The sequence below is a fragment of the Bombina bombina genome, chromosome 3 (genome assembly GCF_027579735.1).
Source record: "Bombina bombina isolate aBomBom1 chromosome 3, aBomBom1.pri, whole genome shotgun sequence".
Lineage (NCBI taxonomy): Eukaryota > Metazoa > Chordata > Amphibia > Anura > Bombinatoridae > Bombina > Bombina bombina.
In genome coordinates, this window is record NC_069501.1 from 291,382,825 (window position 1) to 291,454,913 (window position 72,089).

Genomic DNA, 72,089 nt, shown 5'->3' on the forward strand with positions numbered 1-72,089 from the left:
ATTGTGTAAGGCGGATGCTGTTCAGGAGTCTTCTGACAATGTCCCAAAATTTATCGTCCATACAGCCAGTGCCCTGCACTTCCTCTCTTACTCCACCTGGAGTTACGTTGCAAGACATCACTTCCCTCATGTCCTCAGCGGTATCTGATGCGTTGCTGCAGGGAAAGCGCAAGAGGAAATGTAAACAACCAGTGAGTAAGGTTGCTGACACAGTCGTGGCTATTCCGAATGTCTCCTCCTAGAAATCTGAGGAGGAGGATACTTTGGTATCATCTGAGGGTGAAATCTCACTCAGACAGTGTAATTCCTTCTGCTGATACTGAAGTTGTATCTTTCAGGTTTAAGCTCGAACACCTCCGTTTGTTACTTAAGGAGGTTTTGGCTACCCTTGACGACTCCGACACTACTGTCGTAGTCAATTCTAAGAAGTCTAGTAAACTAAACAAGTACTTTGATGTACCTTCCATGGTGGAGGTTTTCCCTGTACCAGCTAGAGCTACAGAGATTATTACTAAGGAATGGGAGAGACCGGGTATCCCTTTTTCTCCATCCCCTATATTTAAAAAGATGTTTTCTATAGCAGACTCTATCAAGGAGTCTTGGCCGACGGTTCCTAAGGTGGAAGGGGCAATTTACACTTTAGCTAAGAGGACCACTATTCCCATAGAGGATAGTTGTTCCTTTAAAGATTTGATGGATAAGAAGTTGGAGAGGTTGCTCAATAAGATGTATGTACAGGGTTTACAATGGCAACCTGTGGTGTGTATTGCTACCGTCACTAGTGCGGCGGCATACTGGTTTGATGTGTTGTCTCGAGGAAATCCAGGATAGGATCAAGGCCCTTAAATTGGCCAATTCTTTTATTACAGATGCTTCCCTACAGGTTATTAAGCTGGGAGCAAAGATTTCCTGGTTTGCCGTACTTGCCCGCAGAGCCTTATGGTTAAAATCCTGGTCTGCGGATGTGTCTTCTAAGTCTAAGCTTTTGGCGATTCCTTACAATGGTAAGACCTTGTTTGGGCCGGGATTGGCGGAAATTATTTCTGACATTATGGGAGGAAAGGGTAATTTCCTCCCTTAGGATAAGAGGAATAAGCAGAAAGGACGGCAGAGTAATTTTCGTTCCTTTCGAAACTTCAAGGGTAAACCCTGCTCTCCCTCTACCAAGCAGGAACAGTCCAAGCCTTCCTGGAGGTCCAACCAGTCTCGGAACAAGGGAAAGCAATCTAATAAGCCCGCAATTGACTCAAAGTCAGCATGAAGGGACTGCCCCCAATCCGGGACCGGATCTTGTGGGGGGGCAGACTTTCTTTCTTCGCTCAGGTTTGGGTTCGGGATGTTCAGGATCCCTGGGCGGTGGACATCGTGTCCCAGGGATACAAACTAGAATTCAAGACCTTTCCTCCCAGGGGCAGGTTTCTGCTTTCAAGATTATCTGTAGACCAGGTAAAAAGAGAGGCATTCTTACACTGTGTTCGGGACCTTTCCGACCAGGGAGTGATAGTTCCTGTTCCAATGCAAGAACAGGGTATGGGGTTTTACTCCAATCTGTTAGTGGTTCCCAAGAAAGAGGGAACATTCAGACCAATTTTAGATCTCAAAAGTCTAAACAATTTCCTCAGAGTACCGTCCTTCAAGATGGAAACTATTCGTTTCATTCTTCCCTTTGTTCAAGATGGTCAATTTATGACAATGGTAGATTTTAAGGACGCGTACCTGCATGTTCCCATCCACAGGGATCATTACAAGTTTCTGAGGTTCGCATTTCTAGACAAACACTTCCGGTTTGTGGCTCTTCTTTTCGGCCTTGCCACAGCTCCCAGAATATTTTCAAAGGGATCCCTGTTGGCGGTGCTCCGGTTGCGGGGCATTGCAGTGGCGCCTTATCTGGATGACATTCTGTTTCAGACGCCATCCTTTCAACAAGCAAACTCCCACACAGAGATGTTGTTATCCTTCCTGCGATCTCACGAATGGAAGGTGAATTTGGAAAAGAGTTCCTTAGTTCCAACTACAAAGGTAGTGTTCTTAGGAACCATAATAGATTCTCTAGCAATGAAAATATTTCTGACAGGAGTCAGGAAATCGAAGATTTCTTGTCTGGCGCTTCAGTCCACTTCTCGGCCATCAGTGGCTCAATTTATGGAAGTGATCGGTCTGATGGTAGCTGCCATGGACATCATGCCGTTTGCCTATTTCCACCTCAGACCACTGCACATATGCATGCTTAGGCAGTGGGACGGAGATTATGTGGATCTGTCTCCACGATTAGATCTGGATCAGGAGACAAGGGATTCTCTTCTTTGGTGGTTGTCTCAGGATCATCTTTCCCAGGGAACCTGCTTCCGCAGACCCACCTTGGTGATTGTGACAACGGACACCAGTCTACTGGGATGGGGAACAGTCTGGGGCTCTCTAAAGGCTCCGGGGACATGGACTCGGAAGGAGTCTGTTCTACCCATAAACATTCTGGAGCTGAGAGCAATCTTCAATGCTCTTCTGGCCTGGCCTCAGTTAGCCCCGGCCCAGTTTATCAGGTTCCAGTCGGACAACATAACTTCGGTGGCTTACATCAACCATCAGGGGGGAACTCGGAGTTCCTTGGCCATGACAGAGGTAGCCAAAATAATTCAGTGGGCAGAGAACCACAACTTCTGTATGTCTGCGATCCACATTCCAGGAGTGGACAACTGGGAAGCGGATTTCCTGAGCAGACAGAATTTTCACCCGGGGGAGTGGGAACTCCATCCGGAAGTGTTTTCCAGCTTGATTCTCAAATGGCGACAGCCAGATCTGGATCTCATGGCATCTCGACAGAATGCCAAGCTCCCGAGGTACAGGTCAAGGGACTCCCAGGTGGTACTATAGATGCTCTGGTGGTCCCTTGGAATTTCAGTCTCGCATACCTATTTCCTCCTTTTGCTCTCCTTCCTCGGGTCGTTGCTCAAATCAAACAGGAGAGGGCGTAGGTGATCTCTCCCCCCTTGGAGACTTCCACTAAGGAAGGACCTTCTACTTCAAGGGCCCTTTCTTCACCCAAATCTAGTTTCTCTGAAGCTGACTGCTTGGAGATTGAACGCTTAATTTTAGCTAAGCGTGGTATTTCAGAGTCCGTCATTGAGACCATGATTCAGGCTCGTAAGCCTGTTACCAGGAAGATTTACTATAAGATATGGCGTAAATATCTGTATTGGTGTGAATCCAGAGACTACTCTTGGAGTTCGGATTCCTAGAATTTTGTCTTTTCTACAAGAGGGTTTGGAGAAAGGTTTATCTGCAAGTTCCTTAAAGGTTCAAATATCTGCCTTGTCTATTTTATTACACAAACATCTGGCGGATGTCATTCTGTCAGGCCTTGGTCAGGATCAGGCCTGTGTTTAAACCGGTAACTCCTCCCTGGAGTCTTAACCTTGTTCTTAAGGTTCTTCAACAGGCTCCGTTTGAGCCTAAGCATTCCTTAGATATTAAACTGTTACCTTGGAAGGTTTTGTTTCTTGTTGCTATTTCATCTGCTCGTAGAGTTTCAGAACTCTCGGCATTGCAGTATAAGTCTTCTTACCTTATTTTTCATTCGGATAAGGTAGTTTTGCATACTAAGTAAGGGTTTCTCCCTAAAGTGGTTTCAGATCGGAACATTAATCAAGAGATTGTTGTTCCTTCTTTGTGTCCTAATCCTCCTCCTCAGAAGGAACGTCTGCTGCACAATCTAGACGTGGTGCGTGCATTGAAATTCTATTTACAGGCGACTATAGATTTTCGTCAGTCTTCTGCTCTGTCTGTGGTTTTCTCTGGTAAATGTAAAGGACAGAAAGCTACGGCTTCTTCTCTTTCTTTGTGGCTGAAGAGTATCATTTGATTGGCCTATGAAACTGCTGGACAGCAGCCTCCTGAGAGTGTTACGGCTCATTCTACGAGGGCTGTTTCCTCTTCCTGGGCATTCAAAAATGAGGCTTCTGTGGAACAGATTTGTAAGGCTGCAACTTGGTCCTCTCTTCACACTTTTTCTAAATTCTATAAATTTGATACTTTTGCCTCGGCTGAGGCTTATTTTGGGAGAAGGGTTCTTCAAGCAGTGGTGCCTTCCGTTTAGGTTCCCTGTCTTGTCCCTCCCTTATCCTCTGTGTCCTCTAGCTTGGGTATTGATTCTCAATAGTAATTAGATGATCCGTGGACTCACTGTGTCATTAGAAAGAAAACAAAATTTATTCTTACCTGATAAATTTATTTGTTTCTTGACACGGTGAGTCCACGGCCCGCCCTGTTTTCTTAAAGACAGGTTTTTTGATATGTTATAAACTTCAGACACCTCTGCACCTTGTTGCTTCCTCTCTCTCCTTTTACTTTGGTCGAATGACTGGGGTTGGAGGGAAGGGAGGTGATATTTAACAGCTTTGCTGTGGTGCTCTTTGCCGCCTCCTGCTGGGCAGGAGTGATATTCCCAATAGTAATTAGATGATCCGTGGTCTCACCGTGTCAAGAAAGAAATAAATTTATCAGGTAAGCATAAATTTAGTGGTTTTTTTTTTCATGGTTCAAAAAGAGCATGCAATTTTAAACAACTTTCTAATTTACTTCTATAATCCGTTTTTATTCATTCTCTTGATATGTTCTGTTGAAAAGCAGGGATGTATGCTTAGGAGCCGGCACATTTCTGAACACTATATCGCAGCAGTTTTGCCAGAATGTTATCTATTAGCAAGAGCACTAGATGGCAGCACCATGTAGTACTCCAGATGCCTATTTAAGTATCTCTTAGATATCTCTTAGAATATCATGGGAACAAAGCAAATTTGATAATAGAAGTAAATTGGAAACTTTTTTTAAAATTGTATGCTCGATCTGAATCACAAAATACATTTTTTGGGTTTCATATCCCTTTAAGCACAGGTAGCGTTTTAAATGTATTTTTTCTTTGAAGACTTCTATTCCACATTTAGTGGTTATTAATGCACAGAACAGAAAAACCATTCTGATTTCTAAAAAGCTCTTTTTGTATTTACAGTGCAATCAACTTCTGTTACAGAAAAGAAAAAAATACCAGGTAAATATTTACTACCTAACAATTCATGTCTTGTTAGAGAACAATAACTAGCAATCCTAAGCAGGTTGGTCTGAAACAAAGCTTGACTATGTCTCCAACAAAATTTTAGGAATCGAAGGTTCATGAGGTTTACTCCCCAAATCATTGTTGCTTCCTAAATCTTGTGGTGAAAATATGCACTTTATCTTTCACAGGAAATCTGAAGAATGTTTTCAAATTATATAAGCCTTCTATCTTGACAGAGGAAACGGCACAGCCCTTACCCTTTTACTTAAAGGGACAATGCTTGGTAGTATGCTGAGGTTGTACAGCTCTGAATTTTTGTTTTTTTTATATGCCCACATCCACACTCTCCATGCAGTTTTCTGCCTTTACACAGGTGTTGACTGCACAGTGAACATGCCTACCAATCGGCACTAATTCCCTTTAAGGGCCAGATTACGAGTGGAACGCAAACGTTTGCACCCAAGCAATAAGAGGTATATCGAAAGGGTTTACGCTCACTGGGCTTACCGCTCGTATTAGTTGAAAGTAAACATGATCGTGAGAGCGCAATCCTTACCGCAACTTAAGAGCTCTTATTAAATGTTTTGCATAACATAAGTTGCACAAAACAAATCAAAAATACATTACAAAGTATAATTACACAGATAATAACACTATCTAATAAAAATGATAAAAAAATATATATATTGCACACAAAAGTTATAAAGGCTCAAAGATATGAGATCTCAGGTGTTAGGGGGGAAAAGGGCAGGCAACGGGCTTTAAGATTGAGATACATACATATACATGTCTAAAGATGTATATGTATGTATATACATGTCTATATATGTGTAAATATGTAATTATGTATTTATACGTGTATATATGTATTTTCAGACATGTATATGCATATAAATACATATATAGAAGTGCATTGGAGCCCTTTGCCATTAAGTAGATTAAAACATTTAAAAACATTTTTATGCAATAGGCATATTTAATAAAGTTTGTACCTATGTATTTACTGTAAATATTGCACATTCCAATGTTCTGCACATAGCAAGTATTTACAAATATATATTTCTATATATAGATTTTTACATTCTGTATATATCTATACACATATCTACAGTGTGTATGTATGAGTGTGTATATATATATATATACAGTATCTCACAAAAGTGAGTACACCCCTCACATTTTTGTAAATATTTTATTATATCTTTTCATGTGACAACACTGAAGAAATGACACTTTGCTACAATGTAAAGTAGTGAGTGTACAGCCTGTATAACACTGGAAATTTGCTGTCCCTTCAAAATAACTCAACACACAGCCATTAATGTCTAAACCGTTGGCAACAAAAGTGAGTACACCCCTAAGTGGAAATGTCCAAATTGGGCCCAATTAGCCATTTTCCCTCCTCAGTGTCGTGTGACTCGTTAGTGTTACAAGGTCTCAGGTGTGAATAGGGAGCAGGTGTGTTAAATTTGGTGTTATCGCTTTCACACTCTCTCATACTGGTCACTGGAAGTTCAGTATGGCACCTCATGACAAAGATTTCTCTGAAGATCTTTGTCATGGGCCATAAGAAGATTGCCAAGACCCTGAAACTGAGCTGCAGCACGGTGGGCAAGACCATACACCGGTTTCACAGGACAGGCCTCGCCATGGTCGACCAAAGAAGTTGAGTGCACGTGCTCAGCGTCATATCCAGAGGTTGTCTTTGGGAAATAGATGTATGAGTGCTGCCAGCATTGCTGCAGAGGTTGAAGAGGTGGGGGGGGTCAGTCTGTCAGTGCTCAGACCATACTCCGCACACATCAAATTGGTATGCATGGCTGTCATCCCAGAAGGAAGCCTCTTATAAAGATGATGCTCAAGAAAGCCTGCTAACAGTTTGCTGCAGACTAAGGACATGGATTACTGGAACCATGTCCTGTGATCCGATGAGACCAAGATGAACTTATTTAGCTCAGATGGTATCAAGCATGGGTGGTGGCAACCAGGTGAGGAGTACAAAGACAAGTGTGTCTTGCCTACAGTCAAACATGGTGGTAGGAGGGTCATGGTGTGGGCCTGCATGAGTGCTGCCGGCACTGGGGAGCTACAGTTCGTTGAGGGAGCCATGAATGCCAACATGTACTGTGACATACTGAAGCAGAGCAGGATCCCCTCCCTTTGGAGACTGGGCCGCAGGGCAGTATTCCAACATGATAATGACCCCAAACACACCTTCTTGGAGCTGAGAGTAAAGGTGATGGACTGGCCAAGCATGTCTCCAGACCTAAACCCTATTGAGCATCTGTGGGGCATCCTCAAACGGAAGGTGGGGGAGCGAAAGGTCTCTAACATCCACCAGCTCCGTGATGTCGTCATGGAGGAGTAGAAGAGGACTCCAGTGGCAACCTGTGAAGCTCTGGTGAACTCCATGCCCAAGAGGGTTATGGCAGTGCTAGAAAATAATGGTGGCCACACAAAATATTAACACTTTGGGCACAATTTGGACATTTCCACTTAGGGGTGTACTCACTTTTGTTGCCAACAATTTAGACATTAATGGCTGTATGTCGAGTTATTTTGAGGGGACAGCAAATTTACACTGTTATACAGGCTGTACATTCACTACGTTACATTTTAGCAAAGTGTCATTTCTTCAGTGTTGTCACATGAAAAGATATAATAAAATATTTACAAAAATTTGAGGGGTGTAGAAAATAATAATTTCCACGATGCATCGCGATGCAGCTTTGAACGATGCTGCATCGATAAATTGAAGATCAGAATCGATTCCATTGTCCATAGCGTTACCCTGTGTTACCCTACGTGACCCCGCGCTCCTGCTACCGCTGTACCAAGCCCTGCTCACAGTGAAGAGCAGGTAAGGATGTGCCTGTTTTACAAGCAATTAGCACGATGTACCGAAACAAAAGAGGACCAAAACGGACGAAAATTAGCAGCCCTCAAGGACCCACAAACTAGCTGTGGTACCACTAAAGTAATCACACACTTATAGGTTGTAATGTATACCCCTTGGTCCTAGAACTATTCTACTAGGCTTTCCTTTTTTTCACGACCATTGGCAAACTCTCTTGCTATTCCTAGTGGCTAAAAATATTTGGAACATATGGAACTATTGTGATCTTTTCAGATTGTCTCAGATTTGATACCCACAGCCACAAGCCCCCCCCCCCTTAAAAAAAAGGTTAATATGCTTTAAAGCAGTTGCAGTGCCCATGTCATATTATTGTAAGTGGTGGCAATCAAGAGATCAGTCCTAGATTTTTATTAATTTATTATGTTCTTTAAGATCCTTGAAGTTTAGTGTCTGTGAAAGGTTAAAGAACATAATAAATTTAAAAAATCTTGGACTGATTCAGTAGAGCCATGCAGGGTGTACTAGTGGGGAAATGGTCATATAGATTCCTATCCTTTGATTGCCACTACTTACTATAATGATGATGTGGGCACTGCATCTGCTTTAAAGCATTATAAAAAAAAAATTAGCGGGGGGCTTTGTGGCTGTTGGTTCTAACATCCATATTTTAAATGTGTATCATTTTAATAGCTAAGGATGTCATGGGTTAACATTTATATGTAACCTCTGTCAAATGTTTTGCTGGTTTCTGAGTAAATAGTTTGTTGGGTATTTTTAAGTCTGGTCTGTGAATCGTAGTCCTTCCATGCCATAAACTGTTGAGGTGCTCAAGTAGCATCACAGCATCACCAATACTCAAACCAAACATTGTTCAAACAAAATAGGCTGTTTCAGGAAAGGTTTTAACCAGTTTATGTCACAGTGCAAGTACACCAAATCATGAATAATCTGCTAGGTTCACAAGAACTTCATAGATTTTATAAGGCCTAAAATATACTGTCACTGATTTTAGAAAATGATAATATAACATATAGTGTCAGACATGTCAATACTAATTTTTTGCCCACCACAAAGAGGGTAGCCAACAATATATTCAGTGTGTAACTATGCGCTGCTGAGGCTGCTCACTCCCCACAGCCCCTATCCCACAAATTCACACACACACACACATTGCATCCACTACAATACTGTTGTTGTCTGCTGTGTTCAGACTTTGCTACATGCAGAAAGTGTCCTTTTTTTAAGAGCAGGGAGGTCTTGTGACTGCTTGAATTTGTTGATGAAAATCATGGGCAGCAATTGTAATGCATCGCGATATTGAATAGTTGACAGGATCATCGTAATCGAATCGTGAGACCAGTGAAGATGTGCACCCCTATTGGGTGTGTGTGTGTATACAGTATATATTTATATGTGTATATAGTGTACCAAAATACCATCAGATATATGTAGAAATATGTATTTATGAATAAATAGAACATATTCTGTTATGTGCAGAAAATTGGAATAGGAAATATTCCTATTTTCATGTTGATTTAGCGCAAATGAGAATATCTAATTGTGTTTACCTGAGAGTAAGATGGTTTTTTTCTTCATTGACTTCTAGGGGGAATACGTGAACGTGCATGTGATATTCTAATTTTTCCCTAGTCGGGTTACCGCTAGAGCTAAAACAGTTTACTTTCAACTTGTAATACGAGCGCAACCCAACAAATCTTAATTCTAGCACAATTAACGCTCAAGCAGGAGCAATAATTTGCACTCCACTCATAATATAGCCCTTAATAATTAAAAAGACTAAAGCAAAATATTTAACATACTTAATTTTTACTTAACATTGTTTAATAATGATTTCCTAGTCCCTTTACCCAAAATCAAATCTAGAGTAAGTCCTCATTAGATCTTTCTAACAGTAACTGGATTAAAACAGGTGTTCAGATATAAGTATTGTCCACTGAAACTATGCAGTTTCAATGGTTCTTTTATATTACACAGTCAACAGACACAAACTATTCAGGCACTACTCCCACCAAAAAATATGACTTTAAATTAAAAGCACAAATGGGCAAATACTGCAGTTAAAACATACATGAAAACAGTGGTGGCTCGTGGGTTATTCAAATGGGGGTTCACCAGTTATGTAAAATAGTGTGTGTATATATATATATATATATATATATATATATATGTGTATATATATATACATGTGTATATGTATATATATATGTGTATATATATACATGTGTATATGTATATATATATGTATATATATATATATATGTGTATATGTATATATATATATGTATATATATATATATATGTATATATATATATATATATATATATATATATATATGTATATATATAGTAAGGTGCCATGTCACCCCTCCAGCAACGAATGAGAGTGGCCCGATAAAAAATTACAATGTGCAACAGCAGGATATTGGACTATATACAAACAATCAAAAGCAAAAAATGGGATGTTTGAAAGATAAATACATAGGTAAATAGGTTAAGCACATAGGTAGAACAGGTCAGCACATAAAAGTATAGGTCAGATGAAATGAACAAGGGCACAATACATATCAAAGGCATCTCTAAGCATCAGTAACAATGTATGATTATTCACAATCACAAGCCATTAACAGAATACACTCAATAGGTCCGACCTCCAATCCCAAAAGTGACAAAATACTATAGCAGTACTCGGGTCCTAAAGAAATATAGCAGGCATACGAGACAGTATAAAATGCACATATATAGATACAAAGTACACATCGTAACCTACAAGCAGCCAAATAGTGGTTAAGTCAGGCGTTAATGAGAAAACAAAACGTTAGGAACACAGACCTGACATGGGGGCTGATCGGTACTTCAAAAGACCGGGAATGTGCAGATTCAAAACTTAGCATAGCGGACCTGTTGTCATAGAAACCCGGTATAAACAAAGCAGAGCGTAATGTGTATACTCAGGCAAATTACTTTGGTGCAGCTTCACCTGGCCCCTACCTCAACTGAGTGCTGCCTCTGCAAGTGCCAGGACGCCAATGCGACAGACTCAGTCACAATGTTTTCAGCCCTCATACCAGTCAGGAGGAGCTGCGCGCCAAAGAAGATAAAATTTGAATTTCCTGGTGGCTGAACTGCGCTGCGCCAATAGCCTCCGACCTCCCTCTTAGCTTGTCAGACAGACTCACTCAGTAAGTTCCGCCCCTGCTCCTCCCGAGTCCCACACACACAGGTCTTAGTGTGCGAGTGTCACGTGACAGCTGACTCTTGCACACTAAGAGCTGTGCAGTTAGGAGACCTATGGGCTGGCCTGTAGGTGGCGCTGCAGTCAATGCAGTTTTAAAGTGGAAAGGGCTTTTGCCTATACTTCTATCTATCGCACTGCACAGCATGTGCGATAGATAGAAGTATTAGGCAAAAGCCCATTCCACTTCAGCCTAAAACTGCAATTTTAATGTTTGTTTATAGACAAAACTGCATTGGAGCCTGGGGATTTTTAATTTAGTCCACAAATAATAAAAATGTAATTAGTTTATTTTATTTCTCACTCTTTTTACTCTTTTTATTTTATTTATTTTTTTGTTCATCAGGGGTCAGGTTCACATGGGGGTTCACGTGCTCAAGTGCTCCTATAGAGGAGCCTCCACTGCATGAAAATATAATACAGGTTTCTTTCCTAAGATATGGTGAGTCCACGACATCATCAATTACTGTTGGGAATATCACTCCTGGCCAGCAGGAGGAGGCAAAGAGCACCACAGCAAAGCGGTAAAGTATCACTTCCCTTCCGACAAACCACAGTCATTATCTTTGCCTCTGTCAATGAAGGAGGTGAAGTTTTGGTGTCTGAAGAAAATTGGATTTATTTTGCTACAAGCAAGATTTTGGGGCCTAGCTGTAGTCCACATTAATCTTTTCAGTAGAGTAGTGGTGGCTGTAAAGCAGTTAGGATTTTGTAAGGTGGGCCTGGCTGCGTTTTCCTAACATTTTGCTGCCCTAGCATAGAAAGCCAGAGTAGGTTTACTCTGTTCTTTGTCTTTCTACAGGTCTCAGTGAGGAGTATATTGTCAAGGTTTTACCCTGCTTTGTTTGCCATGTGCTGCTGGCAGTCATTTTACTCACCTCTCTTACTGAATCTGGTACAGAGTGTGTAACGCTGCTCTCTTACCTGCACGCCCTCTTATGGCCAGACTGGTGAATATCATCAGTGTGAGACAGGTTGCAGTCTCAGAATTGTGATGTCATCACTTAAAGGGCCTCTGTTCAGTATGCTTTTGCCCTTGCGTTGTCTCAGACCTGTTTGTGAGTTCCTGTGTATTACCTGGCTTGTCTGACTTCCCTTCTGGTTCCTGATCTCTGGCTTGTTCCTGACTCTGCTGTTTTCCTAGTCCCTTATCCCGACTCGTCTGACTACTTGCTTTGGCTCCTGACTCTGCTCGTCTGACTACCAGCTCTGGCTTTGACCCTGAATTTGTGGCCTCCTTTCAAAGGGTATTTGATGTTCCGGCTTACTCCTCCTCTGCTGCCAAACGACTCATGTCCATTCAGCAAGGTACGAGATCTGTTGCTCAGTATGCCATTGAGTTCCGTACGCTTGTCGCAGAGGTAGGTTGGAACAATGAACCAGAGAATCTCAAGGTTTTGGTGTCTTTTTTAATCCTAATTGACATCAGACTCAGAGAGAGGCCCTCTTTCAAGGAGCGTTTGCGGAAGCCTCCTGTTCCGTTGTCTCCTACGTTTTCATTCCCACCCATGCCTCCCTCTCCTCCCATGCCTCCTAGTCCCAAGTCACCAGGTACTGCTGAGCCGATGCAGTTGGGATTCACGCGTCTCTCCGTGGCGGAGAGGGCCTTCAGGAGGAGGAAGGGGCTCTGCCTCTATTTCGGGTTACAGGGCCACCTTTTAAAGTCTTGTCCTACACGGTCAGAAAACGCTCGCACCTAATGTCCTGTTGGGGGGCTTTCCTTCTGTGATTTATCCTCATCCACGGTACTGCTAAAGGAGAAACCTTTGTTCACAAAAGGTGTGGAACCCAGGCGCCAACTAACAGGCTAAGTGTATAAAAGGTTTAAAAGAGTAATTTATTATACAGCTTATCAAAAATAAAACCAATAAAACAATACACAAACAATGTCATGGATCCATGATCATCGATTACTAATCCAATGAAGGGTACAGATAAAAATATCAAATTACAATGGAATTACAATGGATTACAATAAATTAAAAATACATTAAAAACACATTAAATAGCTGACTTGAAATAATCTAGCACAATTGGTGAATCACAAATGTTAAAACAGGAAAACAGAAAAGATGGGTCCGCGGGGCAGTGTCCTAGTGTATTGTTGATGATAACACTCTAATAAATAGTGGTGAAATTGATCCGAAAAATATGTCCAAAAAATGAATAAATTCCAAGTGAATAAATGTGTTAATAAGTCAAACCATATGGTGAGAAAAATTTAAAAAATTCCTAAAAAATTCTGGAAAAAAAAAATTCTGAAAGAAATCCAAACTATTAAAATGTGTTCAAAAAATAAAAAGAAAAAGAATTAGAAAAAATGTGGATTGTCAATCACTGAGTGTCCAAGTAGATAGTTAATATGATGTGTAGAAAACAGCAAAAAAAACAGCAAAAAAACTAATAATTCCAATCAAACGTGTCAAAGTGTCAAAAGTGGTTGAGACAATGGTCTCCTTGATGCAAAAAGTGTCACTCACAAACCAGGAATAATCAAGATGGGGATATACCTGTGAAAGAAAAAATAGATCCAATGTGTAGCAGATTCACAAATCCTGGATACAAATGAAATAAGGCTTACCAGTGCAGGTCAGACCCAGGTTGTTCAACAAAACGGGCCGGCATCTAAACTTACGATCTTGCATTTCAAATAAAGATACCAAGAGAATGAAGAAAAATTGATAATAGGAGTAAATTAGAAAGTTGCTTAAAATTGCATGCTCTATCTGAATCACAAAAGAAGAAATTTGGGTTCAGTGTCCCTTTATGCAATTTTGTGCTGCTTGGTTAGCCAGAACTTTCTCAGGTTGAGATAGTTTATCGCTGCCGAACCCAATATCTCTCAGGATGATGCTGTTCAGGCAATCCCACAGCTTTCTCCTTATGTGTCCCAAGCCACAATTAGCGTCACATGCAGTGCCCTGCGGTTCCTCTCAATCTCCTGGAGGAGTGTAATTTCCCATATAATTTGCTGTACAGCTATTTTTGTGGTATCTGTGGCATTATCTGATTTTCCTATGTTATAGGGAAAATGCAAGAGGAAATTTAGAGATTCAGATAGTAAGGTTTCTGTTCCGCCTACTGCTACCCAGGTTGCTCCTTCTCATAAGTCTGATGAGGATATGTCGGTAGCCTATGAGGGTGACATCTCAGATTCGGACAGTATAATTCCTTCATCTGATGCTGAAGTAGTAACCTTCAAGTTTAAGCTTGTACACCTTGTGTATTGTTAAAGGAGGTTTATTTTTTGTTTTGTTTTTGTTTTGCACGACTCTGATACATATGCCTGTCATTGTCAAACCTAAGAGATCTAGTAATCTTAATAAATATTTAGAAGTTTCTTCCACTGTGGAAATGTTTTTCTGTTCCAGGCCGTGCAACAGGGTTTTAATTTCAGGAATGGGAGAAGCCAGGGATTCTTTTTTTCCCGTCTTCTGTCTTTAAAACAATTTTTCCTGTCGCTGACTCCATATAGAAGATAGCTACTCTTTTAAGCAAAGAAGCTGGAGATGGCATCTTGCAGTTTGTATTGTTCCTGTGTCAAGTGCAGGATCTTATGGTGCGTCGCCTTGTATGATTCTTTTTGGTAGAGACTCCTTTGGAGGAGATCCAAGACAGGATTCTCAAGCTAACCAATTCCTTTCTTTCTGTTGCTTAAATGTATTATTTTGATGTGCTAGCCGTAGGGCGTTGTGGCTAAAATCTTGGTCAGTGGATGTTTCCAAGCTTTTGGGTGCTCCCTACAAGGGTAAGACCTTGTTTGAACCTGGTCTGGCAGACATAATTTCTGATATCTCGAGTGGAAAAGGGTCTTTTCTATCACAAGACGAGAAAGACAGACCTATAGGACGTCAGAGTATTTTTTGTTCCCTTCATAGTTTCAAAGGAAAGTCTCCCTCTTCCAAGCAAGAACAGTCCAAGCAGTCTTGGAACAAGGGGAAGCAATCAAAGAAACCTGCAGCTGAGTCTAAATCAGCATGAAGGGTTTGACCCTGATCCGGGATCAGATCAGGTGGGGGGCAGACTTTATCTGTTTTATCAAACTTGAATATAAGATGTCCCAGATCTTTGGGTTGTGGACATAGTATCTCAGGGTTACAAATAGAATTCATAACCTTTTCTCCCAGAGGCAGGTTCCTCCTCTCAAGATTATCTGTAGACAAGATAAAGAGATACTTTCTTGTAATGTGTTCAAGATCTTTACCTCCCTAGGAGTGATAGTTCCAGTTCCTGTAGAAGAACAGGGCCTAAGATTCTATTCAAATTGTTTGTGGTTCCCAAAACGAGGGAACTTTTCGACCTCTCTAGACCTGAAGTGTCTCAACTTCATCCTTCTAAATAGAAACCATCCGTTCTATTCTTCCCTTGGTCCAAGAGGGTCAGTGCATGATGACCATAGACCTGAAGGAGTGCTTTAATTTCCCTATTCACAGGGATCATCGCAAGTTCCTGAGTTTCGCCTTTCTAGACAAACTCTTTAATTTTGTGGTTGTGGCGCCCTACTTGGATGACATATTGGTTCAGGCGCCAGCTTTTCAACAAGCAAACTCTCATTCAGAGATCTTGTTGTCCTTTTTACGTTTCCAGCATGGAATGTGAATATGGAAGAGAGTTCCCTTGTTCCAGCTACAAGGGTAGTCTTTTTAGGAGCCCATAATAGATTCCCTATCTATAAAAAAAATTCTGACAGAGGTCAGAAAATCCAAGATTCTTTCCTCTTGCCTCTCTCTGCAGTCTACTGTTCGGGCAGTGGCTCATTGTATGGAGGTAATTGGTCTAATGCTTCCCTTTGTACTCAGCCAATAGAACGGGTACCATACGGATCTGTCTCAGAGGATAGATCTAGATCAGACTATCTTCAGTGGTGTTTTCCTCAGGAGCATCTGTCGGGGCACATGCTTCTGGAGACCTTCCTGGGTGTCTGTGACCATGGACGCCAGCCTGCTGGGCTGGGCAGCAGTCTGGGACTCGTTAAAGGTGCAAGGACTAAGGATTTGGAAAGAGTCTGCTCTGCCCAAACAATTCTTGGAGTTGAGAGCTATTTACAATGCTCTGATGGCTTGGCCTCAGTTGTCCTTAGCCCGGTTTATCGGGTTCCAGTCGGACAACATCACCTCAGTGGCTTTCATCAACCACTAGGGAGGAACTCAGAGTTCCTTAGTCATGAAGGTGGTGGCTCGGATTGTTCAGTGGGCTCACATTTGCTGTCTATCTGCCATCCACATTCCAGGAGTGGGCAACTGGCAAGCAGATTTCCTGTATCAAACAGGAGAGAGTATTGGTGATTCTAATAGCTCCTGCGTGGCCTCGCAGGATCTGGTATGCAGACCTAGTTAAGATGTCATCTCTTCCACCTTGGAGGTTGCCTCTGAGGAAGGACCTTATAACTCAGGGTCCATTCCTTCTTCCAAATCTTGTAATCTTGTTTCGCTGAAGCTGTCTGCTTGGTGACTGAACACTTAGTTCTGTCTAGGCGTGGTTTTTCTGAGTCAGTCATTGAGACCATGATTCAGGTTTGCAAGCCTGTTACTAGAAAGATTTCCCATAAGGTATGGCGTAATTACCTTAATTGGTGTGAATCCAAGGGCTACTCTTGAAGTAAGGTCAGGATTCCTAGGATTTTGTCCTTTATCCAGGAATTTCTGGAAAAGGGATGGTCAGTCAGTACTCTGAAAGGTTAGATTTCTGCATTATCTATTTTGTTACTTAAGCGTCTGGCAGATGTGCCAGATGTTTAAACTTTTTGTCAGGCTCTGGTCAGAATCAGGCCTGTGTTTAAGTCCGTTGCTCCTCCTTAGAGCCTTAACCTTGTTCTTAAAGTTTTGCAGCAGGCTCCGTTTGAGCTATTGCATTCCATAGATATTAAGTTATTATCTTGGAAGGTTTTGTTTCTTTTTGCTATCTCTTCTGCTCCGAGAGTTTCGGTACTCTCGGCTTTGCAGTGTGATTCACCTTTTCTTATCGGTCAGGCTGATAAGGCGTTTCGTCGTACTAAGTTGAGTTTTCTTCTTAAAGTGATTTCTGATAGAAATATTAATCAGGAAATTGTTGTTCCTTCGTTATGTCCTAATCCTTCTCATAAGGAACGTTTGTTGCACAACCTGGTTGTTGTGCGTGCTCTAAAATTCTACCTTGAGGCCACTAAGAATTTGTGCCAGTCTCCTGCCCTGTTTGTTTGCTTCTCTAGAAAGCGTAAGGGTCAGAAAGTTACTGTTACTTCTCTTTCCCTCTGGTTGAGAAGTATAATTTGTTTTGCTTTTGAGACTGCTGGCCATCAACCTCTTGAGAGAATTACAGCTCATTCCACGAGGGATGTTTCCTCTTCTTGGGCTTTCAAAAATGAAGCTTCTGTGGAACAGAATTGAAAGGCTGCAACTTGGTCTCTTTGCATACTTTTTCCATATTTTTCTTTTGCCTCGGCTGAGGCTTCTTTTGGGACAAAGGTTCTTTAAGCGGTGGTGCCTTCTGTTTAGGTTTGCCTGTCTTGTTTTCCCTCCATAGTCATCTGTGTCCTCTAGCTTGGGTATTGGTTCCCAACAGTAAATGATGACGTTGTGGACTCACCATATCTTAGGAAAGAAAACAACATTTATGCTTACCTGATACATTTATTTACTTCCGGATATAGTGAATCCACAACCCCACCCTTTAATTTAAGACAGTTGTTTTTTTACTAAACCTCAGGCACCTCTACACCTTTGTATTATTCGTTTTTCCATTTCCCTTCAGTCGAATGACTGGAGTTTGTGGGAAGGGAAGTGATACTTAAAAGGACACTAAACACAATTTTTTTCTTTCATGATTCAGATAGAGCATGCAATTTTAAACATCTTTCTAATTTACTCCTATTATCAATTTTGCTTTGTTCACTTGCTATCTTTATTTGAAAAAGAAGGCATCTGATCTAATAATTTTTTGTTCAGACTCCAGACAGCACTTGTTTATTGGTGCTGTCCAATCAGCAAGGACAACCCAGGCTGTGAACTAAAAATGGTCCGGCCAGGAGGCAAAGAGCGCCACAGCAAAGCTGTTAAGTGTCACTCCCCTACCTATAATCCCCAGTCATTCTCTTTGCCTCTGTCAATGAGGAGGTGAAGTTTGGTGTCTGAAGAAATGAATTCCTTTTTTGGGTACTTTTCCCTGCAAGCAAGGATTTGGGTTTAGCCGAGTCCACGTCAATCTCTTCAGTAGAGTAGTGCTGGCTTTAAGCAGTTAGGAAGTTGTGAGGTGGTCCTTACTTTGTTTCCTAACATATTGCTGCCCTAGTTATAGAAAGCCAGAGTTGGTTATTCTTTTCTTTCTTTTTTCTACAGGTCTCTGTAAGGAGTATGTGTCCTTTCACACCTTGTGAGCTGTCTTCCTGCCGGACAGCTAGACTGCAGGTAAGTGCCTTTTGTCTTCTAGGTGTCAATGGAGACTTGCACTGAGAAGTTTTACTGCAGTATTTATTGAGACATATTAATCCTTTAGAAAGGATTTTATAATTGGCAGTGTGCAGGCACTTGGTATATGTGTGAGACTAAGGGGTTAATTTTCATACGTTTTGGGATATTTCCCCTGAGGCTGTCTATATAAGTTTTAATTAGTTTCAGGAATTAAAAATAAGACTTTTAAACTTATTGACCGTTATTTGGGCAAGATCGTTATATCTAGCTCTGTGCATTTTAAATTTTTTTGCCGGTCATGTGACCCTCCCCTTTTACCCGGCTTAGTTCTTGAACGGCACTATTTTAAGCTGTTTCTTGATGTTGGATCCTTTATCGATCATTTGTGCAGCTCTTTCTTGGTGGTGAAAGGTCTATGTTAAAGGGACACTGAACCTAAATTTTTTTCTTTCATGATTCAGATAGAGCATGCAATTTTAAGCAACTTTCTAATTTACTCTTATTATAATTCTTTTTTGTTCTCTTGCTATCTTTATTTGAAAAAGAAGGCATCTAAGTTTTTTTTTTTGGTTCAGACTCTGGACAGCACATTTTTATTGGTGTTTGAATTTATCCACCAATCAGCAAGGACAACCCTTTTATCAAAATGTTCTGTGATATTTTTCTGAAGACCGTGTCATTTTATTTTCTGTTCATTCCAATTAATTGGGCATTATTTTTATCATGGACATGGATCAGGGGTCTGCTCCTATGGATAAATGCTTATTGTGTCTTGAGGCCCAAATTGTTTTCCCTATGCAATTTTGTTCCTCATGTTTACAAAAGACTTTAAAATGTAAAGATAAACTTATTGAGCCTCATGTCTTCAGGCAATGCCACAGCTTTCTCCACAAACGTCCCAAGCCTCAATGGTTAAACATATAATGCCCTGCAATTCCTCTCAGCCTCCTGGAGGAGTTTTTGTGCCATCAGATTTTGCAGCACAGATATCTTCTGCGATATCTGCGGCATTATCTGCTTTTTCCATGTTGGGAAGCGCAAGAGGAAATCTAAAAAAATCAAAAATGTAAGGTGTCTTCCGTCTGCTGCTACGCAACTTGTCCTCCCTCATAAGTCTGATGAGGAGGATACCTCGGTAGCCTCTGAGGGTGAAATCTCAGATTCGGACAGCGTAATTCCTTCATCTGATACTGAAGACGTAAACTTCAGATTTAAGTTTGAACACCTTTGTGTATTGTTAAAGGAGGTATTGGCTACTTTGGATGACACCGATACTTCTGTTGTTGTCAACCCTAAGAAATCTAGTAAACTTAATAAATACTATGATGTTCCTTCCTCTGTAGAAGTATTTCCTGTTCCAGACAGTGTGATGGAGATTATTTCACAGGAATGGGAGAAACCAGGGATACCTTTCTCCCTGTCTCCCGTTTTAAAAAAGATGTTTCCTCTTACTGACTCCATTAAAGAATTATGGTGCACTGTGTCTAAAGAAGAAGGGGCTATTTATACTCTGGCTAAGAGACCTACGATCCCTATAAAGGATAGCTGCTCCTTTAAGGATCCCATGGAAAAGAAGCTAGAGGCTTATTTGAAAAAGATGTTTGTTCATAAGGGTCTTCAGTGGCAACCTGCAGTTTGTATTGCCACAGTAGCAAGTGCTGCATCTTATTGGTGGGATGCTTTGTCTGAATCTATTTTAGTTGAGACTCCGTTAGAGGCGATCCAAGATAGGATTAAGGCTCTCAAACTAGCCAATTCCTTTATTTCTGATGCTAACATGCAAGTTATTAGACTGGGAGCCAAGATGTTTGGTTTCACTGTCCTAGCCCGCCGGGCTTTGTGGCTAAAGTCTTGGTCAGCTGATGTTACCTCCGCTTCCTTACAAGGGTAAAACCTTGTTTGGACATGGTCTGGCAGAAATAATTTCTGATATTATGGGTGGAAAAGGGTCTTTTTTACCTCAAGACAAGAACAGACCTAAAGGATGTCAAGGTAATTTTGGTTCCTTTTGTAACTTCAAAGGACAAAAGTCTTCCTCTCCCTCTTCCAAGCAGGAACAGTCCAAGTCTTCTTGGAAGCCCAATCAGTCTTGGAACATGGGGAAGCAATCGAAGAAACCCTCAGTGGAATCTAAGTCAGCATGAAGGGTCTGCCCCGGTCCGGGATCGGATCAAGTGGGGGAGCAGACTTCTCCTGTTTTGTCAAGCGTGGCTACAAATGTCCCAGATCCTTGGGCTGTGGACATAGTATCTCAGGGTTACAAAATAGAATTCAATTATTTCCCTCCCAGGGGCAGATTCCACCTCTCAAGACTATCTGCAGATCAGGTAAAAAGAGAGGCATTCTTGAACTGCATTCAGGACCTTTTCTTCCTGGAAGTGATTGTTCCAGTACTAGTAAGGGAACAGGGTCTTGGATTTTATTCAAATCTGTTTGTGATTCCCAAAAAAGAGGGAACTTTTTGACCCACTTTAGACCTGAAGTGTCTCAACAAATGTATCAGCGGTCTGTCCTTTAAAATGGAAACCATTCGTTCCATTCTTCCTTTGGTCCAAGAGGGTCAGTTCATGACGACCATAAACCTGAAGGACGCGTATCTTCATGTTCCCATCCACAGGGATCATCACAATTTCATGAGATTCACTTTTCTAGACAAGCACTTTCAGTTTGTGGCTCTTTCATTTGGCCTTGCCACAGCTCCCAGAATTTTCTCTATGGTTCTGGGGGCTCTTTTGACAGTGATTAGGGTATTGCAGGGGCGCCCTACCTGAACGACATACTGGTTCAGGCACCATCTGTTCAACAAGCAAACTCATATAGAGATCTTGTTGCCTTTTCTACGTTCCCGAGGATGGAAAATGAATCTGGAAAAGAGTTCCCTTGTTCCAGCCACAAGGGTGGTTTTTTAGGGACCATAATAGATTCCCTATCTATGAATTTTTTTTTGACGGAGGTCAGAATATCTAAAATTCTCTCCTCTTGCCTCTCTCTCTACAGTCTTCTGTTCGACCATCAGTGGCTCAATGTATTGCGGTAATTGGTCTGATGGTTGCTTCCATGGACATCATTCCCTTTGCTCGATTCCATTTGAGAGCTCTGCAGTTATGCATGCTCAGGCAATGGAATGGAGACCATTCGGATCTGTCTCAGAGGATAGATGTAGACCAGTCGACAAAAGATTCTTTACCGTGGTAGCTTTCTCTGGACCATCTGTCTCAGGGCACATGTTTCCGGAGACCTTCCTGGTTGATTGTGACCATGGACTCCAGCCTGCTAGGCTGGGGAGCAGTCTGGGACTCGTTAAAGGCGCAGAGACTATGGATTTGGGAGGAGTCTGCTCTCCCCATAAACATCTTGGAGTTAAGAGCGATTTACAATGCTTTGATGGTTTAGCCTCAATTGTCCTTAGCCCAGTTTATCAGGTTCCAGTCGGACAACCTCAGTGGCTTTACATCAACCACCAGGGAGGAACTCTGAGTTCCTTAGCTATTAAGGAGGTGACTCGGATTATTCAGTGGGTGGAAGCTCACAATTGTTGTCTTTCTGCCATCCGCATTCCAGGAGTGGACAACTGGGAAGCGGGTTTCCTGAGCAGACAGACATTTCATCCAGGTTAACCCTCAAGTGGGGGGTACCGGAGTTGGATCTGATGACATCTCAGCAAAACACCAAGCTTCCAAGGTACGGTTCAAAGTCAAGAGATCTGCAGGCCGCTTTGATAGATGCTCTGGCGGTTACTTTGGTTTTCGGTCTAGCATATCTGTTTCCTCCATTTGCACTCCTTCCATGAGTCATTGCTTGTATCAAACAGGAGAGAGCGTTGGTTATTCTAATAGCTCCTGCATGGCCTTGCAGGATCTGGTATGCAGACCTAGTGAAGATGTCATCTCTACCACCTTGAAAGTTACCTCTGAAGAAGGACCTTCTAACTCAGGGCCCATTCCTCCATCCAAATCTGGTTTCTCTGAAACTGACTGCTTGGAGATTGAATGCTTAGTTCTGGCTAAGCGTGGGTTTTCTGAGTCAGTCATTGAGACCATGCTGCAGGCTCACAAGCCTGTAACTCGTAAAATTTACCATAAGGTATGGTGTAAATACCTTTATTGGTGTGAATTAAAGAGCTACTCTTAGAGTAGGGTCAGGATTCCTAGAATTTTGTCTTTTCTCCAGGAAGGGTTGTCAGTCAGTTCTCTGAAAGTTCAGATTTCTGCATTATCTATTCTTTTACATAAGCGTCTGGCGGATGTGCCAGATGTTCAATCTTTTTGCCAGATCCTGGTCAGAATCATGCTTGTGTTTAAACCTGTTGCTCCTCCTTGGAGCCTTGATCTTGTTCTTTAAGTTTTGCTGCAGGCTGCATTTGAGCCAATGCATTCCATAGATATTAAGTTGTTATCTTGGAAGGTTTTGTTTCTTATTGTTATGTCTTCTGCTCAGAGAGTTTCGGAACTCTCGGCTTTGCAGTGTGATTCGCCTTACCTTGTCTTTCATGTGGATAAGGCGGTTCTTCGTACTAAATTGGGGTTTCTCCTTAAAGTTTTTTCGGATAGAAATATTAATCAGGAAATTGTTGTTCCTTCTCTCTGTCCTAGTCCTTCTTCTCATAAGGAACGTCTGTTGCATAACTTGTGCGTGCTTTTAAATTCTACCTACAGGTGGCTAAGGATTTTCACCAGTCTTCTGTCCTGTGTGTTTGTTTGTTTGTTTCTCATGAAAGCGTAAAGCTCAGAAGGCTACCTCTACTTCTCTTTCACTCTGGTTGAGAAGTATAATTTGTTTTACTTATGAGACTGCTGGTCAGCAGCCGCCTGAGAGAATTACAGCTCATTCCACAAGGGCTGTCTCCTCTTCTTCGGCTTTCAAAAATGAAGCTTCTGTGAAACAGATTTGCAAGGCTGCAACTTGGTCCTCTCTGCATACTTTTTCCAAATTTTACAAATTTGATACTTTTGCCTTGGCTGAGGCTTCTTTTCGTAAAAAGTTTCTTCAAGCGGTGGTGCCTTCTGTTTAGGTCTGCCTATCTTGTTCTCCCTCCCTATTCATGCCGTGTCCTCTAGCTTGGGTATTGGTTCCCACTAGTTTAATTGGAATGACGTGGTGGACCTGTCCATTTCTTAGGAAAGAAATCTAAATTTATGCTTACCTGATAAATTTCTTTCCGGATATGAAGAGTCCACGACCCCACCCTTTATTAAGACAGTTATTTTTTTACTAAACCTCAGGCACCTCTACACCTTTGTGTTATTCTTTTTCCATTTCCCTTCGGTCGAATGACTGGGGATTATGGGTAGGGGAATGACACTTAACAGCTTTGCTGTGGTGCTCTTTGCCTCCTCCTGCTGGCTAGGAGTGATATTCCCACTAGTAATTGGAATGACGTTGTGTTCTCTCCATATCCGGAAAGAAAGAAATTTATCAGGTAAGCATAAATTATGTTTTTTCCCATTACCTCTCTCACACCTGTAAATTCCTCTCACTTTTTCTTATTTATAAAGTTTGTAATCTGTTTGTGTGTATTATGGGCCAAATGAAAGATCCTTTTTCTACTTGAGCGCAAACTGTGGTAAACAAAAATAAATATATACTTGTTTAACACTCTTAAATGTTTGCTTTTAACTTAAAGGGACAGTCTAGTCAAAATTAAACTTTCATAAATGAGATAGGGCATGTCATTTTTAACATCTTTCCAATTTACTTTTATCATCAAATTTGCTTTGTTCTCTTGGTATTCTTAGTTGAAAGCTAAACCTAGGTAGGCTCATATGCTAATTTCTAATCCCTTGAAGGCTGCCTCTTATCTGAATGCATTTGACAGTTTTTTCACAACTAGAGGGCATTAGTTCATGTGTGCCTTATAGAAAACATTGTCCTCACGCCTGTGGAGTTACTTATGAGAGGGCACCGATTAGCTAAAATGCAAGTCTGTCAAAAGAACTAAAATAAAGGGGGCAGTCAGCAGAGGCATAGGTAAATACAAAAAAAGGATATTCAGCGCTCCCTGATTAGCAGAGTATCAAAAAACACCCACAAATGATGAGTTTAAGTCACACAATGGTAGTTCAATAGTGAGAATCCATAGTAAAATTTCACAGTACCGTATCTGATGTATATTGACCTCTGTGACGAGGAAGCAATATAACAGGAGATCTCAATGTCGCATATGCGTGATCTCTTTGGAGTAGGGTAGCCTTTCTTTGCCTCATTGTAGTAAGGTAGAATATAATCCGGTACTCGTGATGGAAAGAAACTTTAAAGGAATTCTTAATAGCGTGTCAGTCCTGGAGTATGGAAATAACCAAATCGGGAGCAGCTGCAGGTTACAGGAAACTTCCGTGTCAAAGTGTCCAAAATCTGTATAGCTGAAAGAAACACAGCGCATCCCTTCTAAGAGTAAACGTTTTAATAAGACAGTTTAAGCGCTATAAAAATAACACTTACAAGATATAAATGAAAATCGTGTATTATATATATATATATATATATATATATATAAAAGCCAGAGGCTCTGAGTCATGTAGTCCGACGAATTTCAAGCAGGACCTGGAGGTATGTTTAGATAGCCGCAGGCGAGATCGGCACCGGGATAGCTCATGGGCACTCCGTCAAGCTTTGATGATCAAAGGACGTCCGTGACATCAGAACGTTGATGACCTCAACGCATTTCGTCCTATAACGTTAGGACTTTCTCAAGAGGATGAATACCAACGTTGTCTGGTGTTACCATAAATAGCTCCAGATTCAACCTAATTGGGTCAGTATGTTTGTTATCTGGTCCAATGGCAATATGGAATTAGCGCTATATATGGAAAGACCCGAAACATTAAACAAATATTATACAGATATTATACAGTGGATCGTAAAGAATGCACATAGCACAAATGAAAATAATTATTATCTAATATATCTTAGTACACATTAAAAAATGAAATGATTAAAAAACATACATGTCTAAGCCCTTTCCTAAACAACCACAACAATTAAGTGATTAATAAAAAGCATAATATAAAATGCCCATAAGCTAGTCTAAAGAAGTCAATTAAAAGGATATAGCTACCTAACTAAGTCCGTAGACTTATGTCTAAAAGGGTAAAAACCAACTTAGAGGTATGACCTCTACAAAAAGTACATATGTGTAGCACTCAAATTCCCTTTATTAATGGTATCGACAGAGTATTGAGTGGCGGATAAACTAGGCTATTAAAATATAACTTTTATTGGGACTTATTTAAAAAATGGTAGGACAAAACATTTAAAATTACAGAAATTTAAATCAATTAGATTAGGGACAGTGATGAGAATACCACTGGATGTGAGATTATATATGGTCAGAGATATTAATATGTCTGGTTAGTACCTCTAGGTGCTCCAACTACTGTTTACATCTAAATATTAGTAGTTTTACCATTGGACAAGAGATTGAATTAGGTCAGAGATATTGATATATCTAGATGGTAACTCTAGATACTCCAATTTATATAAATCTTTCTATTAGTGGTAATACACAAACAATCACAAAATACTAGATATACTTATTGTGTAATAGATAGATATGCACATTGTTTGGTGTTTGCAAGTTGAAGTGGTTATGGCATATTGTGATATACCATGTACATAGAATTCACATAATCTGTGAAGTGAAAAGAGCGTCGTTAACTTTCCGTAACTTGGTATCATACCCTTATGATTATAACATTATTAAGTAAGGGTGTATATTTGGAACTCATAGATTGATCAGAAATTTCTGTAACTAGGTTAGATATTAATCAAAAATATATCTCCTTTAAGTATGATGTTTTTACTCTAGTTAATTAAGATATTGTTGGCAAAACCACCATGGATGTATAAATATACATCTATATATTGTACCAGTTGTATCGTATAGAAAGGTATATTTTCTTAGCCAAATTATGGTTATTCACTCATTTATGGAGTCTAGTCCAATAATTAGCTACTTAGTGTTATAGTCACCAATTAATTTAAGGTAATTCTATACAATATTGGATTCCTCTAATAGAGTTTTAACACTAAGTACTACAAAACTCTCATCCAATCACGTGATTACACACATATTAGTATTGCTATGTGTGTTAGACCAACGTTATTGTATGGTATGGTTTAACCACTACTTTATATTGTGTGCACTCACAGACTTATATCTAGTTGGTAGCACTTATGACATTGTGTTAAACAAAAATATTTTTCACAGCACCACTGATATCGATTTAGTAGCTAAGTGAGCTTACTTCTTGACAGAAAGGCTACTCATGTATATCGTTATAGAGATCCATATACCACATATTCACCATAGAGAGATAGCATTCTTATGTATAATAGGACCGGATCCAAACGGTACCAATAATACTTTTATCATTTAGCTATATCCCATTGTTTATAACCATATATATAAGTCTATAACTGTAGCCATAACAAAGTGGTATGGCTTATATTGCTTCTAGTTTAGAAAGCTAAGTTTTTATCTAGCTGTCCCCAACTTATGTAAATAAAGTAATTCGTCTTGGCTTTAAAAATAGCTATAGCTGTATATATCCATGTTAAGCTGCTAATAAGCTGACGAAATACGTTCTATTATTAAAGATAGATTTAAGTTTCTGCTAAGTTTAAAAACACATTTACTCGGAGCCCATCAACTCCCAACCTCCCCTGACATGTTTCGCAGACAAACTCGGCTTTCTCAGAGGGTTTACCGAGGTTACGGTCTGGCGGGTATTTGTGCCCGGTAACTCCGCCTATTTTGAAAGATTAACCTATCAACGCATCTGGGTGTGAATGTTTTGCTGGTGACGTTCCAGCAACACTCCTCCAGTCCTGGCCAATAGGTGTAAATGTTATGCTGGTAATGTTCCAGCTGATTTCTTCGATCTGACACGTATGATATATTCTTCACAATAGCCTGTCGTGCCTGATCGCCATGCTCATTCATTTAATTAGTATTAACTATCTTTTGAATATATTTGTTCTTCCATCGTTCATTTGTACATTATCACAATGATTTCTAGGTGTTATGTTTTGTCACTAACAACATGCCTTCTTTTGTTCATCATACTGTACTGTTTCACTGATTACATTAGTGTAACATTGGAAGCGGTTTCACGGATCCAATGTTACACTAATGTAATCAGTGAAACAGTTGATGAACTATTGGAGAGAGCCAGTGATCCGTGGGATCATTCAAGACTAGTGAAAGTGCTTGGTGATGACATGCGGTTAGAACAACATTATAGCCTGTCAGATCGGTGAAAAAAGCAATAATGTTACTAATAAGGATAGTATCTTATGATACATATGATGAACAAAAGAAGGCATGTTGTCAGTGACAAAACATAACACCTAGAAATCATTGTGATAATGTACAAATGAACGATGGAAGAACAAATATATTCAAAAGATAGTTAATACTAATTAAATGAATGAGCATGGCGATCAGGCACAACAGGCTATTGTGAAGAATATATCATACGTGTCAGATCGAAGAAATCAGCTGGAACATTACCAGCATAACATTTACACCTATTGGCCAGGACTGGAGGAGTGTTGCTGGAACGTCACCAGCAAAACATTCACACCCAGACGCGTTGATAGGTTAATCTTTCAAAATAGGCGGAGTTACCGGGCACAAATACCCGCCAGACCGTAACCTCGGTAAACCCTTTGAGAAAGCCGGGTTTGTCGGCGAAACATGTCAGGGGAGGTTGGGAGTTGATGGGCTCCGAGTAAATGTGTTTTTAAACTTAGCAGAAACTTAAATCTATCTTTAATAATAGAACGTATTTAGTCAGCTTATTAGCAGCTTAACATTGATATATACAGCTATAGCTATTTTTAAAGCCAAGGCGAATTACTTTATTTACATAAGTTGGGGACAGCTAGATAAAAACTTAGCTTTCTAAACTAGAAGCAACATAAGCCATACCACTTTGTTATGACTATAGTTATAGACTTATATATATGGTTATAAACAATGGGATATAGCTAAATGATAAAAGTATTATTGGTACCGTTTGGATCCGGTCCTATTATACATAAGAATGCTATCTCTCTATGGTGAATATGTGGTATATGGATCTCTATAACGATATACATGAGTAGCCTTTCTGTCAAGAAGTAAGCTCACTTAGCTACTAAATCGATATCAGTGGTGCTGTGAAAAATATTTTTGTTTAACACAATGTCATAAGTGCTACCAACTAGATACAAGTCTGTGAGTGCACACAATATAAAGTAGTGGTTAAACCATATACAATAACGTTGGTCTAACACACATAGCAATACTAATATGTGTGTAATCACGTGATTGGATGAGAGTTTTGTAGTACTTAGTGTTAAAACTCTATTAGAGGAATCCAATATTGTATAGAATTACCTTAAATTAATTGGTGACTATAACACTAAGTAGCTAATTATTGGACTAGACTCCATAAATGAGCGAATAACCATAATTTGGCTAAGAAAATATACCTTTCTATACGATACAACTGGTACAATATATAGATGTATATTTTATACATCCATGGTGGTTTTGCCAACAATATCTTAATTACCTAGAGTAAAAACATCATACTTAAAGGAGATATATTTTTGATTAATATCTAACCTAGTTACAGAAATTTCTGATCAATCTATGAGTTCCAAATATACACCCTTACTTAATAATGTTATAATCATAAGGGTATGATACCAAGTTACGCTCTTTTCACTTCACAGATTATGTGAATTCTATGTACATGGTATATCACAATATGCCATAACCACTTCAACTTGCGAACACCAAACAATGTGCATATCTATCTATTACACAATAAGTATATCTAGTATTTTGTGATTGTTTGTGTATTACCACTAATAGAAAGATTTATATAAATTGGAGTATCTAGAGTTACCATCTAGATATATCAATATCTCTGACCTAATTCAATCTCTTGTCCAATGGTAAAACTACTAATATTTAGATGTAAACAGTAGTTGGAGCACCTAGAGGTACTAACCAGACATATTAATATCTCTGACCATATATAATCTCATATCCAGTGGTATTCTCATCACTGTCCCTAATCTAATTGATTTAAATTTCTGTAATTTTAAATGTTTTGTCCTACCATTTTTTAAATAAGTCCCAATAAAAGTTGTATTTTAATAGCCTAGTTTATCCGCCACTCAATACTCTGTCGATACCATTAATAAAGGGAATTTGAGTGCTACACATATGTACTTTTTGTAGAGGTCATACCTCTAAGTTTTTTTTAGTATAGTAGTGTACATAGCACCAAGCAACTATACTATTTAGTTTACCGCTGAGGGTGAAATCAATTTCTCCTCTCAGTTGTAATTATCTACAATTATATTCCCTTTTTTATCCCTCAGTAGTGCCTTTGGGCCCTCTTCCTGTAGCTTTATGTCTAAAAGGGGTATAAAATAAAATGAATGTGCCCCTATACTTCTCTTGAAATTCCGTATAAAACAAGGATTACATAAAAGCATTCAAATCAAGGTCAATATTTAACCCTTTTGGCGATAGGGTATCTAATTCGTGAATCCAGAATGTCTCTCTTTGACGCAAAGTCCTTAGTCTATTCACATGTTTGTTTGGTGGTATACCCTCAATAATCTTTACTCTAAGACAGTCAGGGTTGGATCCATGTTTAGTTTTGAAATAAGATACACTATGTGTGTAGAGTTCATGAATAATGTTATATTTATGTTCGCTAAACCTTTTTCGCATAGTCCTCTTGGTATGCCAAATGTAAATTAAATTGCAATTGCAACTGAGCATATAGACTATATATGTTGAGCTACATAAGAATCTATTCTTAATAATATACTTTTTCTCATTTTTAGAATCAAGGAAATGATCCTGTTTACAAATATAAGAACACATTCCACATCGTGCCACTCCACATCTTTTAGTACCTTTGGATGTACCCAACCAATTGTTAGTCCCAATACCTTTAGAAGGGCCCTGGTTCATAGGTCTCAGTTTAGAAGGGGCCAATATGTTTTTGAGATCTCTATTCTTCTTATAAGTAATCGTGGGCCTATCTGGGAATGGATTTCCCAGTATTGGGTCCACTTTGAGAATTCCCCAATGGATATTAAGTATTCTTTCTATAGATTTGCTACCCTGATTGTAAGTGGTAATAAATCTAATGTTATCATCTTTATTCTTCCTATTGGGTGGTGCTGGGTCTATTGTCTATTCATGCTTTCTATTTGTTTTTTCACCTTATCTATAAGTTCTTTATCATAACCCTTTTCCCTAAACCTGTCATCCAAAAGGCTTGATTCTCTATCGTAATCGGATTGTTGCGTGCAATTTCTTTTTTTTTTTTTTTTTTTTTTTTTTATAAATATTTTGGTATTGGCCTAGTGGTATATTCCGTTTCCATCTAGAGAGATGGCCACTATCTGCATTTAGGAACCCATTTTTGTCAGTTGCTTTTCTAAAGTTTCTGACAGCTACTTGATTATTCGCAGCATTAAAAAGTGTGAGATCTAAAAAATCAATATGTTCCTTGTGTGCATTGCGAGTGAATTTTAAATTCAGGTTATTACTATTTATATGATCAATAAAATTAGTGATCAATGACTCGTCCCCTTTCCAAATGATGACAACATCGTCAATGTAGCGATAGTAATGAATGATGTTATTTATAAATGGATTGTTATGCCAAATGTAGTGAGATTCAAAAGAGCCCATATAGATGTTCGCATATGATGGCGCAAAAGTGGTACCCATTGCGGTCCCCTGTGTCTGTAAATAAAAAGTTCTTTCAAATTCGAAATAATTGTGGTCCAGTATAAATTTAATACAAGACAACAAAAATTCCAATCGTTCAAGGGCTATATCACTTAATATCAGACTATCTTTGATAGCTTTTATGCCCAGATTACTTGTAAGAAGAGTAGAGATCTCAAAAACCTATTGGCCCCTTCTAAACTGAGACCTATGAACCAGGGCCCTTCTAAAGGTATTGGGAATAACAATTGGTTGGGTACATCCAAAGGTACTAAAAGATGTGGAGTGGCACGATGTGGAATGTGTTCTCATATTTGCAAACAGGATCATTTCCTTGATTCCAAAAATGAGAAAAAGTATATTATTAAGAATAGATTCTCATGTAGCGCAACATATATAGTCTATATGCTCAGTTGCAATTGCAATTTAATTTACATTGGGCGTACCAAGAGGACTATGCGAAAAAGTTTTAGCGAACATAAATATAACATTACTCATGAACTCGACACACATAGTGTATCCTATCATTTCAAAACTAAACATGGATCCAACCCTGACTGTCTTAGAGTAAAGATTATTGAGGGTATACCACCAAACAAACATGTGAATAGACTAAGGACTTTACGTCAAAGAGAGACATTCTGGATTCACGAATTAGATACCCTATCGCCAAAAGGGTTCAATATTGACCTTGATTTGAATGCTTTTATGTAATCCTTATTTCATACGGAATTTCAAGAGAAGTATAGGGGCACATTCATTTTATTTTATACCCCTTTTAGAGATAAGTCTACGGACTTAGTTAGGTAGCTATATACTTTTAAATGACTTCTTTAGACTAGCTTAGAGGCATAGGTATGTCAGTATATTTATAAGAATCTCAGTAGTGCTCTCCAAATAATATGTCAGTCTATGGCAGGGTTATAATACAATATATTTAATAATTATCCTTTTTAAAAATAAACCCTCAATCAATAGGCATCTACTAGAAACCATAAAATTAATATAAATACCTGATTTCTTTTTATTAGTTAATATCTATGAACACATTGGAATATATTTGTAATACCAGAATATGAATCAATATCATATGCGTTTAAAAACTATTAAAATATGCTATGCAGAGTTCATACACGTTTACTTATTCACAATAGCCTTTCATTCAGTTAACACAATGAGATTCTAAGATATTTAGCTGCTAACATTCAAGCAATACACTCAGTTATTTAATCACAATTTATTCTAACACAATTCTAATTTAAAACAGATAAATTACTTAGCCTACAAGATACAAAATTGACACTATACAGGGCTATGGATACCAGTTTTAAAATACAATTTATTTCTTTAAGTCTGCTACATACATCAACAATGAATGTTTGCTTTAAATGTTTTGTATACAAAGGCAAGCTAAGAGCTATTCAAGACTATGAAATACAGTTTAAAACACAAATTGCTTTCTTTAATCTATCAACAATGTTTTAATACTTTACCAGGATTAACACCAATCGATATCCAATATCTCTCAGCATGTTTAATCTCACCTCAGAAATACCAATAAGTATATTTTGCAATCAATGAGAAAAGGTAGACCAGCTTTGCTAGAGTGGTATATTTCACGCCCAACAAACCAGTTACAAGTCAGCTCAGCAGAATCTGTCCCTCTCCTATCTTGCCTTAAGCTTATATGTGTATCCATCATGGGTTAGAATATGGTAGGCCCTTTTCGGAAAACATGCTTTGTTATTGGCCCTTACGGATCTGATCATCCCATTGTACCTGGGAATTTAATTTTTAACAGCCTAAAAAGCCTTTTGGCTATAGTTCTCGCATCATAACACTGGGGTCAGCGTGACAGACAAACACAGCAATACATTTACTCATTTCTAACAGTTATCCCATACAACGATTATTTTAAACAATACTATAACATTGCATCAATAAATTACAATATTAATTGTAGAGGGGGTAGTATCATATCAATTTTCTGATTATTTTGATATGAAACATCATGTGCCTTTAGCATTATACTATATTAAAGCAAATTAATACTGCTAATTATTCTGAAATTAATGTCATTTATACATCTGTTATATATGTATTCACACAAATACAGCATGTTCTACATCTCCAACAAATTCTGCATGCATGAATTTTGTCTATGGTCCATCCGAAAAAAAAAATAAGTGTTATTGATCATTTCTTTTTAGGTTCACAAATATTTTTTAAAAATACAGATGCTAAGACATTTTATACTTTCAATATATATATATATATATATATATATATATATATATATATATATATATATATACACACACACATTCATTTCTATGCAGTATCTTGTATTTATGATCTTTTAAAAATTAAAAAATAAATAAATACAGAGGTTATTATTCTGGCACAGTTAAACATTTTAGATCGACTAAAATAGTCACCTATCAAGCTTAGCAACTACTCATGTAATATTAGAAAATTAGACAATCTCCCAAATTTCTATATTCAATACATTCTGAGGCATATATTCAAATATGTTTATTTGCTGTATTTTTAGTAAATTCCAAAGTTACACTATAACATCTGTCTTTGCTGGCCAGGTTTTCATTGCCCCGCTTACATAGCATGGGGTCAATTTGCATGTGAAATGTAAATGGTTACTTTCTCACAAAATATCTCACCTAGATCAGACTACCAGGCAACATTGTGATTTTATCACATATTTCCAGGTAGTGGCCACATTAACGCCTAGATTTAGAGTTTTGCGGTAGCCGTCAAAACCAGCTTTAGGGGGTCCTAACGCTGGTTTTTACCGCCCGCTGGTATTTGGAGTCAGTCAGGAAAGGGTCTAACGCTCACTTTGCAGCCGCGACTTTTCCATACCGCAGATCCCCCTACGCCAATTGCGTATCCTATCTTTTCAATGGGATCTTTCTAACGCCGGTATTTAGAGTCTTGGCTGAAGTGAGCGGTAGAAATCTACCGACAAGACTCCAGCCGCAGAAAAAAAAACCAGGAGTTAAGAGCTTTTTGGGCTAACGCCGGTTCATAAAGCTCTTAACTACTGTGCTCTAAAGTACACTAACACCCATAAACTTTTATGTACCCCTAAACCAAGGCCCCCCCCCCACATCGCCGCCACTGTATTCATTTTTTTTAACACCTAATCTGCCGACCGCACACCGCCGCCACCTACGTTATACTTATGTACCCCTAATCTGCTGCCCCTAACACCGCCGACCCCTATATTATATTTATTAACCCCTAATCTGCCCCCCACAACGTCGCCACCAGCTACCTACAATAATTAACCCCTAATCTGCCGACCGGACCTCACCGCTACTATAATAAAGTTATTAACCCCTAATCCGCCTCACTCCCGCCTCAATAACCCTATAAGAAATAGTATTAACCCCTAATCTGTCCTCCCTAACATCACCGACACCTAACTTCAATTATTAACCCCTAATCTGCCGACTGGACCTCGCCGCTACTATAATAAATGGTAGCGGTGAGGTCCGGTCGGCAGATTAGGGGTTAATTATTGTAGGTAGCTGGCGGCGACGTTGTGGGGGGCAGATTAGGGGTTAATAAATATAATATGGGGGTCGGCGGGGGTTAGGGGCAGCAGATTAGGGGTACATAGCTATAACGTAGGTTGCGGCGGTGTACGGAGCGGCAGATTAGGGGTTTAAAAAAATATGCAAGGGTCAGCGATAGCAGAATAGGGGTTAATAAGTGTAAGGTTAGGGGTGTTTAGGCTCGGGGTACATGTTAGGGTGTTAGGTGCAGACTTAGGAAGAGTTTCCCCATAGGAAACAATGGGGCCGCGTTAGGAGCTGAACGCTGCTTTTTTGCAGGTGTTAGGTTTTTTTTCAGCTCAAACTGTCCCATTGTTTCCTATGGGGAAATCGTGCACAAGCACATTTTTTAAGCTGGCCGCGTCCGTAAGCACCGCTGGTATTGAGAGTTGCAGTGGCGGTAAATTATGCTCTACGCTCCTTTTTTGGAGCCTAACGCAGCCCTTCAGAGAACTCTAAATACCAGCGGTATTTAAAAGGTGCGGCCAAAAAAAAGCATGCGTAGCTAACGCACCCCTTCTAACGCAAAACTCCAAATCTAGGCCATGGTCTCTTGGAAAGGCTGTTAAAGTTAAAGAAACCAAATGTTTTATTGTCCTTACTTGTGTGTTTAGAATAACTTTGCATACTAAGTGGGGGGGAGAGCTGAACATGAGTGAAGTCAATTTTTCTGAATGAATGAATGAATCATTTGCTACTGACTAGCCAAATATATGATTAATATATATATATATATATATATATCTCTTTACTTATACCTTGACAGGTACAAGGTAATCACAGAGGTATATTAATATATTAAGTATATTAATATAACTGTGTTGGTTATGCAAAACTGGGGAAAGGGTAATAAAGGGATTCTCTTTTTAAACAATAAAAATTCTGGAGTAGACTGTCCCTTTAATCATATAACAATTTGCCTTTCAATAATATTTTGTCATCTTCTCTGTAGTAAAGAGCCGAAGAATAAGCAAACCTGAGAAGAGCATTCCCAAGGCAATGGAGGCAATATTTGATTATAATCCAAAAGAAAATTCTCCAAACACGGATGTTGAGGTATAGCCATCTTATCTCCTATTGAATTATTTCACTTGTCTTTAAGAGTTATGCATGCTGACCTTTTTTGTTACTTTTGCCTATTTTCCAGGCTGAGTTAAGCTTTACTGCAGGGGACATCATTACAGTATATGGACCAATGGATGAGGATGGCTTTTATTACGTGAGTCATGAAATTCCAATTTTTTTATATTGTATGGAAATAACACTAATGCGATGATTACTCCAGTCTTTGTCTGCTATGAAGTAGAAAAGTCTAACTAATTTAATTTTGTTAGGAAAACATGCAGTGGTTTTTAAAATGTAATCCCTCATGCTTATGCGTCTTATGGACAGATGTATAGCATTGTTTTGCTTTTGAAGTCTGCAGTGTGCACAGCCAACTCTCAGAAGTGGAGAACATATTACAGTCTCAAAGGATTTTATGTTGTATTAATAAAAACACACACATATCTGTAGTAGTTATATTTTAGTTGGACTAACATTAATCTTAAAGGCATAGGACTCTATAAGACTAATCCAGTCCATTATATTTTGCTGCACATATTTAGTTGATTTATTTACACTTATTTCATGTAATTCCTTCGGTAGTTTAAAAAAAATCTTTGAGTTATTGCTATAAAATTATTTTTTGAGTTACAGTGCTTGTATAGTGAACACATACGGCTAGATTACGAGTCTTGCGTTATGAGTAAAAAAGCAGCGTTAAGCCTCATAACGCTGCTTTTTTACTACCGCTGGTATTACGAGTCTTGCAGATTTAGGGGCACTGCACACTTTTTTGGCCTTACCGCAAATCAACTTACGCAAATTGCATATAGTCTTTTTTTCTATGGGACTTCCATAGCACCGGTATTACGAGATTGTCCTGGGAGGCCAAAAAGTGAGCGGTACACCCTATCCCGTCAAGATTCGTACCGCATTCTAAAGTCAGCTACAAAGCTGTAGCATAAAGCTCATAACTAAAGTGTTACAAAGTACACTAACACCCATAAACTACCTGTTAGCCCCTAAACCGAGGCCCTCCCGCATCGCAAACACTAAAATAAAATTATTAACCCCTAATCTGCCGCTCCGGACATCGCTGCCACTAGAATAAACATATTAACCCCTAAACCACCATACTCCCGCCTTGCAAACATTAGTTAAATATTATTAACCCCTAATCTGCTGTCCCTAACATCGCCGCCATCTATCTACATTTATTAACCCCTAATCTTTGCCCCAATGTCGTCGCCACTATACTATATTTATTAACCTTTAAACCTAAGTCTAACCCTAACACCCCCTAACTTAAATATAATTTAAATAAATCTAAATAAAATTACTATCATTACCTAAATAATAATAATTATTAATAATAATAATCCTATTTAAAACTAAATACTTACCTGTAAAATAACCCCCAAGCTAGCTACAATATAACTAATAGTTACATTGTATCTAGCTTAGGGTTTATTTTTATTTTACAGGCAAGTTTGTTGTAATTACACCTAATCTAATAGACCTATCAAAATAAAAAAGCCCCCCACCCCCCAAAATAAAAAAAAACCTAGCCTAAACTAAACTACAAATAGCCCTTAAAAAAGGGCCTTTTGCGGGGCATTGTCCCAAAGATATCAGCTCTTTTACCTGAAAAAAAATTACAAACAACCCCCCCAACAGTAAAACCCACCACCCACACAACCAACCCCCCAAATAAAACCCTAATTTTAAAAAACCTAAGCTCCCCATTGCCCTGAAAAGGGCATTTGAATGGGCATTGCCCTTAAAAGGTCATTTAGCTCTATTGCGGCCCAAAGCCCTAACCTAAAAATAAAACCCACCCAATAAACCCTTAAAAAACCTAACACTAAACCCTGAAGATCCACTTACAGTTTTGAAGATCCGACATCCATCCTCAACGAAGCTGGGAGAAGTGGTCCTCTTCTATCTTCATCCATCCGGCGCGGAGCGGGTCCATCTTCAAGACATCCGACGCGGGTCCATCTTCAAGACATCCGACGCGGAGCATCTTCTTCTTTCCGACGACTAACGACGAATGAAGGTTCCTTTAAATGACGTCATCCAAGATGGCATCCCTTAAATTCCGATTGGCTGATCGGGTGAAGACTTCTGCCCGTGTGGAGGACCACTTCTCCCGGCTTGGATGAAGACTTCTCCCGGCTTAGTTGAGGACTTCTTGCCGCTTCGCTGAGGACTTCTCCCGGCTTCGTTGTGGATGGATGTCGGATCTTCAAAACTGTAAGTGGATCTTCAGGGGTTAGTGTTAGGTTTTTTAAAAGGGTTTTATTTTTAGGTTAGTGCTTTGGGCCTTTTAAGGGCAGTGCCCATCCAAATGTCCTTTTCAGGGCAATGGGGAGCTTAGGTTTTTTTAGTTAGGGTTTTATTTGGGGGGTTGGTTGTGTGGGTGGTGGGTCTTACTGTTGGGGGGTTGTTTGTATATATTTTTTTCAGGTAAAAGAGCTGATTTCTTTAGGGCAATGCTCCACAAAGGGTTTTTTTTTTATTTTGGGGGGGCTTTTTTTATTTTGATAGGGCTATTAGATTAGGTGAATTAGTTTAAATATCTTGTAATTTGTTTATTTTCTGTAATTTAGTGTTTGTTTGTTTTTGTAATTTAGGTAATTGTATTTAATTTAGGTAATTTATTTAATTGTAGTGTAGTGTTAGGTGTTAGTGTAACTTAGGTTAGGTTTTATTTTACAGGTAAATTTGTATTTATTTTAGCTAGCTAGTTAGTAAATAGTTAATAACTATTTAGTAACTATTCTACCTAGTTAAAATAAATACAAACTTGCCTGTAAAATAAAAATAAACCCTAAGCTAGATACAATGTAACTGTTAGTTATATTGTAGCTAGCTTAGGGGTTATTTTATAGGTAAGTATTTAGTTTTAAATTGGAATTATTTAGGTAATGATAGTAATTTTATTTAGATTTATTTAAATTATATTTAAGTTAGGAGGTGTTAGGGTTAGGGTTAGACTTAGGTTTAGGGGTTAATAAATTTAGAATAGTGGCGGCGACGTTGAGGGTGGCAGATTAGGGGTTAATAAATGTAGGTAGGTTGCGGCGACATTGGGGGAGGGAGATTAGGGGTTAATAAATATAATGTAGGTGTCGGCGATGTTGGGGCAGCAGATTAGGGGTTAATAAATGTAGGTAGGTGGTGGCGATGTTAGGGGCGGCAGATTAGGGGTTAATAATATTTAACTAGTGTTTGAGAGGCGGGAGTGCGGCGGTTTAGGGGTTAATATGTTTATTATACTGGCGGCAATGTCCGGGGCAGCAGATTAGGGGTTAATAAGTATAATGTAGGTGTTGGCGATGTCGGGGGAGGCAGATTAGGGGTTCATAAGTGTAAGATTAGGGGTGTTTAGTCTCTGGGTTCATGTTAGGGTGTTAGGTGTAAACATAAAATGTGTTTCCCCATAGGAATCAATGGGGCTGAGTTACTGAGCTAAACGCTGTTTTTTTGCAGGTGTTAGAATTTTTCTCAGCCGGCTCTCCCCATTGATATCTATGGGGAAATCGTGCACGAGCACGTACAACCAGCTCACCGCTGACTTAAGCAGCGCTGGTATTGGAGTGCGGTATGGAGCACAATTTTGCTCTACGCTCACTTCTTGCCTTTTAACGCCGGGTTTATAAAAACCTGTAATACCAGCGCTGTAGGAAAGTGAGCGGTGAGAATAAAGTGCAAGTTAGCAACACACCCCTCTTACCGCAAAACTTGTAATCTAGCCGTTAATTAGGAATACAATTTAATTCAGTGATAATTAGAAAAATTTCTACATCTTGATTCTCAAGAGAAATTGACAGAATTGTTTCTTCTTCTGTAGTAAAACAATTAAAGACTGCCTCCTTCACATTGTATTTTTTAGTGACTGGCCACATAAATATATATATATATATAACAATACATTTGGTGCGCCATCATGAAAGTTTATTTTGGACTTGACTGTCCCTTTAAGTTTTTAACTTAAAAGTAACTTTGGTACCTTTTTTCTGTCCGCATGGACTTTTGTTTGAGGGCACACAGATGAGTGATTGGGGCACGGACACGTGTGAGGGCCCACAGACGCGCATTTTCACGCATGCAGCGTGCGTATAAATGTGCTCTTATTTTAGCGCTTTTTGTTTTTCAAATTGGGCATTCATTTGGGCGCTTCCAGCCATAGCTTTGATCCCAGAAGGGGGTATTGTATACTCATTCCCTTAGAGCTCTTTTGTTTATAGGGGTTATGATTTCTGTGTTCATTATTGAATCTGTCCCTAATCATCCTCTGGAAGCTGATATTTTGGAACACCTTTCTTCCTTTATTACGTGTGTTTATTGTAAGCAGGCTGAGGCTTCTCCTCCTTCATACTTTTGTGACCCTGCCTTAATGTTTTGATGCATTCATTTCAGTCTTATGCTGTATTTGCTTCTAAAGGTATTATTGTTCCTTCTGTTTGTTTGTTTAAAGATTTTTCTAATTTTCAAAAACCTGTCTCTGATTCGGGGCCTGCCTTGATTAAATGTGTTTATTCCTTTATTGGAAACATTATCTCTGATTTCAGTAGGATTTATTCATGTCCTTGTCTGCCCTTTTTAGGTGTTTTTTAAAGTCATGGTCAACTGATGCAGTTTCTTAGTCTAAACTCTTGAAAATGTATTTTCAAGGAAAGAAATTGTTTGTGGCATATTTAGTTTCTATTTTTTTCCTCTGCTGCTGGTGCTAAGGGAGTTTGTTCTTCCCCAAGATAAGGAATTTAGGGGTAAATTTAAAGCTTCTAATAGTTTTTCATTTATTTGCTTAGAATAAGGAGCAACATTTGATTAATCCTCAACTAATTAGGGTTTCTCAGGTTTGTAACAAAGTTCTTATTGGAGCAGGCATAAGCATGCCAAAAAGCCTACTCCTGCTCCCAAGTTTGCATGAAGGTGCGGCCCCCTATTCCAGATTCTCTGGTAAATGGCAGGTTGTTTCTTTTGGGTGTCATGGTTTTGGAAAATATCAGGTTCTTGGATTCTGAATATAATGTGCAAAGGTTATCATATAGATTTTAGGGCAAGTCCTCCCCCGAGAAGGATTCAAGAGGGAACTTACAGACCAGTTTTGGATATGAAGGTTCTGAAAAAGTTTTTCAGAGTTTCTATCCTCAAAATGGCGATTATTCTGTCTATTCTACCTTTCATTCAGCAAGAGCAGTTTATGTCTACAATAGATTTAAAGAATGCTTTCCTTCATGTTCCAATTCTCAGAGGTAATTTCCAGTTTCTGAGGTTTGCATTTCTAGACAAGCATTTTCAGTTTGTTGCAGGCTACAGCTCCAAGGATCGTTAGAAAGGTCCTGGGAGCTCTTTTGACTGTCATCAGGGGTCAGGAAATAGCTGTATATCCTTACCTAGATGATATCGTAGTACTAGCTCCATCTTTACATTTAGCAGAGTTTCACACCAACAGACTATTGTTTCTTCATCAACATGATTAGAAGATCAATTTGCTAAGATTCCTTTGGTTCCTTAGACAAATGTTCATTTCTGGGGTTCCAGATAGATTCAGTCTCCATGAGATTATCTCTGTCAGATCAAAGAAGACTGAAGTTGGTTTCAGCTTATGAAAGTTATCAAATTCCTCCAAGATTCCCATGGTTGCTCTTTGATTGGAGGTCCTAGGTCTTATAAATATAGCATCTGATACTATTCCATTTGTTCGTTTTCATACGAGACACCTTCAGTTTTGTATGCTTCATTAGTGGTGCAGGGACCTTTCTCTGTTGTCTCAGAAGTTTATTTCTAGACAAGACAGCCTCTGTCTTGGTGGCTGGATCTCCAGCTCATTTTACAGAAGGGCTTCTTTTGTTCGTCCTATTTGGTCTGTTATCACCACAGATGCAAGTCTTTTAGGATGGGGAGCTGTTTGAGACTCTTTGATAGCACTGAGAGCATGGGCTCCTTGGGAGGCAAGGTTGCCCATAAACTTTTTTCTTATTTGTGCAATTTTCAGAGCTCTTCAAGCTTGGCCCCTTCTGAAAGGAGAATCTTTTTCTTCAGTTCCAGTCTGTCAATGTCATAACAGTTACTTATGTCAACGATCAAGGGGGGACTTGCAGTCCTTTAGCCATGAGGAAAGTTTTTCAAATTTTCTCTTGGGCAGAGGCCAATTGCTGTCTAATTTCACTAGTTCACATCCCAGGGCTGTTCAATTGGGAAGCGGATTTTCTCATATGTCAGTTTTTCATCCAGGAGAATTGTCTCTTCATACAGAAGTGTTTTATCAGATTGTAGATTTTTTGGTCTCCCTGAGGTAGTCCTTATGGCCTCTCATTTGAACGACAGACTGCCCAGATACTTTGTAAGGTCAAGGGATCCTCAGGCAGAGTTTGTGGATGCTCCCTTATCTTTTCAGATAGTTTCTGCCTCTGTTTTTTTTTACCAGAGTAGTTTGCAAGATCAGGCAGGAGAATTTGTCAGTGTTTCTAATTTTTTCTAGCTTGCCTCTTTGATGTTTTTCTCTAAGAATGGTTCTTCTTTGCCAAGGTCCATTTTATCCATCAGGATCTCTAAATTTGATGGCTTGATGATTTAAAGGTTAGTTCTTAGGTTTCTCTGTGTTCATGATTGAAACCCTGATTTAGGCTTGGAAGCCAGTTGCCAGGAGAATGTTTTTTTTTTTATTTATATATATTTTTATTAAGGGTTATTTTTAGGCAAACATACAAGAAATGTCAGAGAACAATATACAGTAAGAAATAGCTTCAAGGTACATATCCAAAGTGAGTCCAAAAGAAAGATATATTACATAGTTGTATCACATGACATATCTTAATATTAAAGTGTACATCTGTTGCCATTGAGACTATTTACCTACTGAATGGTTCCAGAGGTTACTCTTGGACCCCACAATGATACATCACATACACAGCTATAGTATTTGATCTCAGACAAAATGAGACCACTCTTGGATCTCGGATGAGGAACCTTGTTTTACTATTTAACGAAAATTTGGGCATATTTAATGAGTACAAAGAAATGTTCAAATTTAAAGGGGAAGGGGACTATTAGGAGGAAGAAGCCGTATGCAATGTCTAAATTGGGGATAGCCAATGGTGTATAGATAAAGATAGGAATATAAATCCCTTATTACCGGCAAGTAGTAAACATAATTGGTAGCGAATGTATCTGTTAGAAGGACTATGTGAAGATGGCTAGATAGAGCTTAATAAAAACACAAATATTGCTTTATTGTAATATGGATACTCAACCTCTAGAGTAGAATATCATTAGGAGTCATTATACTATATGCCCGTCATAACATACCGTATCACCATAGGAGACTAATATAGATATCTGCTTCTTATTAATGGAAGCTATAAGTTATTAATGAGGGAAAATGGACCGTAGGATATATTTTTCTTTGTTTATTAGATAAACAGTGTTTGGGGGGGGGGGAGTAATAATCGGAGGGTGATCTTTGTATATATGTATCAGGCTTCTGAAGTTATATATATTAGAAGATGTGATTTATCCGTCTTAGAAAATATGCCTTATTAGGTCCAATGTGACCATAAAAATAACAATGTACAGAGTGTGCTAGCTTAGTGAATACAAATAGTAAGTAATCTATCGATTCTGAACTATCAACGTTAGAGCTGTAATAAGTAGTACTCACGTTAAGGAATGAATGATAATCAACTCTGCACTATTAAACATTAGGACATTTCCACAAAAGACTATCCTAAAACTGTATATAATAGCAGGACTACTAGAATATTCAGAACTATAGATAGCATATCGTGTACTAGGAATCACAATTTAAACAGGCAACATTTTAAGACATACTAAAAAGAAACTTAGGTTTGTGACCATCATTAAGTTAAAGGGACAGTCTACACCAGAATTTTTATTGTTTTAAAAGATAGATAATCCCTTTATTACCCATTTCCCAGTTTTGCATAACCAACACAGTTATAAAATATACTTTTAACCTCTGTGATTATCTTGTATCTAAGCCTCTGCAAACTGCCCCTTTTTCAGTTCTTTTGACAGACTTGCAGTCTAGCCAATCAGTGCCTGCTCCCAGATATCTTCTCGTGCACAAGCACAGTGTTATCTATATGAAATACGTGAACTAACACCCTCTAGTGGTGAAAAACTGTTAAAATGCAATCTGAAAGAGGTGGGCTTCAAGGTCTAAGAAATTAGCATATGAACCTCCTAGGTTAAGCTTTCAACTAAGAATACCAAGAGAACAAAGCAAAATTGGTGATAAAAGTAAATTGGAAAATTGTTTAAAATTACATGCTCTATCTGAATCATGAAAGTTTATTTTGGCCTAGACTGTCCCTTTAAGCGTATTAATGAAACGTCCGACATTGCTGTCTTCATACATAGATCCAGATACAAGAAAGTATTTGTATTAAAAGGAGAGCTGGGCATATTACCACTCTGAGAGAACGATGCTATCACTGTCCAGTGATATAGAGTACTCCACGCCAGTATCAAATAAACAATTGTAGGCTTAACAGGCGAGTGAATAGAGTTTTTAATTCCAGAGGGTTGCCATTTAGCTCCTTCGGTATGCGTGAGTTGTTACTCAATGTTGAGCCCATTCTGATGTCTCGGCATCGTCCGAGGAAAGAAAGTTGGAGGCGGAATGTCTCTTTGCTAGCATAAGACCTAAGGCTGATCCAAATACCATCCAGCTGATTCCCTTCATATGAGTCGAGGCGGGTATAGTCGAACCATTCTAGCTCAGTGGACCTTTTTCCCACCTCTACAGCATCCATTCCATCAAGTCCATCCCTCTGTTTATGTACAATATACCCTTCAAGCTTCTGGAGTTCGGCCGCATCCTCCATAGCGTAATTATTGAATAACAGGGGAATATCTTCAAAGCCTCAACATACTTTTGTAGGTGTCTTGGAGTTAGCTTTGTCCAGGTTTTGGTCCTGAGATGAGAGCATAGAACTAATTGGCCATAAAGATTTGTTTTCAGTTCCCATTGCCGGCATGTCATTATCTAGGTATGTAACCTCTGGATCGTTATCATGTAGTGCTTGATCGATCGAGTGCAGTAATAAACCCCCGAACTCTGAAATGAGGGTGTTAAGCTTAATAGAGATGTCTTCCTATAATGCAAGTTTGCGTTAGAGTTCAATAAAACTTGCTCGCCTGTACTTGTATAACACCACAAGGGTGAGGAAAATAGCTGCTATCTGTTGATCTATGTAATGTTTTTGCGGTGGTAGTAGGTGGTAGGTTCCTTCTCTTAGACTGTAGCCTATATCAATTTTACCCAATTCACCTCTCTAGATTGTCACCCTCTTCATTAAGGTAAATTGAGTTGAATTGAGCGGTCAAAGCTGTATAAATAATCGGCATTGATCCCGGAGCTGCTGTAATATGCGACCGCTCACATGTAAGGCTTGTCACGCCCCCTGGAAAATGTAGTTTAAAGTTTAGGAAACCTTTATTTCCTGGTGTCTTAATTAGCGGCGTCGAAAATTATCGTTAGCCCGATGCATCGCGATGCATACTTAAACGATTCTGCATCGATGCACTGAAGTTAAGAATCGATTCTGGAGTGACGTCATCACGTGACCCGTGCTCATTTTACCGCCCTGCGCTTGTTTGCCACGCTCTTGCTGCTGTTATTGGCTGGGACAGGTATAGCGGGTTAGATTGTGTCTGGAGCTGTCATTGACCGAGCTGCCTCTCGGTATTGGCGGTCTGTTATGGTGTTTGCCCGCAGATGGTCCTGCTGGTGTCGGTGCTGTGATCCTGCTGTTCAGCAGCAGCAAGTGATGGAGGAACTGGTGCAGAAAGTGTAAGTTTCTGAGGTGAATAAGAGAGTAGGGTTATAGAACACAGGCCCTGTGATGAACAATAACCCTCAATTGTTGTGCATCACGGGGTTTGTGTTCTATAACCCTACGCTCTCATTCACCTCAGAGGCCCTACAACACATGCTCTATGTTACTCCAAAGTTTTTACTGCATACCAAGTTTGACTACCCCTCAGCCCATACTGTGTGAATCACAGAAGTTGGATACATTCATAGGCTACACCATATGCAATTTAATTTAATGTGTTTCCCCATGTATCCAGTTAGATTATGATTTTTACAACATACTATTATTTTTAAATGTTAAGATCTTTAGAGCTGTGATATGTGTCATTGCATTTTTATTTGCTCTTACTGTGTTAAAAGCCAGTATTCCCTTTATATTTACAAAGTGGCAGAGTGTGGCTGGCTGCATGCATGTGCATTGTCCTTTCACACACCCTACTGATCTGAAAGTTTCAAGTCTGACTTTTATCACCCATTTAATACTCAGATGTGCAAGAATTGACATCTTTAGGAGTCTTATGATATTTAAACTTCTTATATTTCTATTATAACATAATCTGTTTCAGTCCTGATGATTCAATAAAGAATCTGATTGGCACAAACATATATGCAAGTAGGAAGATTAGAAAACCCCAAACAAGTGCATCTGATCAGAGAAAGAATGAGAACTGAGGAGTGTAAGGGAGCATGTAGGATAGCTCTCATTTGTCTCTGATGACAATGTAGGTATCACAATATAAATGAGGATTACTGTTCTAAATAAATACTGTGGTAGTCTGCTGTGTTCAGGCTTTGCTACATGCAGGAAGTGTCTTTCTTTCCTAAGATATGGTGAGTCCACAACGTCATCAATTACTAGTGTGAATATCTCTCCTGTCCAGCAGGAGGCGGCAAAGAGCACCCTAGCAAAGCTGTTAAATACCACTCCCCTTCCCACAATCCCCAGTCATTCTCTTTGTCTCTGTCAGTGGATGCGGTGAAGTTTGGTGTCTGAAGAAATGAATTCCTTTATGGGGGATAGTTTTCCTTGCAAGCAAGGATTTGGGTATAGCTGTAGTCCATGTCAATCTCTGCCGCAGAGTAGTGGTGCCTTTTAAGCAGTTAGGAAGTTGTAAGTTGGTGCTTACTTTGTTTCCTAACATATTGCTGCCCTAAGTATAGAAATCAAAAAGAAGAGGTAGAGTCCCAGGTAGATGAAGTAAAAGCAATCTTTTATTAAATTCGTTAAAAAGAAAATTCTTGTGAGACGCAGCTCACTCGGTCACAACATCAGCCTTAGTGAAGGAGTAGAAAGAGCGTAGCACCAGTGGCTTACATGTTTCGGCTAAACGCCGTAATCATAGCCTAAGGTGCTATGTCTCTAAGATGGTTAAGACAGGTAAAAAGCAATCTAATTGGCTAAAACACTAAAAGGTATAATTAAAAGAAACGCCCATTCTAACACACCTTGGTTGCACAATAAAGTTAACCCTATGTATGCCTTATATATATCAAATACAGAATATATTACAGCAAGAATCCATTTGAGAATATAAGTTCAGGTGGAATGCAATATAGAGAGAAGAAAAGAAAAGAAAAAGAAAGAGAAAGAGAAGAAGATAAAGAAACAGAAATAAGAAATAAAAATGATAGTAAAAAAGGAAAAGACAATAGTCAAGAAACAGCAATGAAAAAACAATAAAAGAAAAAGCAATATATCACAGCAATAAATCACAATAGTAACTTGGGTAATGGGACAGTGTAATAGATAAATAAAGGTATGGACCTATATTAATATTTATAGCAAGCTGAAATATAGAGTTTGCAATAGCTTCAATAAATATGATAACAAAACTAGCATAGAAAAGCGATATTAATATAACAAAAAGTCTATGCCACAAACACAGTACCTCTAGTTAGTATATCAGTCTACCTGTTAAGAAATTAAAGCTATTGCAAACTGTATATTTCAGCTTGCTATAAATATTAATATAGGTCCATACCTTTATTTATCTATTACACTGTCCCATTACCCAAGTTACTATTGTGATTTATTGCTGTGATATATTGCTTTTTCTTTTATTGTTTTTTCATTGCTGTTTCTTGACTATTGTCTTTTCCTTTTTTACTATCATTTTTATTTCTTATTTCTGTTTCTTTATCTTCTTCTCTTTCTTTTTCTTTTCTTCTCTCTATATTGCATTCCACCTGAACTTATATTCTCAAATGGATTCTTGCTGTAATATATTCTGTATTTTGATATATATAAGGCATACATAGGGTTAACTTTATTGTGCAACCAAGGTGTGTTAGAATGGGTGTTTCTTTTAATTATACCTTTTAGTGTTTTAGCCAATTAGATTGCTTTTTACCTGTCTTAACCATCTTAGAGACATAGCACCTTAGGCTATGATTACGGCGTTTAGCCGAAACATGTAAGCCACTGGTGCTACGCTCTTTCTACTCCTTCACTAAGGCTGATGTTGTGACCGAGTGAGCTGCGTCTCACAAGAATTTTCTTTTTAACGAATTTAATAAAAGATTGCTTTTACTTCATCTACCTGGGACTCTACCTCTTCTTTTTGATGCCTTTGACCAGCATTTGAGTCCAGGTTACCTACTCCTCAACTACTGCCGGACCGAGTGAACACACTGACCTCTCACACACCCCCTTTTCCTACGTCACGCAGAGCTGCAGACCGGGTTTTGCGAGAGGCGGAAGGAAGAGAAGTCGGCAGACATGCTGCCATCGGATATTGTTCCGTTTTTGCAGGACTTTCTCACTTCGGTGCTACAGGTACACCTCTCTTTTTTGGCTCATATTACTACTGTTTGGGGGTGTTTGTGTCATATTAAGTCCCGGTGCCAGGCTTGGCTTTCTTTACCCACACACGGACTTAAGTGTCAACCATTTTTTCTCCTAAGTATAGAAAGCCAGAGTTGGTAACTCTGTTCTTTCTTTTTTTCCACAGGTCTCTGTTAGGAGTTTGTGTCCTTTCATGCCTTGTAAGCGGTCTTCCTGCCAGACAGCTAGACTGCAGGTAAGTGCTGTTTTGTCTTCTAAGTATAGGAGACATTGCACTTTTAGAAGTTTAATTATTTATATTCTGCAGTTTTTCTTTCTGTGATTTAGTAATCCTTTAAATAGGATTTGATAGGCAGTATGCAGGCACTATGTGATTTGGAATTTGCATATTAGAACCGGGTGTGGCTAAATTGTTAATTTGGCAAATGTTTGATTGTGTAGTAATGGTTATTGCTATGTTTGTTTAAAATGTCGCAGTTTTTTTCTTGTTTGCGCTTTTCCGGATGTGCTGGTCATGTGATATTTGTGTTTCAGTTTTATGAAGCTGATCTACGTTTCTGTGTTGTTGCTGCAGTCTGTCTCAGTGTATGTGCAGTTGCCTGTCATTTTCTGTGTCCTCTTCAAGTCTCCTAGAATTGCGGTAGGCACCTCAGTATTGCTAAGGTGTAGAGGTTGTCAAACTTTAGGGTTTTTTTGATAAAATTTTTTGTTTTTTACATTTTTCTTAAAGTGACAGTTGTCCTCTATTCAATTTTATTTCCTGGGGCTGATTTTTCTTAGCTATGGACATGGATAATGATGATTTTTTTTTATTGTTTTTAAATGCTTATTATGTTTAGGGGTGCAAATTGTTTCTCCTTTGCAATTTTGTACTACTTGTTTAGCTTGAACCCTACAATGTAAAGAACAAATATTGCCTTATGAGCCTAATGTCTCTCAGGATGATGCTGTTCAGGCAGTGCTGCAGCCTTCTCCTCAAACGTCCCAAGCCTCTAAGGCGTCACATGCAGTGCCCTGCGGTTCCTCTCAACCTCCTGGTGGAGTATATTTGCCTGCAGATTTCGCTGCTCAGATATCTTCTGAAGTATGAGCAGTTTTATCTGCCTTTCCTATTTTAGGAAAACGCAAGAGGAAAACTATACATTTAACAGATTGTAAAGTACCTGTTTCAGCAGCTTCTATACAGGCTGATCTTTTCTCATATTTTTACGAAGGATGTTACCTCAGTTCCTTCTGAGGGTGAAATCTCTGATTCTGTCAGTGTTAATCTTTTGTCTGAGGTGGAGGAAGTAAGCTTTAGGCTTAAACTTAAACACCTTCATGTTTTATTAAGAGGTTTCCATCTTAATATGAGGAGAGTCCAAGGCTTCATTCCTTACTTGTGGGAATACAGAACCTGGCCACCAGGAGGAGGCAAAGACACCCCAGCCAAAGGCTTAAATACCTCCCCCACTCCCCTCATCCCCCAGTCATTATTTGCCTTTCGTCACAGGAGGATGGCAGAGAAGTGTCAGAAGATTCAGAGTAGTCTGTTATGGAGGGTAGTACTCTTTGCTATGGGACTTGAGTTTTAAGTAGTCTTGTCAGCCTCTCGTGAGAGCATTGACAATGTTAGGGTCTAGAGATGCAGTGAGAGTCTTTCTGCGAAACCATCCAGGCTCGTATTAACTCCTAAGCAATCAGTGTTGACGAGTTTCACTGCCTGCTTCTTTCACTCAAGTCCATGTCAGGTGAGATGCTACAAGACTGTCAAACTTGAGAGGCTGTGTGTCTGTTCCACGGTGATGATTCCGGTATCTTATATGATAAAGTAAGAAGACAGGGTCACAGTGTGACTCCTTTATCTGTATGGAATCAAGGGTTAATATCTCCGGAAGGAGGGGATTTATACATAAATGACTTTATTATGTTTTATGCCCGGACATGTGTGAGATGTGGCTCTGGCATATGTGAGAACATTTAGGTTTTACTTTCATTTTTGGATAACTGCGCAGCCTGTCAGTGTGGCGCGCTTTTCCTGCAGCAGGGGCAGTTCTGTATGGCACTCCATGTGACCGGGTGTGGCCTCGTTAACTTCATCTTTTCTGACCGTGCGGTTTGCAGGAGACAAAGCATTTTCTCTGTGGGGCCTGGGTCATAGGAGGTGGTGAGTGCCCCGGCCATTGGGGGGTATAAAAGTGCCATTTAATTTTCTGTAGTCCATCGTAAAAGCGCAAGCTATGCAGGACTCTGATGCATTAGAGGGTACTCCCTCTTTAAGAAAATCTAATACCTGTTTTTATTGTGAGGAGGCTACGGTATACCCGCCTGCTCAATTATGTTCCACATGCCTTGATAAAGTAGTTATATCTAAAATGAACAAGATGTTTAGTACCACTGAGCCGTTCACTTCTGAGGCATCTCCGTTCCGCGAGGTGCGTTCCCTGCAATCATCTCCTATTACACATGCAGCTCCCCATTGCACTACTAATCCTCCCTCGGGAGGGGCCCTGTTAACTCCAGACTTTACTGAACAGTTGCAAACGGCAGTGTCTGCGGCCTTTAGTGCTTCACCTCGCCCTGCTAAGCGCAAGCAAAAGGTTAACTACTGCTATCCTTCCCAGGGGTCATCTACTAACCTGTTGGATTTATCTGATACTAGATTATCCGCTGATGAAGACAGCTCTGATTCTTTAGAGGAGGCTCTTTCTGGGTCAGAATGGGCTGCCTCTAGGCCCCCGGCTGCGGAGGAACCAGAATAGAGCACTTACGCTTTATGTTACAGGAAGTGTTGGCTACGTTAGAGGTTCCGGAACCTAAGTTACCCAAGGAACCTTCTATTCCTAAGCTTGATAAGGTTTATGAGGACAGGGTGGTGCCACAAACTTTCCCGGTTCCTGTAAAGATGGCAAATATCATTAAGAATGATTGGGAGAAACTAATCCTCTTTTTCCCCTTCTTCCTTTAAGAAATTGCTCCCGGTATCTGACTCCCAATTAGAGTTATGGGGATCTGTCCCTAAGGTGGATGGAGCTATCTCCATGCTTGCTAAGTCACCACTATCCCGCTTGAGGATAGTTCGTCGTTTAAGGAGCCCATGGATAAGAAGCTAGAAACTCTGTTAAGAAAGATGTTTCAGCACACAGGGTTTTTATTTCAGCCTGCAGCGGAGGTTTCTGCGGTGGCTGGAGCTGCTACCTATTGGTGTGATTCTCTGTCTGAGATGATCGAGATGGAAACTGCCCTCAATGAAATCCAGGAAAGAATTAAGGCTTTGAGGGTAACTAATTCATGTATTTGTGATGCAAATGTGCAGTTATCCACTTGAATGCCAAGACATCAGGCTTTTCTGTTCTAGCCCATAGGGCTCTATGGTTGAAGTCTTGGTCTGCTGACATGACTTCGAAATCTAGATTACTCTCCCTTCCATTTAAGGGGAAGGTTCTTTTCGGTCCAGGACTGGACTCTATCATATCCACGGTCACTGGGGGCAAGGGCGCTTTTTTGCCGCAGGATAAGAAGAATAAAGCTAAAGGACAGGGTTCTGATTTTCGTCCCTTTCGTTCGGATAAGTCCCAATGCCAGCAGCCTTCCGCAAAACCCGATCAGTCCAAGGGAACTTTTGGAACAAATCTAAGTAGAATAAGAAGCCTGCCGAGACAAAATCGGCATGAAGGGGTGGCCCCCGATCCGTCACTGGATCGTGTTGGGGGCAGACTATCTCTCTTTGTGGAGGCTTGGCTGGGAGACGTGCAAGACCCATGGGTTCTAGAGGTCATTGCCCAGAGTTACAGGATAGGTTTTAAATCTCATCCACCCAGGGGCAGATTCCTCTTTTCAAACCTGTTTTCAAGACCAGAAAAATGAGACACCTTTCTAGGGTGCGTGAGGGATCTCTCCTCCCTAGGAGTCATTCTACCAGAACCTCTAGCAGAGAGAGGTCTACCTTTTTGTGGTCCCAAAGGAGAAGTGTACGTTTCACCCGATTCTGGACCTGAAGTGCTTAAACACATTTCTGTCTGTGCCATCATTCAAGATGGAGACGATAAGGTCTATTTTGCCCTTAGTTCAAGAGGGACAGTTCATGACCATGATAGACTTGAAGGATGCTTACCTTCATGTGCCAATACACAAGGATCACATCAAGTTCTTTTGATTCACTTTTCTGGATCAGCACTTCCAGTTTGTAGCTCTTCCCTTTGGTCTGGCTACTGCTCCAAGAGTCTTTACAAAGGTTCAGCGGTATTGCAGTAGTGCCTTATTTGGACGACATTCTGGTCCAAGCTCCGTCCTGCCGGCTGTTAGAAGACCATTAGAGAGCTCTTCTTCTTCAATCTCATGGATGGAAGATAAACTTAGGAAAGAGTTCTCTGGTTCCCAGTACCAGAGTGAAATTACTGGGCACGATAATAGATTCCATATCCATGAAGATATTTCTTACAGACCAGAGACTTTGCAAAATTACTTCCAGTTGTCTTGCCCTCCAGACCTCCTTAAGGCCATCTGTGGATCGGTGTATTGAGGTGATTGGGCTCATGGTGTCCAGCATAGATATCATCCCATTTGCCAGGTTCCATCTCAGACCTCTGCAGTTGTGCATGCTGAGGCAATGGAGCGGCGATCACTCGGATCTATCCCAACAGATTTCTCTGGACAACCGATCAAGAGAATCGGTCTCTTGGTGGCTCTGTCCAGATCGCCTGTCCCAGGGAACATCCTTCTTGAGACCATCCTGGGAGATTGTGACTACGGACGCAAGTCTATCAGGATGGGGAGCTGTTTGGGGTGCCAGGAAGGCACAGGGCCGGTGGACTCAAGAGGAATCTTCTGGGTTCGTCCCAGTTTATCAGATTCCAATCGAACAACATTACCTCGGTGGCTTACATCAACCATCAGGGGGGAATGAGAAGCTCCCTAGCCATGAGGGAAGTATCTCGGATTCTGGATTGGGTGGAGGCCCACAACTGCTTGCTGTCAGCGATCCACATTCTGGGTGTGGACAACTGGGAAGCGGACTTTCTCAGCAGACAATCGTTTCATCCGGGGGAATGGTCTCTTCATCCCAAGGTGTTTGTGTAGATTTGCAACAGATGGTTCCCGCCGGAGATGGATCTCATGGCGTCCAGACTCAATACCAAGCTACCCAGATACGGGTCGCGGTACAGGGATCCCCAGGCAGAGCTGATAGATGCCTTAGCAGTGCCTTGGGGGTTCAACCTAGTTTACATTTTTCCAACGTTACCACTTCTACATCGGGTAGTGGCCCGTATCAAGCAGGAGCAAGCTTCGACTATTCTAATTGCTCCTTCGTGGCCGCAAAGGATGTGGTTTGCGAGCCTAGTGGGGATGTTGTCATCTCCTCCATGGAGGTTACCTTGTCGCAGGGAGCTGCTGTTACAGGGTCCCTTTGTTCATCAAAATCTAGATTCTCTGAGGCTGACTGCGTTTACCAAGAGAAGTTTTTCTGAGAGGGTGATTGATACTCTCATTCAAGCTAGAAAGCCGGTCACCCGTCTCATCTATCATAAGGTGTGGAGGACCTACTTATTCTGGTATGAAGAACGTGGATTCCCCTGGCATAAGGTCAGGGTATCCAGGATTCTTTCCTTTCTCCAAGACAGTTTAGAGAAGGGACTTGCTGCTAGTTCCTTAAAGGGACAAATTTCGGCTCTATCGGTGTTATTACACAAGAGGCTCGCAGAGCTTCCTGATATCCAGTCTTTTGTTCAGGCTCTGTCTAGAATCAGGCCTGTGTTTAGACATTACGCTCCTCCTTGGAGTTTGAATTTGGTTCTTAAGGTTTTGCAGAGCTCATGCATTCGCTTGAAATTAAGTTACTGTCTTGGAAGGTTATTTTTTCTATTGGCTATTGCTTCAGCACGCAGAGTCTCTGAGCTGGCAAACTTGCAATGTGTGAGCCTCCTTACCTAGTTTTTCATGCTGATAAGGCTGTTCTTCGCACTGGGTTGGGTTTTCTCTCTAAGGTTGTGTGTGATCGCAACATCAATCAGGAGATCGTGGTTCCTTCTTTGTGTCGTAATCTTTCTTCTTCGAAGGAGCGATTACTTCATCATTTGGATGTGGTTTGGGCTTTGAAATTCTATCTTCAGGCTACGAAATATTTTAGACAGACTTCGGCATTGTTTGTTGTCTGTTCTGGGAAGGGCAGAAGGCTTCTTCCACTTCCCTATCTTTTTGGTTGAGGAGCATCATCCACTTAGCATATGAGACAGCGGGACATAAGCCTCCTCAGAGGATTACTGCTCATTCAACTAGAGCAGTGGCTTCTTCTTGGGCCTTCAAAAATGAGGCCTCTATGAAACAGATTTGTAGGGCGGCTACCTGGTCCTCCTTACATACTTTTTCAAAGTTTTACAAATTTGACCATTTTCCTTTGGCTGAAGCAGCTTTTCTGGGGTGCCCTCAGATTAGGGTCCACCTCTTTTTCACCCTCCTGTTTTCATTAAGTGTCCTCTAGAGCTTGGGTATATGTTTCCCACAAGTAAGGAATGAAGCCGTGGACTCTCCTCATACAGATGGAAAGGAAATTATCAGGTAAGCATAATTTATGTTTTCCATCTTAATATGAGGAGAGTCCACGGCCCCCGCCCCAGTTTCTCTGTTGGGCGGACTTAAATTTTTTATATTCTTCTGGCACCTTTTATACCCTTATATTTCTCTTACTGTTCCTTGTTCCCTCGGCAGAATGACTGGGTGATGAGGGGAGTGGGGGAGGTATTTAAGCCTTTGGTTGGGGTGTCTTTGCCTCCTCCTGGTGGCCAGGTTCTGTATTCCCACATGTAAGGAATGAAGCCGTGGAGACTCCTCATACAGATGGAAAGGAAATTATCTGGTAAGCATAATTTGTTTTTGGCTACTTTGGATGATTTTGGCTCTCCTGTTGTAGTTAACACTAAGAAATCTAATAAGCTTACGGAAGTGTTTCTTGTTATTGCACAGGAATAGGAAAGACCAGGGATTTTGTTTTCCTCGTCTTCAGTTTTTTTTAAAAAATGTTTCATTTTGCTGAATCCATTAAGGATTCTTGGCGCTCGGTGCCTAAAGTAGAAAGGGCTATTTCTTCTCTGGCTAAGAGAACTGTGATTCCTATAGTGGATAGTTGCTCTTTTAACGATCCGATGGATAAGAAGCTGGAGGTATATTTGAAAAGGATATATGTGCATCAGGGTCTTTAAAGGCAATCTGCAGTTTGTATTGCCATAGTGACAAGTGCAGCATCTTATTGGTGCAATGCTTTATCTTTATCTTTGTTCCTTCTCTCTGTCCCAGTCTCCCTTATCATAAGGAGCGTCTGTTGCACAACTTGGATGTATTGCCTGCTTTGAAATTCTATTTATAGGCGACTAAGGTTTTTCGCCAGTCTTCTGTCCTTTTTATTTGTTTCTCAGGAAAACGTAAGGGTCAGAAGGCTACAGCTACTTCTCTTTTCTTTTGGTTGAGAAGTATGATTCTTTTTGTTTTTGAGACTGCTGGAAAGCAGCCTCCTGAGAGAGTTACAGCTCTTTTCTCTAGGGCTGTCTCGTCTTTTTGGGTTTTCAAAAATGAAGCTTCTGTGGAACAGATTTGCAATGCGGCAATTTGGTCCTCTCTGCACACTTTTTCTAAATTTTCTAAATTTGATACTTTTGCCTCAGCTGATGCTTCTTTTGGGAGGAAGGTTCTTTAAGCGGTGGTGCCTTCTGTTTAGGTCTACCTGTCTTTTTCCCTCCCTAGTCATCCGTGTCCTCTTGCTTGGGTATTGGTTCCCACTAGTAATTAATGTTGTCATGGACTCACCATATCTTAGGAAAGAAAACATAATTTATGCTTACCTGATCAATTTCTTTCCGGATATGGTGAGTCCACAACCCCACCCTTTATATTTAAGACAGTTATTTTTTACTAAACCTCAGGCACCTCTACACCTTTGTATTATTCCTTTTTTTTTTTCATTTCCCTTCGGTCGAATGACTAGAGATTGTGGAAAGGGGAGTGGTATTTAACAGCTTTGCTGTGGTGCTCTTTGCTGCCTCCTGCTGGACAGGAGAGATATTCCCACTAGTAATTGTGACCTTGTGGACTCACCATATCCAGAAAGAAATACATTTATCAGGTAAGCATAAATTATTATTTTTTAGAGCAGATAAAATAAAAAAGGGATTTCTTCTGACTGCTTGAATTTGTTGATGAAAACAATAGGCAGTAATCATGATGCATTGCGAAATCGAGTAGTTGATAGGATAATCAGAAGACCCCTACCTTAATCATTTTTTTTACTGGCATTCTTTCAGGATTTCTAGAATTATGCAGTTTTTTGCAGAATGGTTTGAATAAAGGTTTATCTGCTAGTTCTTTGAAAGGTCAGTTTTCGGCTCTTTCTGTTTCACAAGGATATTGCTTATTTTCTTGATATTTATAGTTTTGTTCAGGCTTTGGTGCATATTAAGCAGGTTATTATCCAATTTCTCCACCTTGGAACCTGAATCTGCTTACGGTTATCTTGCATGCTAGAAGAGTTTTTGAACTTTCTGCTATTTCCTGTTATTCTCCTTATTTGTTTTTTTTTCTCATCATAATAAGGCAGTTTTAGGAACCAAATTTGATTTTCTCTAAGGTTATGTCCTCTGATGATTGAATTAAGGAAACTGTTGTCCCTTCTTTGTTTTAATCCTAATAATTCTCCAGAGAGCGCTCTCTGGATGTGTTAGAGCCTTGAAGTATTATGTTGTTACTAAGTATTACGGACAAACTTCAAGTTTGTTTGTTCACATTTTTAGTTCTAAGTGAGGTCAGAAAGCTTGTGATTCATGAAGCTTACTTTAACCCCTTAACGACATGCGTCGTACAGGGTACGTCGCACACAACCTGGTCTTTAAAGACCAGCGACGTACCCTGTACGACGTTTGAGTTGAAAGCGGCTGGAAGCGATCCTGATCGCTTCCAGCCGCCTTCCGGTTATTGCAGTGATGCCTCGATATCGAGGCATCACTGCAATAACATTTTACCCCATCCGATGCAGAGAGAGCCACTCTGTGGCCCTCTCTGCACCGGACATCGAGGGCCCGCAATCGTTGGTGGGTGGGAGCGGACGTGGGAGGCGGGTGGGCGGCCATCGGTGCATTACGTAATGCAGCGGTGGGCGGGCTCGCTGGGGGTGCGCACGGGCGCGCGTGCACGGGGGAGGCGGGCGGGCGCGTGCACGGGGAGGGAGCGGGTGGGAACCATTACACTATGGAACAGATTTTGTATATTTAGAGGGAGAGAGGGGGGTATATAAAACTTTATATATATAATCTAAGTGATCTGGGAGGGGGTGGGGGTTAAGTCTTGGGGGGGAAGCTACACTACAGAAAAGTGGGGGGAAAAAATAAAAAAATATATCTTTTTTTTTGTAAACTGGGTACTGGCAGACAGCTGCCAGTACCCAAGATGGCTCCCAATAATGTAGAGGGGGAGGGTTAGAGAGCTGTTTGGGGGGGATCAGGGAGGTTTGGGGCTAAGGGGGATCCTACACAGCAGCATATGTAAGTATGCTTAAAAAAATAATAATTAAAAAAAAGATACCTTTTATTTTAGTACTGGCAGACTTTCTGCCAGTACTTAAGATGGCGGGGACAATTGTGGGGTGGGGGAGGGAAGAGAGCTGTTTGGGAGGGATCAGGGGTCTGCTGTGTTAGGTGGGAGGCTGATCTCTACACTAAAGCTAACATTAACCCTGCAAGTTCCCTACAAGATCCCTAATTAACCCCTTCACTGCTAGACATAATACACGTGTGATGTGCAGCGGCATTTAGCAGCCTTCTAATTACCAAAAAGCATCGCCAAAACCATATATGTCTGCTATTTCTGAACAAAGGGGATCCCAGAGAAGCATTTACAACCATTTGTGCCATAATTGCACAAGCTGTTTGTAAATAATTTCAGTGAGAAACCTAAAATTTGTGAAAAATGTAACAATTTTTTTTATTTGATCGCATTTGGCGGTGAAATGGTGGCATTAAATATACCAAAATGGGCCTAGATCAATACTTTGGGTTGTCTACTACACTACAGCTAAAATTAACTCTACTAGCTCCCTACATGCTCCCTAATTAACCCCTTCACTGCTGGGCATAAAACACGTGTGGTGCGCAGTGGCATTTAGCAGCCTTCTAATTACCAAAAAGCAACACCAAAGCCATATAAGTCTGCTATTTCTGAACAAAGGGGATCCCAGAGAAGCATTTACAACCATTTATGCCATAATTGCACAAGTTGTTTGTAAATAATTTCTGTGAGAAACCTAAAGTTTGTGAAAAAATTTGTGAAAAATTGAACATTTTTTTTTATTTGATCGCATTTGGCGGTGAAATGGTGGCATGAAATATACCAAAATGGGCCTAGATCAATACTTTGGAATGTCTTCTAAAACAAATATATACATGTTAAGGGATATTCAGGTATTCCTGACAGATATCAGGGTTCCAATGTAACTAGCGCTCATTTTGAAAAAAAAGTGGTTTTGAAATAGCAAAGTGCTACTTGTATTTATTGCCCTATAACTTGCAAAAAAAGCAAAGAACATGTTAACATTGGGTATTTCTAAACAACTCAGGACAAAATTTAGAAACTATTTAGCATGGGTGTTTTTTGGTGGTTGTAGATGTGTAACAGATTTTGGGGGTCAAAGTTAGAAAAAGTGTGTTTTTTTTCCATTTTTTCCTCATATTTTATAATTTTTTTAATAATAAATTATAAGATATGATGAAAATAATGGTATCTTTAGAAAGTCCATTTAGTGGCGAGAAAAACGGTATATAATATGTGTGGGTACAGTAAATGAGTAAGAGGAATGTCTTCTAAAACAAATATATACATGGAATGTCTTCTAAAACAAATATATACATGTTAAGGGATATTCAGGTATTCCTGACAGATATGAGGGTTCCAATGTAACTAGCGCTCATTTTGAAAAAAAAGTGGTTTTGAAATAGCAAAGTGCTACTTGTATTTATTGCCCTATAACTTGCAAAAAAAGCAAAGAACATGTTAACATTGGGTATTTCTAAACAACTCAGGACAAAATTTAGAAACTATTTAGCATGGGTGTTTTTTGGTGGTTGTAGATGTGTAACAGATTTTGGGGGTCAAAGTTAGAAAAAGTGTGTTTTTTTCCATTTTTTCCTCATATTTTATAATTTTTTTAATAATAAATTATAAGATATGATGAAAATAATGGTATCTTTAGAAAGTCCATTTAGTGGCGAGAAAAACGGTATATAATATGTGTGGGTACAGTAAATGAGTAAGAGGAAAATTACAGCTAAACACAAACACCGCAGAAATGTAAAAATAGCCCTGGTCTTTAAGGGAAAGAAATTGAAAAATGGCCTTGGTCCTTAAGGGGTTAAGGTGTGCAAGACTCCTAATCATATTACTGCTCATTCTACTAGATCAGTAGCTAATAAGGTTCTGTTGGCCAGATTTGCTAGGCAGCTACTTGGTCTTTTTTTATTTATTTTTTTATTTACCTAAATCTACCATTTTTATATTTTTGCTGCTTCAGAAGCAGGTTTTGGTAGAAAAGTCATTCAAGCTGTTGTTTCTGTGTAATTTTGCCTGTTGGTTGTTTTTAAGTAAATAGAAAAATGAAAGAATGTATGTATTTTTATGGTTGTGGATTTAGTTTCCTTATGGGGAAAAAAAGAGGTTTCTTATCCCACCCTATCCTTTTATTACTTGTGGACTCTCTACAGCTTTGGTATTGGTTCCCAGGAGTACTGGATTGTGGACCCTTAACACCTTTATGAAAGAAAACATAAAAACATTACTAATAAATGAATTTCTTTCATGGTGGTAAGAGTCCACAAGACCCTTTTCTGTTTTTCGGCATTGGTTCTTTGTTATGGCACATCTTTTTCCCAGCTCCTATATTTTTTTGCTCTTTGTTTCTTTTCCCCACTTTTTTGCCTGGCTATTTGTCAGACTGACTACCCTAGAGGTAGGAGGGGTTATATAGAGCTCTTAGGGTTTGGAAATCTTTGCCTCCTCCTAGTGGTAGGGAAGGTAATTCCTAGGAATAATGGATTGTGGACTCTTACCACCATGAAAGAAATTAATTTATCAGGTAAGCATAAATTATGTTTTTAACCCATATCTAACCACTGGTATATATACTTTTTGCTTTAATCACACCAATCCTTAAAAAAAAAAAACCTTGCTTGTCCCATTACCTCTACTAACTATCAACCAGTTTTCTTACTTCCCTTTGCATCCATATTATTAGAATAACTAGTCTATAATTACCATACTCAGTTTGTCTCAATTAAAACTTTACTTTACATAAACTTTAAGTGACTGTATAGGATCAGGTGCAGACTGGGTTTGGGAGGTGGGTGATGAAATAGTCAAGGAGGTGTGGCATGGGTATGTACACCCTTCACCAGAGATATTTTTACTTGATCACTTAACTTTAGGATCCATTTTCTAGCCTGTTTAAATAAGGTGTTGGGCACCCATATCCAGAGGTGTTACTTTGCAGAGAAAGAGTACAAGGAAGCTTAGCATAGAAAAACACAGCATCTGCATTGTGGCAGTGGCTAACTGTACTAATCCCCCTCTTACACTGCAGGGAGCCTAGCAGAGTGGTAAACCTGTAGCCTTGTGTGAGTCAGCCTAAAGATTACTGCTTTGTGGTGCAGGTCTGATTGCCAGTTAAAACTCGTTTCCAGTGAGCCGTTAAAAATGGAGCCGTAAGCTACTGAAGCGGCCGACAGCTAAAAGTAATTTACGGCTCCATTTTAGTACCAGGTTTTCATTGAAAAAGTTTCTGCTTTGCGTGCAGTCGCTCTTTTCGTGTAGGTGTAAGTTAGCATTGTGTTAACGCTTCCACCCGATGCCAGATTTCTAAAACATTAATAGGTTACTATGGTAACCCTACCTTACACTACACTCGATCGCATATACGGCGCCGCATACAAGTGCAGCGTGTATATTTTCCCTGTCGCTCGCTGGTAAAATAAAATCAAACACCTAACGCCACATGTGCAATATCTACCTCTCAAACGCAACCCCCCCCACCGCTATTACTAATGTATTAACCCCTAATCCGCCAACCCCCCTATTGCAAAGTATCTATCAGTTATTAACCCCTAAACTGCCATTCCCCCATAATGCAATCTAGCTATGCAAACTATTATCCCCTAATTCATCATTCACCCACATCACAATTAACCTAATAAATCTATTAACCCCTAAACCGCCAAACCCCCACATCGCAATTAGCCTAATTAAACTATTGATCCCTAATCTGCCATTCACCCACATCGCAATTAACCTAATAAATCTATTAACTCCTAAACCGCCAACCACCCACAATGCAAATAACAAATTAAATTACTTAGCCCCCTAACCTAACATCCCCTTAATTAACCCCCATTACATTAATTTAAAACATCCTAAATTACAAGTAAAATAAAAAATCCTAAATTACAATTAAAATAAAAATTGTAACATTAATTTAAAAATTAAACCTAAGATTAAATTACAATAATTAAATATAAAATTACAAAAAATAAAAAAGGCTAAAATTACTGAAAAAAATAAACCAAATTATCCAAAATAAAAACATTAAACATAATCCCTATGAAAATAAAAAAAGCCCCACCGCAAAATGAAAACACCCCCTAATCTAAACTAAACTACCAATAACCCTTAAAAGGGCCTTTTGAAGGACATTGCCCTAAATTAAACAGCTCTTTTACCTCAAAAAATATTAATTCCCCCAAATCCTTAATCTAAAAACTAAATTTAAAAAAAAAATAACTCTAAGCCCCAAATAGGTACTCACTATTTGTGAAGTCCGGCGGAGAAGGTCCTCTTCCAGGCGGCGCTGAAGTCTTCTTGGAGCCAGCGACATCTTCCATCTTCATCCAGGACCAAGCCGGAGCGCCGATGACCGCGGAACTGAAGACCTTGGACCGCGGAGCGTGGAGAATCATCTTCGTATGATCACCGCCGCACACTGAGGATTGAATGCAAGGTACGCATTTAAAAATGGTGTCACTTGCATTCCTATTGGCTAATTTGGATCTTCAAATTCAAATCAGCTAATAGGATGAGAGCTACTGAAATCCTATTGGCTGTTCTAATCAATTAATTTGAAGATCCAAATCAGCCAATAGGAATGCAAGAGACACCATTTTTAAATGTGTACCTTGCATTCAATCCTCAGTGTGCGGCAGTGATCGTACGAAGAGGATCCTCCGCGGTACAAGGTCTTCAGTTCCACGGTCATGTCCGCACCGGCTTGGTGATGGATGTAGATGGAAGATGTCGCCGGCTCCAAGAAGACTTTACCGCCGCCTGGAAGAGGACCTTCTCTGCCGGACTTCAGGAACAGTGAGTACCTATTTGGGGCCTAGAGTTAGGCTTTTTTTTAATATATTTTTTAGATTAGGGATTTTGGGCACTGAAAAAGAGCTGAATTCCCTTTTAAGGGCAGTAAAAGAGCTGAATGCCCTTTTAAGGGCAATGTCCATTAGGGATGCGCATCTTCACTGATTTTACGATTATCCAGTCAACGATTCGATTCCGCGATGCATCACGATTAGTGCCCAATGCCCATGATTTACATTTTTCAGCAAAAATTCAAGCAGTCAGAAGATCTCCATTTTTTATTTTATCAGCTCAAAAAAAAAGCACACTTCCTCTACATGTTCTATTCTATAATCCTAGGGGCACTTTTATGTTGGGAAGAAAAATACAGCATGAGTGGGAGATGACTCAGTGTTCAACTGTTCATAAAAACAAAATCTGCAACGTGTTGGCTAATGTAATAGCTTGCAAGAAAAGGAAAGTGTGGAGTGATACGTAGATAGGACTCAACTAGCTTCCCCAAATCTGATATGCTCCCAATATCAGATGTATAGAAATGTGCAAGTAGTGATGGGTGTGGGGAGCGCTCTAAAAGAGCTGTGAGTATAAACTATGATTTGAAGTGTGTATACACTGTGATAGAATGTGTATGGATTTACCAAATATAATTTCTCTGAATAAATATAATTACTTTGAATCATAAATTTTGTGTGGTTCTGGTGTTATGTAGTGTCTCTCCAAAAAATGTGAACAAATAAACAAACAAAAACAAAACGTTGATTCTTAAAATTCTTCAAGGACAATTTTATAAAATCCTTATATTTATTCAAAGACAATTTTATAAAATCCTTCTATTTATTCAAAATGTGTATGCTCGGTGTATTATCACTGTACCTTTAAATAAATTGATGTGCCTCTAAATAAAATTGATACACAAATTGTGCTTCAAAATGGATAGACAAACAAATCGTTATGAATTTGAAACGTGATGAATTTAAAACGTGATGAATTTAAATGAATAAACAAACAAATCGTGATGAAAAAAATGACTTAACTTCTAGATGAATAAACAAACAATTCGTGATAAATTTAAAAAACTTTACTAAGATAAAAAACAGTATAAGATCGTTTCAATCGTATTTTATGGTTATACCATACATTGAATCTGTTTAGAGCATGTGGGGGTACATCTTTATCGTAAAACAATGCTAAAAGTTCGGATTTTTAATCCTTATGGTGGAAGTTCGGATTTGTAATCCTTATGGTTTTCTTAAGTTGTGGCCACAACCAATTTTAAAACAGTTAAAATCCAAATGTAGTACTGTGCTGTTGTTAATTTTGCAGTTTATTCTCCCCCTAACCGGACCTCTGATATTCCTTACCTCCGTGTTTTCTTTGTATTACCTTGGGTTCTGGGAAGAGTGCTTTTTGTAAGTAGGTCGAGTTCTCCAAGCGGCTTTGCCGCTGTTTGAATTTCCTCCGCAACTACTTCCTACCCTGATGTGCGTGTGACGTTGACGTTGTACACGGAGGACCAATCAGGCAACCGGATCGTGGGGGGAGTGTTTCTTGTACTGGAGCCAATCTTTCCACACTCGATGTCAGGTTTTCTATATATGGTTTGAGTGTTTCTTTAAATTGATTAATTTTTATGGAAAGATTTTCTAATGTTCTAGTGCGAGATTTTATAATTACTTGCATCAGATCTAATGATGCTTTTTCTAGTACATTGCACCATTCATTTTCGTGATCTTCTTCTAATTCGAAAGTGCAATTTTTCTTCAGTCTAAGTCCTCTTGGGACCATATTAGAACTGGTGTATTTTTCCATAAATATTATTTCAATTTTTTGTTTTATTTCTCTCATCATTATATTTTCTAATTCAGACATTTCTTCATGTATGTCTATATTAGTTTTATGTATTAGTGTGTCATTAGAATTATTCGATATATCAGATAATATATTATCTCTTAGATTAAACATGTCCATGGTTTTATCTACTGTTCACTCTACGGGAGAAAAGAAGAATGCAAGAAAAGGAAAGTGTGGAGTGATACGTAGATAGGACTCAACTAGCTTCCCCAAATCTGATATGCTCCCAATATCAGATGTATAGAAATGTGCAAGTAGTGATGGGTGTGGGGAGCGCTCTAAAAGAGCTGTGAGTATAAACTATGATTTGAAGTGTGTATACACTGTGATAGAATGTGTATGGATTTACCAAATATAATTTCTCTGAATAAATATAATTACTTTGAATCATAAATTTTGTGTGGTTCTGGTGTTATGTAGTGTCTCTCCAAAAAATGTGAACAAATAAACAAACAAAAACAAAACGTTGATTCTTAAAATTCTTCAAGGACAATTTTATAAAATCCTTATATTTATTCAAAGACAATTTTATAAAATCCTTCTATTTATTCAAAATGTGTATGCTCGGTGTATTATCACTGTACCTTTAAATAAATTGATGTGCCTCTAAATAAAATTGATACACAAATTGTGCTTCAAAATGGATAGACAAACAAATCGTTATGAATTTGAAACGTGATGAATTTAAAACGTGATGAATTTAAATGAATAAACAAACAAATCGTGATGAAAAAAATGACTTAACTTCTAGATGAATAAACAAACAATTCGTGATAAATTTAAAAAACTTTACTAAGATAAAAAACAGTATAAGATCGTTTCAATCGTATTTTATGGTTATACCATACATTGAATCTGTTTAGAGCATGTGGGGGTACATCTTTATCGTAAAACAATGCTAAAAGTTCGGATTTTTAATCCTTATGGTGGAAGTTCGGATTTGTAATCCTTATGGTTTTCTTAAGTTGTGGCCACAACCAATTTTAAAACAGTTAAAATCCAAATGTAGTACTGTGCTGTTGTTAATTTTGCAGTTTATTCTCCCCCTAACCGGACCTCTGATATTCCTTACCTCCGTGTTTTCTTTGTATTACCTTGGGTTCTGGGAAGAGTGCTTTTTGTAAGTAGGTCGAGTTCTCCAAGCGGCTTTGCCGCTGTTTGAATTTCCTCCGCAACTACTTCCTACCCTGATGTGCGTGTGACGTTGACGTTGTACACGGAGGACCAATCAGGCAACCGGATCGTGGGGGGAGTGTTTCTTGTACTGGAGCCAATCTTTCCACACTCGATGTCAGGTTTTCTATATATGGTTTGAGTGTTTCTTTAAATTGATTAATTTTTATGGAAAGATTTTCTAATGTTCTAGTGCGAGATTTTATAATTACTTGCATCAGATCTAATGATGCTTTTTCTAGTACATTGCACCATTCATTTTCGTGATCTTCTTCTAATTCGAAAGTGCAATTTTTCTTCAGTCTAAGTCCTCTTGGGACCATATTAGAACTGGTGTATTTTTCCATAAATATTATTTCAATTTTTTGTTTTATTTCTCTCATCATTATATTTTCTAATTCAGACATTTCTTCATGTATGTCTATATTAGTTTTATGTATTAGTGTGTCATTAGAATTATTCGATATATCAGATAATATATTATCTCTTAGATTAAACATGTCCATGGTTTTATCTACTGTTCACTCTACGGGAGAAAAGAAGAATGCAAGAAAAGGAAAGTGTGGAGTGATACGTAGATAGGACTCAACTAGCTTCCCCAAATCTGATATGCTCCCAATATCAGATGTATAGAAATGTGCAAGTAGTGATGGGTGTGGGGAGCGCTCTAAAAGAGCTGTGAGTATAAACTATGATTTGAAGTGTGTATACACTGTGATAGAATGTGTATGGATTTACCAAATATAATTTCTCTGAATAAATATAATTACTTTGAATCATAAATTTTGTGTGGTTCTGGTGTTATGTAGTGTCTCTCCAAAAAATGTGAACAAATAAACAAACAAAAACAAAACGTTGATTCTTAAAATTCTTCAAGGACAATTTTATAAAATCCTTATATTTATTCAAAGACAATTTTATAAAATCCTTCTATTTATTCAAAATGTGTATGCTCGGTGTATTATCACTGTACCTTTAAATAAATTGATGTGCCTCTAAATAAAATTGATACACAAATTGTGCTTCAAAATGGATAGACAAACAAATCGTTATGAATTTGAAACGTGATGAATTTAAAACGTGATGAATTTAAATGAATAAACAAACAAATCGTGATGAAAAAAATGACTTAACTTCTAGATGAATAAACAAACAATTCGTGATAAATTTAAAAAACTTTACTAAGATAAAAAACAGTATAAGATCGTTTCAATCGTATTTTATGGTTATACCATACATTGAATCTGTTTAGAGCATGTGGGGGTACATCTTTATCGTAAAACAATGCTAAAAGTTCGGATTTTTAATCCTTATGGTGGAAGTTCGGATTTGTAATCCTTATGGTTTTCTTAAGTTGTGGCCACAACCAATTTTAAAACAGTTAAAATCCAAATGTAGTACTGTGCTGTTGTTAATTTTGCAGTTTATTCTCCCCCTAACCGGACCTCTGATATTCCTTACCTCCGTGTTTTCTTTGTATTACCTTGGGTTCTGGGAAGAGTGCTTTTTGTAAGTAGGTCGAGTTCTCCAAGCGGCTTTGCCGCTGTTTGAATTTCCTCCGCAACTACTTCCTACCCTGATGTGCGTGTGACGTTGACGTTGTACACGGAGGACCAATCAGGCAACCGGATCGTGGGGGGAGTGTTTCTTGTACTGGAGCCAATCTTTCCACACTCGATGTCAGGTTTTCTATATATGGTTTGAGTGTTTCTTTAAATTGATTAATTTTTATGGAAAGATTTTCTAATGTTCTAGTGCGAGATTTTATAATTACTTGCATCAGATCTAATGATGCTTTTTCTAGTACATTGCACCATTCATTTTCGTGATCTTCTTCTAATTCGAAAGTGCAATTTTTCTTCAGTCTAAGTCCTCTTGGGACCATATTAGAACTGGTGTATTTTTCCATAAATATTATTTCAATTTTTTGTTTTATTTCTCTCATCATTATATTTTCTAATTCAGACATTTCTTCATGTATGTCTATATTAGTTTTATGTATTAGTGTGTCATTAGAATTATTCGATATATCAGATAATATATTATCTCTTAGATTAAACATGTCCATGGTTTTATCTACTGTTCACTCTACGGGAGAAAAGAAGAATGCAAGAAAAGGAAAGTGTGGAGTGATACGTAGATAGGACTCAACTAGCTTCCCCAAATCTGATATGCTCCCAATATCAGATGTATAGAAATGTGCAAGTAGTGATGGGTGTGGGGAGCGCTCTAAAAGAGCTGTGAGTATAAACTATGATTTGAAGTGTGTATACACTGTGATAGAATGTGTATGGATTTACCAAATATAATTTCTCTGAATAAATATAATTACTTTGAATCATAAATTTTGTGTGGTTCTGGTGTTATGTAGTGTCTCTCCAAAAAATGTGAACAAATAAACAAACAAAAACAAAACGTTGATTCTTAAAATTCTTCAAGGACAATTTTATAAAATCCTTATATTTATTCAAAGACAATTTTATAAAATCCTTCTATTTATTCAAAATGTGTATGCTCGGTGTATTATCACTGTACCTTTAAATAAATTGATGTGCCTCTAAATAAAATTGATACACAAATTGTGCTTCAAAATGGATAGACAAACAAATCGTTATGAATTTGAAACGTGATGAATTTAAAACGTGATGAATTTAAATGAATAAACAAACAAATCGTGATGAAAAAAATGACTTAACTTCTAGATGAATAAACAAACAATTCGTGATAAATTTAAAAAACTTTACTAAGATAAAAAACAGTATAAGATCGTTTCAATCGTATTTTATGGTTATACCATACATTGAATCTGTTTAGAGCATGTGGGGGTACATCTTTATCGTAAAACAATGCTAAAAGTTCGGATTTGTAATCCTTATGGTTTTCTTAAGTTGTGGCCACAACCAATTTTAAAACAGTTAAAATCCAAATGTAGTACTGTGCTGTTGTTAATTTTGCAGTTTATTCTCCCCCTAACCGGACCTCTGATATTCCTTACCTCCGTGTTTTCTTTGTATTACCTTGGGTTCTGGGAAGAGTGCTTTTTGTAAGTAGGTCGAGTTCTCCAAGCGGCTTTGCCGCTGTTTGAATTTCCTCCGCAACTACTTCCTACCCTGATGTGCGTGTGACGTTGACGTTGTACACGGAGGACCAATCAGGCAACCGGATCGTGGGGGGAGTGTTTCTTGTACTGGAGCCAATCTTTCCACACTCGATGTCAGGTTTTCTATATATGGTTTGAGTGTTTCTTTAAATTGATTAATTTTTATGGAAAGATTTTCTAATGTTCTAGTGCGAGATTTTATAATTACTTGCATCAGATCTAATGATGCTTTTTCTAGTACATTGCACCATTCATTTTCGTGATCTTCTTCTAATTCGAAAGTGCAATTTTTCTTCAGTCTAAGTCCTCTTGGGACCATATTAGAACTGGTGTATTTTTCCATAAATATTATTTCAATTTTTTGTTTTATTTCTCTCATCATTATATTTTCTAATTCAGACATTTCTTCATGTATGTCTATATTAGTTTTATGTATTAGTGTGTCATTAGAATTATTCGATATATCAGATAATATATTATCTCTTAGATTAAACATGTCCATGGTTTTATCTACACTTTCCTTTTCTTGCATTCTTCTTTTCTCCCGTAGAGTGAACAGTAGATAAAACCATGGACATGTTTAATCTAAGAGATAATATATTATCTGATATATCGAATAATTCTAATGACACACTAATACATAAAACTAATATAGACATACATGAAGAAATGTCTGAATTAGAAAATATAATGATGAGAGAAATAAAACAAAAAATTGAAATAATATTTATGGAAAAATACACCAGTTCTAATATGGTCCCAAGAGGACTTAGACTGAAGAAAAATTGCACTTTCGAATTAGAAGAAGATCACGAAAATGAATGGTGCAATGTACTAGAAAAAGCATCATTAGATCTGATGCAAGTAATTATAAAATCTCGCACTAGAACATTAGAAAATCTTTCCATAAAAATTAATCAATTTAAAGAAACACTCAAACCATATATAGAAAACCTGACATCGAGTGTGGAAAGATTGGCTCCAGTACAAGAAACACTCCCCCCACGATCCGGTTGCCTGATTGGTCCTCCGTGTACAACGTCAACGTCACACGCACATCAGGGTAGGAAGTAGTTGCGGAGGAAATTCAAACAGCGGCAAAGCCGCTTGGAGAACTCGACCTACTTACAAAAAGCACTCTTCCCAGAACCCAAGGTAATACAAAGAAAACACGGAGGTAAGGAATATCAGAGGTCCGGTTAGGGGGAGAATAAACTGCAAAATTAACAACAGCACAGTACTACATTTGGATTTTAACTGTTTTAAAATTGGTTGTGGCCACAACTTAAGAAAACCATAAGGATTACAAATCCGAACTTCCACCATAAGGATTAAAAATCCGAACTTTTAGCATTGTTTTACGATAAAGATGTACCCCCACATGCTCTAAACAGATTCAATGTATGGTATAACCATAAAATACGATTGAAACGATCTTATACTGTTTTTTATCTTAGTAAAGTTTTTTAAATTTATCACGAATTGTTTGTTTATTCATCTAGAAGTTAAGTCATTTTTTTCATCACGATTTGTTTGTTTATTCATTTAAATTCATCACGTTTTAAATTCATCACGTTTCAAATTCATAACGATTTGTTTGTCTATCCATTTTGAAGCACAATTTGTGTATCAATTTTATTTAGAGGCACATCAATTTATTTAAAGGTACAGTGATAATACACCGAGCATACACATTTTGAATAAATAGAAGGATTTTATAAAATTGTCTTTGAATAAATATAAGGATTTTATAAAATTGTCCTTGAAGAATTTTAAGAATCAACGTTTTGTTTTTGTTTGTTTATTTGTTCACATTTTTTGGAGAGACACTACATAACACCAGAACCACACAAAATTTATGATTCAAAGTAATTATATTTATTCAGAGAAATTATATTTGGTAAATCCATACACATTCTATCACAGTGTATACACACTTCAAATCATAGTTTATACTCACAGCTCTTTTAGAGCGCTCCCCACACCCATCACGGCTAATGTAATAGCTTAACTTATGATATAAGTTAAATAAGTGATAATTAATATATTCGTCGTTATAAACATTTATTATACAATTTTCCATTGAAGTATTTAGGGATTATTTTAGGTTGATTATATATTTATATATATATATATATATATATATATAATAGATCTATATACAACAAACTAGTAGCTACTATATATAATATATATATATTTATTTATATAAAATTGACCTACAATAATGCCTACCTACTTCAAACGAAAATTGTATTATAAATGTTTATAAAGACTCATAAAATTATTAATTATCACTTATTGAACTTATGTCATAATTTACATTAGCCATAGCCACCAACACGTTGCAGATTTTGTTTTCATGTCTGAACAGTTGATTGTACACTGAGTCATATCCCACTTGTGCTGTATTTCTCTTCCCAACATAAAGTGCTCCTGGGAATATTTATAATTGCTCCCTAACTTTTGACAATAGCGATTCTCACTGTAGGACAGTTCTGGACTCCTACTACCAAAATAAAAATTAGCCACTGTGGTCCACTACGTATCACACACACTATCAGATTCAGCACCAGTCCCTACACCGGAAATAGCGTAACGCTATTGGTAGCACTAGATTCCAGGGACCGCCCATTAGAAGCCCCATGCAACGTCATTCACTGCGCTAACTAGCATACTGCACCGCTTATGGGGAAATAACTGATGTGTCCCAAGGGCAGAATGCGGAGGTGAGAACACTGGTGGTGGTAATGCATATGCAGGGATTGAAAAAATATTTATTAATGGTGAATGGCGCCAATCCAGCGCTCTGTATTTTTACTTGCCTCTGTTGTCGGTCCTGGAGGAGGGGTCTTGACTGCATCGATGCAGAATCGTGGAAAGCTGCATCACGATGCATCGTGCAAACGATTATATTTAACACCCTTGTGGGGCATGGGGGATTAGGGGTTAATAGTTTTAATAGCTAGTCTGCCTTGTGGGGCATGGCGGATTAGGGGTTAATAGTTTTTATAGCTAGTTTGCGTTGTGGGGCATGGTGAATTAGGGGTTAATAGT